Raw genomic sequence first — 70,182 nt, 5'->3', positions numbered from 1 at the left:
GCAACAATTTTTGGAATAATTTGCACTGAATTTCACAAATATTTTGTTTCGTTTCGTCAGATTTCACATCAGACCGAGTGAACAACGCTACTTCGATTAACCACAAACTCTTCTTCCAACTGGAATTTATTCACCCACCACAATCGATTTAGATTCACGATCAAATGTATATTAAATTTTACGATTCGATCGTGTACAACAAATGTAATGTATATAAATATTCAACACACAATAACAAAAAAAACACACTAAAAAGTACTTGTATCGTTACTCTGTTGATTCACCTTAACATTGAGATATATATATATAATTTGGCAAATAGTATTGTTTAAACAGCTTGTTTTGTCTAGATGCTTTCTTTCAGCGAACTAAACACAGTCGGAATAAAAACGTCGAGGAGAATATTATATATATTTTTTCTGTGTCGTTGTACGATACGCGTAAATGAGACAAAACAAAAGAAACACACAATTACACATAGTACGAAACACAAAATGATTGGTTGCACGTTTCACCGATTCTTCTTAACGTTGGATCGTTTACCAAAACCAAATGGCTAAGAAGAACCAAAGAGAAAGGGAGACAGAGAAATGGAGAGAAAGAGATCGTGAATGTGTATGAGCAAGAGAAAGAATTTCTTTTCTCTGCGTAGGTAAATCGAGTTGATCGGCATTCATGGCACTTGCTGCTTCAAAACACACGATTTGTCGATGTGTGTGTGTTTACATTTTATGTGTGCAGAGCGTTATACTAATCATCAATCCACTGAGACTGGAACACGTATTGTTAGTATACTTCGTTTTTTTTTTGTTGGAGAAACGACAGAGAAATAACCAACACAATTGAAATGGTATGCAAGCGAGCGAGAATATGAAGTGAAGACGGTTAGAATGGTAGATAAAAGAGCAAAGAGAGAAAGACTTCTTTACTCAGCTAAGCATTGTCGCCGTTGTCGCATCATTTTTTGAACCGTTATCGCTGTAATGATTTTGTACTTCTTCAAGCAAGCAATGCACAAATGAACTTTTTACTTTTGCCATTCGTATGAAACGGGGACCAAAAATATATGATTGACCATAAAACCGAACGAAAACGACTAGACGTCGAATTGTACTAATAATCTATTACATCTAAATGAATATTAATACCGAAGGAAATGCGTCGGTTACAAAAACAGCATCGGCGACTGAGAGAGACGTCAGCATATCTAATTATTGCAATTTTGTAAATGGCAAATTGTGAGACAGCATTGTTCATCGATTCGTCTGTTTCGAATTGCCGTTTTTACCATCGTCCGAATTCAAATGTAATTTTTGTTTTTTGTTTCTGCCGTTTTTGTTGTCTTCTTTTTTTTGTAATCGATTTTTTATGGTGTGTGTGCATTTTTTTTTTCAGGCAAATATGACCTGTAATCATAGATCAATAAAAAATTATGATCGTAACTTTGTGGAATTTTGGCATGAATACTTTCAGTCGACCGGCGCAGCTGTTCGAGAAATATCAATCAAATATTTTCTGTCATCGAAGGAACTATTGATTTTGTGCGATTTATCAAAATGCAAATGCAAAGATTTAATACAAAAACTCTATTCAATCACGCCATACACTTGTAAACTTTGCCATAAAATGTTTTCAACGAAGTCATCATTGAATAACCATCGATTAGAACACATTGAGCTGCATGAATGCGTCTTTTGCGAAAAACGTCTGGCCACCAAAAAAGCATTAAAAGATCATTTGGAACTACACACCAAGGAGAACACATGCAAGGCATGTAACCAAATAGTTCCCGCTGTGAATGTTGAAAAGCACGAGAAATGTAAAAAACACTTGAAAAATGTTCAAATGGGGCACAAACGTTCAATTCAAAGTAAATGAAGAATCTTTGCTTTGATTCTATTTTATCAATAAATTTAAGCGATTTTAATAATAAATTTAAACAATTTTACCAATGAATTGTAAAAAGATGAATAAAAAGAATTAAAGAAAAAAAACGACATCAACTTGATGTTGAGATTGATTTGAAGCATTTCTTTTGTGTATTTTTATCATTATTATTTTGTTTTGATTATTATCGATTTACACATATAACATCGTAAATTAATTAGATTACATAAATTAAAGTTAACAACATATTGGATTATATCTTTATTCTTCAGTTATTTATACAGCTGATGGTGTGTTAATTCACCATACATAACACTCTCATTAGGTTTTTTTTTTTTGTTCCAGAGCAAAACTCTTCATCATATATCCGTTGGGTTTGTGTTTGTGTTTGAATTTTGTAGTGTTTTTTTTTTCAATTATTTGGTGCACTTAATGCTAGCAATATTAGTTCGGTTGAAATTTACAAGTTGCTTTGTTCCTATAGTTTGGTACATTTTTATTTGAACTTTGATTGGTTTATTGTATGTTTTGTGTATATGGGTTTTTGTTTTGTATATATTTCAATCGTTCTAACTGAAAAAAGATTGCAGCTCATAGGTCATGATCGAATTCGGATTTTGTTACCTAGAATATCACGAGGTTTGCGATGTAGTTTGTTTGTGTGGCAATAAATTTCATTACAATATATATATTTTTTGGAATTATTCATCATCTTCCGAACGAATGGCGGTGACCAATAAACTATAGTTGATAGAATTCATCTTGTTGCTCTTCTAATCGATGTAATGAACTTTTCACTCGTTTGCCGTGTGTAACGACCAATTGAGTGCCATTGCTTGTACCGGCCCCACCATAACCGCCACTGTGATATGATGATGAAAGCGCATATGCAGCTGCTGAGTGTGTATTTTCTTGAAAATTATTATCTTCAATTGATGCTAATTTATCTAAGCTACTTTGGCTGCAATAAAAAAAACGGCAACGAACAAAAAAATTCGAAAAAATTAAAAACTTACAAATTGATGACACTAATAAATCGTGCTCAGTGACTCACCTATTTTTTACATATTTCTTTGTTTTTGCAAGGTTCGAATCGATTTTACCCAGAAAATCTTCGATCGATTTTTTACTCTCCTCTTCTGGACTAAGTATATTATCATTTAAATTGGCTATGGTTGAGTTGCTAGTTGTTGTCGATGCAGCTGTTGTAACCAAGTGTGATGATTGGCCGGCAAATGCTGTTGATGTTTCCGAATCATTGTTTGCATTTGCTGGCATAGATTTCATTATCTGATTGTGTTGAAGTGATGTGTCACGATCAACTGGTATCATTAGATATTGCCGCAGAAATAGACTATCTTGAGCAAATAAACGATTGACCCGTCGAATTTGTTCTGTCTGTATGTGTGTGATACGATCGAACCATCGACACCGAAAAAAAACACACGGAAAGAAAGACGAAAAATGTGTTAAATTCAAAGTAAACATAGACTAGTAATGTCAACATTTATAAATCAATATTTTCCGCAGGTCACAACGATAACATTTGATAAAGTCAATAGTTGAGCCAGTTATTCGATAAGAAAGATTCCATTGAAAATCTCTTATCTGGTTTTAATGAACGAAGATATTTCATTATGATGTGTGTACGCCAAAATTGATTGTCCATTTGAAATACAAACGGAGCATTCGTTATCAAATGTCAATGAGTTGTGTCTGCCTGTGTGTTAGAAAAGAAAAATAACGACGATAACGACGACGGCAGCGAAAAGACAAGCATAATACAAAAACAAAGTATCTATTTCAATTGCTTTGAATTGATTTGTCGTCATGTGCCTGAAACCGCAATGTATTTAAGCTGTGGCCGTGTATACAATGTACAAATGATTTTCAATGGCAATTTACACGCGCTCTTAATACATACCGTACATCCATATTTCAATGCAATTCCTTGCAATGTATCAGTTTGTTGTAGATTGTGACGTATTAGATATTCATTATTCCGAACGTGATTACAAGTGCTTCCATATTTTTTCAGTTGACGAGCCGAGTCCCGAATGGATTGTCGTTCGTTGAACAAATTATCGCTTTCCATAGCTACGACGATGAGCGCCACATATGCCTGCACTTTTACCTCTCACCATTTAAATATGAATTATCTCTGTATCACGCAATAAAACGATGTCAGAAATGGTAAAAGTAAAAACACACACACACAATTCAAGCCAAAAGTGAAATGGTGCGTGCACGTCAATTGTAAAATGAAGAAAAAAAGAAAAAAAAGAAAAATAAATTAATAATATTTTTAATAATGGAAATTTTTCAAAATTCACAATCACATTCATGTTTCTTTTTCGGCACGTTCAAAACAATGCATGCAAACAAACAAATATGAACAAATTGAAATGAAATAACTTCTTGACATTTCTCGTCCATAACTCTTTGAATATTTCACTGCGATTCTTTTTTTAGCCAGTTAAAATGTTTTCACTAGCAACTATACAGATAGAAATCAATCGTCTCATTGAAGGGAAAATATGCGATTGATTAAGGATAATTTGAAACGCACACAAACACACACAGTACTAACGTAAAAAAAGATTTTCCAATTTAATTGTAAATTACAGCACTATTTTCAATGAGATAATTATTTCCAGATGCACTGACAGTGTTGTTAGTGAAGAAGAAAAAAAAAACATTTGACCGTCAAATCATGCAAACAATGCAAAACAATAATTTAAGTTACAGTAAATAATCACGAAAACTAAATGAAAAATATTGAATTGTACCAGGCATTTGGTGGAGTTGTCCAAATGAAATGAAGTAGAAAAAAAACAACGAAATGTGTACACTCAATGCACTCAAAATATAATATTTACACGAAATCAATGCAAAAGAACTGTCAAGCACTTGACTCTATTTATATGGGATTATTTTTGAAACTTGAAATTTTTTTGTACACTTTAACACACTGTCATATGATTTTGATGCTTCAAATTAATTCATATATTGATATTTATATAGTATATGTGCGTACAGTACACTCTTCAAAACTACTGTCATTCAAAGCCTCTCTCTCACTTTCTCGCTATCGCTCAGTCGCTCCTTTCGCGCGAACGCTCTTCAATTCACTGTCAACGCCACACACCAAATAACACAAATAACAATAAATCGTGTTGGGTTCGGTTGTTTGATAATCAGACGTCTATTTGCTGATTTGATTCGGAACGTGGACGAACAAAAAACATTGGATGGAATTTGACAGGGTCCAAGATTTTTTATGTGATAAGGATAAGATATCAATTGAATATTTGAATTGAAACAGCTGTGTATTTAAGACACATAGACGATGCTGCCCTCTGGACACCATTCCATTGCATCAGTCAATGACGGCTCACAAATGGCATACAGCTGAACTTGACAATGTAAAAGACCAGTTTCTTTTTCATATACCATCACACTGTTTATATGTCAAAAGATTTGAACATTTCGTTGAACATTAAAAAAAAAAAAAAAAAAAAAAAAAATTCAGAAAAATGATCGGATCTTTTATGCTTACGATAAATTTATGAAAAAGGTGGATTTTCATGCGATCACAGAAGGCCATGGTTTACATTGAACATAATGATCTGTTCACACTGCATATATACGTAATTTCGAATGTGTAGACGATCTTTCAAATCCATAATGTAAATAAGAAAAAGTAAAATTGTGGTACCGTGTATATATTCCATACGAACTAGACTGTTTCATTGTTTCGATTTTTTATTTGTTATTTATTTTTATAGCAACACAATATATGTTAAGTGATATTCTTTTTGTTTGCCGACACAAGCATATATCTAATTTTTTCTCTCAATACGATAGATGAATGTTTTGTGTGTTAAGTGTAAGTGTATTTCAAAATTGTTGAAACAAATGTCAAAAAAAAAATGTTGTCGCTAGTGCGGCGAAAATCGCCACGATCGAATACTTACGAAGTGTAGTTGTGACAGGCGCCTATGTGTAGATATTGAGCGAATTGTTTAAAATTGATCCTAAATCTAGTGACGATTGTCAATTTATTCAGTAGTATTTTTTCGATGTTTATGTTCATTTCGTTCAAAATAAATTGAATCAACTGAGTTTTTTCGTTGAAATACTTTGTTTTAAATTTTTGCTGTAAAATAATCGACGCACAAATTCAAAGAGCAAAACTTAATGCAACAAGTGAATCAAGAAGATCATTCAGTGTGACATGAATTTGTATGTGTCAACGAAATTAAAATAGAAAGTAAACGCCATTACGTTTTTTTTGCTTGTGATAATTTAATTAACTTATAATGAAAATGTTGCATTGCTTTTAAAGCTATTTTATAAAAATATATTTAAATTTTGCAATCCAAGTGAGAAAATAGCAAAATATTTTTATTTATTTAATAAAACGAATGTTATTTGATGATAATTAAGTACAATCTCAACAAGGTAGATATATGTTCATTGATCACCATAAAATTTAACATTGACCGAATATGATCGATATAGTATATATTCAGGAACTTTAAATGGACAATTTGTTTATCAACTTTTTTTTTGTTGTGATTTATTCTATTTTGTATATAGTTTTTTTTTTAGATAATTTAAAGTGGTTTGGTTGCAATTTATTTTGACACATAATGAGTGGACTGCGACGAAGTACTCGTGCAACCACGTCAACAATCAATGTTAAATTGAATGAGAAAAATGAAATCGAATACTTTAAAGTTGAAAACGAAGTGGAAGAAATTATTGGTGATGGCGATCATGTTGGGGTAGCTAACGATGATGATGACGACATGCCCGATGATGCTGAGGAAGAAGAGGAAGAGGAAGAGGAGGAAGAGGTGATCGTAAATGCCGATGGGACAATGTCAATAAAAATTCCAGAAAAAAAGAAAAAAGTTCCATTACATCACATTTGTGCCAAGTGCTCCAAAGTTTTATCATCAAGCGCTGTAAGTTACATCGCGAAATTTTATCATGATTTTTTAACAAATAAATTTTTTTTTTCCAGGCGCTGAAAAGACATTTAAACTTATGTAAAAATCTTCCAAAAAATGCGGTAAACAATACATGTGACGTGGAGTTTGATTTCTCAACGATTGATGTGAACGATCCGATGTACGAATCGATTTGTATTTGTTGTAACGAAGAAAAGGAAACGGCTCATGTACGTATTAACTAATTTCACATAAGGACCAAACCATAATCTGTATGTTTTCCGTTTACAGTACGGCCATGTGAGCTGCAATTTTTGTCCGAAATCATTCAAATCACATCACAGTTTGGAGCGGCATTTGTATTTGTTGCATTCACCGCTGAAAGAATACGCTTGTATACACTGTAACGCAACATGTCCGAACAGCGAAATACTCGATGCTCATTTATTGAGCCATGACACCGGCAAACCATTTTCATGTAATTTCTGTGGCAAAGATTTTACACGAAAATATCACTTGGATCGGCATCTATTGTACACAAGTTGCGATAAATCACGAAAGAAACAAGAGACCGCTTGTCATGTGTGCGGCAAACTGTTCAGCCGTACCGATAATTTACGTGAACATCTCAGGGCTCACATTGGACAATCAACGCGTAAACGTGACTATCAATGTCCACATTGCGAGAAATCATTCTACGGTTCATCACTGTTAAAGTATTTATATTATTCTCCTTCGTACAAAGAGTGTCTAAATTGAAATTGATTGAATTGTTTTTTTTTTTTCTTTTATTTGTGTGATTTTTCAGCATTCATATACGTACGCATACTGGTGAAAAACCATTCTGTTGTGATTTGTGTGATAAATCATTCCCATCAAATGGTGCTTTACGAAAGCATCGGCGATCTCATACTGGTGAAAAACCTTACACATGCCAAACGGTTCGTTAACATGAATCTCACTTTGATTTGATTTGTCATTTTTAAATTTCGTTTCTTTTTTTTTCTTTGCAATAGTGTGGAAAAAGTTTTTCGGCCAAAGAAACATTGAATCGTCACAATAAGACGCACACCGGTGAACGACCTTATGCGTGCACTTATTGCAGCAAGAGTTTTATTCAGGCAACACAATTGAGATCACATATGTTCCATCACACGGGCGAAAATGGATTCACATGCGAACTATGTGACAGCAAATTCAATCGAAAGAATCGACTGTTAACACATATGTTAACCGTTCATGCCAAATCATCGTCAAATAAAAAATCAAAAGGTACACAGTCACAATCATTCATTTGCTTTTTAATGCATCCAAATAATATTCGCCAATTTTTTTTTCACACATTCAGATTTCAAATGTTCCGTATGTGACAAGGCATATTCATTGAAAACAACGCTTGTCGCTCACGAAAAAACCCATAAAATTGAAGAGCCAAACAAATGCCAAATTTGTGGAAAAGAATTTAAAATGGAAAGTGCCTTTAAACGGCACATGCAAACAAAACATCCATTGTAAGATTTCATTTAGTTTTTTTTTTTTGTAAATTCATTAATTTTGTGAACCACCAATGTGTTAATTACTATCGTATAATTATAGCGTGGAGAAAACCATTGACGATGAAACGATTGAGATTATTAAAGAAGATCCGACCAAGCCGAATACGTATAAAATCATTTGTGCTGACACCGATGATAAAATTGTTGATTCCAATTATGAAATCGAAACGGCCGGTGAAACCGTATTGGAAATCTATGAATTCAATGATGACGACGAATGCAACGCAAAACCAATCCAATCAACTGTGAATTCAATGCAATTTTCTGAAGCCGAATTGAAAGAAAATATTGCACGATTGCTAAAAACCATTGTCGACGAAGATGTACTCACCAAATTTGGCTATCCAAAGACACCGATCGAAAAGGTTTTAAGCGCGGTTATAAAACAATGTGGCCAATCACCTATCGATAGTTCGAATTGTATTTTACCGGGTAGCAAACTACAATTACTACGGGAAAATGTTAAATTACTATTCACAACGGTCATTGATGATGAATCAATCAAAGAAATACTAAACAATCATTCAATCGACGAAGCAATTTGCCAATTCAACAAAATATCCGAGTCAAATTGATATAGATAGAACATCTAAAACAGAAGCTTCCATCCAACCAATCACCAATATGCTACCATCTAAGATTATACAGAAATGTAGCACATTTAAGGCCCTGTTTACATCAATAAGTATTGTTAAATGGACGTTTTTTAAAGCATGAGTGGTCTATTGATCGACAATTATTTCGATAATTGTTTTCTTTTTTATAAATTTTTTACTATTACATCAGACATATAAAGTTGTGAAGTTGTTTCCATTTACAATTTTTTTTAGACAATTTTCTAGATTTTATTTACTAACGAATAATTCGTTGAAACGAATAAACAATTCTAAAGAGATTTAAAATCGAGGTTTTTCTTCCAATTTGCGTTTTAGCATAAAAATAAAATATTGAAAAAAAAAAATGGGGTGAATCTTTATTCTCTTAACCGACAAATGTTTATGAAATTCCTCCAGGCAATTGATTATTATGAACGACGATAGTTAAATTACGGATATACTGTGTTTGGAGCGAAAACCGTACAGCAGCGCCGTTTTGACATAACAATATAACGCGCGGATGTATGTATATTTGTGTGCAATTTTTGTCTTTGAAATGTCTTTCATATCTCTCTCGATGAGTAGTATGTAGTGTCAAAAGGTGTTGCTAGCGGCGGCATTTTCGGAAACCAAACAGTTATAACACCAAAAAAAAAAAATATTGTATGTTATACACAGACACTACTACTTCATAGTGTACAACATTTTTTTTTCTCATCATCTACTTCTTATATGTCATCTGATGTGAAACTCATAGCGACGCATACATGAACAAAACGGCAAACACTGCGAGCGTTCGCAATACATTCATGTATTGAATTGAAATCTCTTAATTATAGAATGTATGTGATTCCTGTGAATAATTTACGGTTTGATTTGTGGAATTCAAAAACACTAAGAAAAAGTAGTTTTGTTACATTTTGCCGACTTTTCGTTTAATATTGTTAATTCATTGTCATTTGAACGCTGATTTACACAAGAAACGACAAGTAAGTTTTGTTGAATGTGACTGTGAATTTTTCGAAAATGATTTTAAACAGTGAAAAAGGTGTGCATATATAAAATGAAAGAAGAAGAAAAAAAATCGCCATAAGCATTGATTCTATTCGCGAATAAATAATGTCATTCGGTTTTGGTATAAGTTTTTGTTGCTGCAATTACTACATTTCGTCATGTCTTGAGCTGAAAAGAGAAGAAAAAAAGTAATAAGATAAAAACGACAACGTGAAATTTCAAAATCGCCCCAACAAGAGATCGCATGCATATCATTTTCAACCGAATGAAAATTTCATACCAATGAAGAAAAAAAATCGAAGTAACGTAGCGTAAGAAGAAGCACATAAAAAATCGGATTGTATAATTCCGTTGACATTGTTTAGTGTGATAAAACAGTGAGTCAAAGTGCGTTTTTTTTTGCTCTCTCCCTCTCTTTCTTTCTCATTTGGTCAAAACGGTCATGACATAAGGCCTGAGATTTGTGTGATTTTCATCAAATTCGTGCTAAAATCATTTTTAGGCTGAAATGCAATTTGAGTTTAAGCAAATATCATTTATCCATTAAGTTCTATGAGAACAAGTACGTATGGACTTAAGAGGAAGAAAAAACAAAAAAAAAGTGTGTTATATATCTGCTATATGTGCTGTACGTGCGCGAGTATACATTGCAAGTGTAGAAGATGTTGATTTTGTTAAAAGTGTGGAAAAACCATGGAACTTACATCCACACAGAGTACACGAAAGAGAGAACGCGACGCGTTCTGAGTGAGATAAAGAGTGTGTGGGAGAGAGAGTCTTACAAATTCTTCAGTACATACACATATATGAAAAAAAATATTTTTTTTCTTCGTTCACTCAATCCATCGCCGATCCTCGTCTGCATCCGCACACAAGTGCACAGAATATATGTATATATCTATGTGTGTTGTTGTCTACTCTACAGTCGAATAGAACAACTTTTTCTATTCCCAATTTTTGTTTTATTCAGCTAGTTTTCTTACATTGGATTACGCTTACACTCCATTTGCAGCGCGTATTCTTGTTTAGGAAGTGTTTCTTTAACTCTCTGTTCATGCCATAGCCTTTTCCAATTTATAATGCCGAACACCGAACGGCTTTGGATGTATCGCTTTTCGATATAAACGCGTTTGCAGCAAGATATTGTCGGTGTGTTCTTCTTTATTTCTTTCTTTCTCTTTACAAATGAAGTTGAACCATTCGGTTTATTTTACGTGAATTGCTCTCTTCTCTCTGTCTCTCTCTATTTTTTTGTTGATTTGTTCTCTCTTCAGCGACGGCATTTTTCATGAATGTCTCTCAGTCGCGTTGAAAATTGTATGTGCACAGAAAATTGGTGTCCATGCCATTGCTCTTTCCCTCTCTCTCTCTCTCTCTCTCTCGCTCTCTTGCTCTCAGTGAGTATTGTTTGTGTGCGTTTGGATATAGATATGAAGATTTCTTCGATTGAACTGTGTTTCGCTTAATTGGGCGTGAGAGAATTTGACTTTTGTCGCCTTCGATGACGACGTTTACTATTCAAAAATTAAAACATTTAACACATACACACCCCATAGATAAATTGATTTGTGTAAATCATGTGGAAAGTAATTCAAATAAATGCAACATCGAAAATCAAATGAAATGCAAACAACCAAATGGTATGATACATTCAAAAGTGTTTGAATTGAATATTTTGACATAGCAATAGCATGACAGAAATGATTAAAATGAAGCAAAATTAAAACGCAATATTTGTTCATTCAGTTGTTAGATTCTAATCAAATACATTGAATCTGTAATCTTTTGTACCGAGAACCCATGCGACCAAGTGAATAATGAAACATTTCATTTCAGTGGCAGGCACGTGCATTACATGAATCAAAGGAAAAAAAATATTGTGCGCGCTAGAGAGAAAATAAGTGAGGAGAAAAATTGAAGCTAAAAAAGAAATGAAAATAAAAACTTGTCGAGAGAAGAAAACCAAAAGTCGAAAAAAGGCAAGAATAAGCCTTGGTCGTCGGTAATGGCATACGTGCATGTTCGACAAAAATGTTCTCCATACTGGCCCACCGATTATCAACACTTGCCCATCGTTAAACACTTCGCCCGTGGCTCGTCCACATTTGGGCAAATACATACGCACATAAACATTCCCATACAGTCGTATTGAAATCGCTTCACAACGATATGAAGTATAACACACATACTCAGCAGATTCACATCTATATTTATAGTCACCGCGAAAATCTATTGTAGAATTTATATGTCATGTCAAACTTTAATCAGGTGCAGCCAAATAGATACAAAGAAAAAACAGAGATGTTCATAGTCGATCATTTATATTATTTAAAAAAAAAATAATTTCTATCAGACATAAATATTTCGTCAAATCTTCATACAATGTTTTTACATTTTCATTATTTTCTTTTTGCATCGAAATTAGGCACAGTTTTTTCTTCAATTTATTGCATTTTCAAGTCGTAGTTTTTGAATTCGGCGCGAAAAAAAATCGGTTAATGCTTTCTAGTTGGGTGACATTTGGCAGCAGTTTATTTTCGATCAAAGCATTACCAGCACATTTTTTTATGTCGAATTTGATAGCAACGACTTAAAATCATAAAATATTAAAAAAATAACTGCCTCCGAGGTTCTGAAGCATTTGAATTTTTTGTTTTGCCAGAATTTGAATAGGTTTCATTTCGTTTTCAATTGAAATTTTTGAATACCGAAATCAAATCTTGACTATCGGATATTTTCTCATTTTGGTCAACAACTTGTTTCCAGACAATGTATTGAGATATTTTCAACGAGATGAAACAGTTCGGGCATCCATCGTCAGCCGCTAAAACAGATGGGAAGCAATAGAAGTGATTGTTATGGTTATAAAAACCCTTCCATTGTGTCCATCACTATAAAAATCACTTATGTATATGATGATAGCTGCCTGAGGTTTTCATTTCATTTTTCAAATCCTTTTATTTATTTTAATATCACTCTTTTTATTCATATCGATAACTTTCTAGGCTCCAATTTTTCGTATTTTATCTCTGTTTCAATGTCACTCATTTTAATCATTGTCACACGTATTCCTTTCGGTTTATCTTTTTGCGCGCAAAAAAAATCAATTTCCGAGTGAATGCAAATAGAAAATTGAAGATGCAACTGTTTCGTTCGATATCCTCTTCACCAATGATTGTGTAAATATATTGTTTGACAAAAAAAAAACGTTCTCCATACTAGTCCAACAATTGTCAACACTTGGCCATCGTTAAACACTTCGCCCGTGGCTCGTCCACATTTGGGCAAATACATACACACGTTAAAGTTCCCATACAGCCGCATGAAAATCGCTTCACAGCGATAGTGGAGTATAACACATATACTCAGCAAATTCACATCTATATTTATAGCCATCGCCAAACTCCATTGTAGAATATATATCTGTCATGTCAAACTTTCATCAGGTGCAGCCAAATAGATATAGGAAAAGATTTTTCATCGTTTTTTGTGTGTTTAATTTACCACTCAACGTATTTTTCGTTTGTTTGTTTGAATGGATTAATTCATAAATCGAATTGGAAAATGTGTTTTAATATATATAAAAGAAAATCACATTGCTTTGATATTCACAATTCACATTGAATTGTTAAAATTTGATTTTTGAATTTTTGACGATTATTCGAATTTGACGTTGATAATGAAAAATGCCAAGGCGAATTCTATTTTAATTTCGTGTCTGTGTGAGTATTCTGAGCTCTTTGAGAAGTGTAAGTGTACACACACATACATGTGTAGTGTGTGGTGTGTGTATACTTGTGTATATGTGCCATCGATGTATGCGTTTGAGTGAGTACGTTCGTTTGAGGAGGGTGGCCGCCATTTTGGCTATTTACACTATTGTATCACCATATTCTTTTTTCGTGTTCTATTACACACGATTGATGACAATTATTAATAGTTCTCTGTTTTTTTTTGTAAATCAAAAATAAAAAAGCTCGAGTGTTTGAAATTTGGTGTTGGTGTTTTTCGATTATATCTTCGCATTAACATGAACAAAAATCGAACAGTTAGTTGATTTTTGTCGTCGCAAAGTTGAACATTTGAGATTTATATATATATGTATATATATATTCATCATGTTTCGGTAATCAATTCAAACGGCAAATTTAGCAACAATTCTATCAAATTGTTTGAGACTACGGTGGAATTCAATTACGAAAAACATTTTCAAACAAGAATCGAGAAGTGAGTGCGACAGAAAGAGAGAGAGAGAGAAAGAGAAAGAGAGACAAAACGAGAAAAATAAAGCCATTATTGTAAAACACATTCGGAAAAAACGGAAAATCAAACGAAATGAAAATCGAGAAGACAAAAAGCCAAAATGTATTGCATGTGAAGATGTGACTGTTTGCCAATGTTAGTGTGTATATGGGTGAACTAGCTATTTGAGCTCGTCTCTAATTTGAAGACATTCAATTGATTATTTTTTTTTTGTGTGTTCTGTTGTTTTATTCTATGTCATCTCTCTCTTGCAAAATGATATCGACAGTGATTGCTTGTTGCCAATGTTATATTAGCTTAATTGTTCAGTTGAAAAATGAAACATTTCATCGACAATTTTTGTGTCGTTCATTAATTAGTTGTCGTTGTCATCGTCGTCGTCGGTGGATCATATTCAAGTTTGATACGGCCATTCTTACGTCAATATTGAACCAGCCGAACGAACTCTTGTGTATGCGTTCTCTCACATTATAACTCGCATACAATCGCAAGAAAATTCTAAGCCAGTCAATGATTGTTCGCATATAGCGATGACACACCGAGAGAAAGAGAGAAAAGAGACGAGGGAAAAAACACCGAAATAAAATAAAAATAATACATGTATTTAAAGTGAATGAGACGAGCAAAAAAAAATGTATGAAGAAGCGAAATACATTTAGAGCCATCAGACCTCAGCACATTCAACGATTCTCACTTTTATTTCTCGACTATTTTTTTTTTTTTTTTTTGAATTTCATATTTATCTTAGACACAACAAGAAACTTCTCTCATTCTGTCATTTATCTATACTCGGTGCTCTGAATTCAACAAAGCAAAATCTACATACAAAACATTCGATTGTTTTTCTAGCAAACTCGTTTCGGCATTTTAACGATTGTGTGCGGTGGAAGTCAATGACAACTGTTTGTCGGGAAAGATGAAATTATGAGAGCGAACAAACGAGATAGAGAGATTAAATATATATAAAAACGAATTTTTTTAAAATGAGTCTAATGACACCATAAAATGATCAATAACCTTGTATATATACCGCAATATCCACAAGAGAACCGAATATTTGAAAGTGCATTGTAAATATAATTCACCGTGTTCATTTTTATCATTCGTTCATTCAATGGCACTTTCGTTAATGCAATTTTTAAATTAAATTGAGAGAGAGAGAGAAGAAATAAAACCCAATCTCAATTCTAATGAAATGGCTATTTCGCGTTCGCATACAAAATTGTCGTCTCCAAATATTTTGATGAAAATTAGATAGTCGGTTTAATATTAATTGCATCATTTATATGCTGATGCTGTATGTGTTTGATTTTGATTTTAATTAGAATTCGTTTTTTTTTTCTTCTTACAGAAAAAAGGATTTTCTAGCAAATGGGCGACAGTTAATAAATAAAATGAAATAGCATCCGCGCGCGCGTAATGTGTAAAAATTTCGGAAATCGTTTCACAATCGCAAGGTTTAAAGCATTTTTAGTGTTATTGTTATTTAACTATATTATTTTTTATTATTAATTATTGAATAAATCACACACATAACTATTCTTTTTTTGTACTAATTAAATATATTTATCAAACCACTTATCTATTGTGTGGCAACAAATTAAAAAAGAAAACAACAACAAAAACAATATAAAACACACCAACCATAGAAGAAATTCAAAAATTCACATTTTAACCGATTTAATACATCGTCTCTCCTGGGAATAAATCCAAAATAGAATAGTAACACAAACACACACACATACAAACAAAAAACTCAGTTTTATATTAAAAACTAAATTTAAAAAAAAGCAAAAGCAACTATAGTAACAACAACAAACCAGAAAGCAAATGCATGCACTAAATCCTTTTAAAATCGAATTGAGATAAAAAACAACAACAACAACAACAACAATAAAGGAATTAAAATACGTTAGAGGCTCGATTGCTCGTTTAGCTTATCGATAATACAATTTACACAAATTACGAACATAAATACTATATTGTTTCTCAGATTCAAAGAATAAAAAATAACACTGTAAAAATAACATAATACGATTAAGAAGTGCTGGACACAAACACACATACACAAACAAGCAACAAATTATAATTAAATTGAGCTGTTGAATGGTTATCAAGTATCTCAGTGCATAAATATGGCATCGGGAACATTTGTTGATCGCATCGACCCATTTGCTAAACGATCACTCAAAAAGAAAAGTAAAAAGTCGCAAGGCTCATCCAGGTACAGAAACTCGCAGGATGTAGAACTGCAACCGCTGCCGCAGCTAAAAGGTATGTACATTATGCAAAAACATTAAGCCTTCCTTAACTTTTGATTGAAATGAAATTGAAAATAGAATTAAAACGATAGCGCGCGCGAGAGCGAAGAGACAGACAGAGAGAGAAAAAAAAGTTTCAATCAAAGTTCATCTAGTCATTTTAAATGGCATATTTTTCATTGTGCTAAATAGGCCAATTTGGTGTAGCAAGAATGAGAAGAAGGAAAAAAAAGTTTGTTTTATTCGATGTGCGCTAATCCGGTTTTCTTTATTTAGCCGACAGTTCCAGTTTGGATCAAGAGGAGCTTTTTATAAAGAAGTTACGTCAATGCAGCGTTTCGTTTGATTTTATGGATCCAGTGTCAGATCTAAAGGGAAAAGAGATCAAACGTGCTGCACTTAATGATCTATCCACCTACATTACCCATGGTCGAGGTGTACTAACAGAAGCTGTTTATCCGGAAATCATTCGAATGGTACGAATATTGTTTAGCTTTATTATTCAAATTGAAATGCATTTGCTGCTGATGCTATTTCGTCGCCATTTCTATCTTATTGTTTTGTAACTAATTTCCCCTTTTTTTAAATCAAAAGATATCGCTAAATCTGTTTCGGACATTACCGCCGAGTGAAAATCCGGACTTTGACCCAGAGGAAGATGATCCTACTTTAGAAGCATCCTGGCCACATTTGCAATTAGTTTATGAAGTGTTTTTACGATTTCTAGAGTCACAAGATTTTCAAGCAACTATAGGAAAGAAAGTGATCGACCAAAAATTCGTGCTACAAGTAATTAGCTTATGAACATTCTTTCAAATTGAATTTATGCATTGATGGAAATGTATTCCAATTGCTCATTTGTCTCTTTTTGCTTGCCTTTTCTCTTCTCTCTGTTTATTTCGCATAATTTTTGTGCAACAGCTGTTGGAATTATTCGATTCAGAAGATCCACGAGAAAGAGATTTCCTAAAAACTGTGTTGCATCGTATTTATGGAAAATTCTTGGGGCTTCGGGCTTTCATACGTAAACAAATCAATAACATATTTTTGCGCTTTATTTATGAAACCGAACACTTCAACGGAGTCGGTGAGCTGTTGGAAATTCTGGGCAGGTAATTAGCGTCGCTCACATTATCTATTTTGTGTGATTTTGTTTCTTTATTTGTTTATACATTGTTTGTTATGTAATCGATTCCGTGCACATTGTGAATGTCATGTTACTTTTTTTTTTAACTCAATCTATTTCGTTATTCTTTTTGTTTATTTTTTGTCTGTTGGCTCATCGTTGACCTCAATTTTGCAGCATTATAAACGGTTTCGCATTACCTCTAAAAGCGGAGCATAAGCAGTTTCTGGTCAAAGTTCTGTTGCCACTTCACAAAGTGAAATGTTTATCATTATATCATGCTCAGCTAGCTTACTGTGTGGTACAATTTCTGGAGAAGGATGCCGTTCTGACTGAGCCAGTCGTGCGTGGTCTCTTGAAATTTTGGCCGAAGACATGTTCACAAAAGGAAGTAATGTTTTTAGGTGAAATAGAAGAAATTTTGGATGTCATCGATCCACCGCAATTTGTGAAAATTCAAGAGCCACTATTTCGTCAAATCGCCAAATGTGTCTCCAGTCCACATTTTCAGGTAGGCTTTCTTACCGATGATGACATATTTGTTCGGTACTGATCTCAACAATGCCGTTTTTACCCACGTAGGTTGCAGAGAGAGCGCTGTACTTCTGGAATAATGAATATGCCATGTCTCTTATTGAGGAAAATAATACTGTTATAATGCCAATTATGTTTCCTGGTCTGTATCGTATCAGCAAAGAACATTGGAATCAAACAATCGTTGCGCTCGTTTACAATGTCCTAAAAACATTTATGGAAATGAATTCGAAGCTGTTTGATGAGCTGACCGCGAGTTACAAAGCTGAACGACAAAAGTAAGTGATAAACTGAAGAAAATTCCATTATTTTATGATCAAAACTTTAATTAATTTTAAAAATCTATATAAGAAAAAAAAATGTCAAGCACAACATAAGCAAATATTTCATTTCTTTCCCTCCTACCATTTTTTTTTGTTAATTCAACGAAACAGAGAGAAGAAGCGAGAACGCGAACGCGAAGAATTATGGAAAAAATTGCATGAGCTGGAGATTAGTCGTACAAATAGAATGCTGATGAATTCATCCAATAGCGATACAATTCAATCTCCGACGAACACCTCAACATCTGCATCAAGTAATCCATTTTCGAGCACAACCACTTCAACCATAACAAAGACTAATACTACAAGCGCCGCTAGTGCTGCCGCCGCCTCAGCAGCCGGCTCAATAAATCCATCGGCTGATAGTACAGGAGACACATATAATTTAATTAAAAAAGAAAGTGTATTAAAAGAGGATTAACACATTAAATTTACGCAAATAACATGCAAAAAGAATGAAAGAAAAAACTGAGCAAAAGATAATGAGAGAAAGAAAAATAAGAAAAAATGAATTAAACAAAAAAAATAACTTAAAAAAAATAATTAATTACACATACACACAAAAAACACACTAAAGCAGAAAAAAATATTTAAAAAATTATATATATTGTGAATTGTATATGTTGTGGTTTATTATTACCAGTGTTTGGTTGTAGTTCAGGTCATTGACCGACGAGAACCATTACGAGATAAGCTTTGAATCGAACGAAACTGGACCATTGGACATATCGCGTGCACAATCTTATCAGAATGCTGCGAATGTGTGCATTTTTCAGTTTTCAGAAAAATGTCAATTCGAAAATTGTCAGAGATGTGCCACGGTAACCAAGACAAATGGGGTCAGTTAGTTGTTTTATGCTTTTATCGTGCAAGAAAAAAAAATCATATTCAATGATCTAACCGACCATTAACACTGATTATTACTATTATTATTATTTATTTCTTCATTTATTTTTTTATGTTTCTTTCCATTGAAAAAAAAAAACGAAGAAGAAGAAGAAAAAGAAAATGCAAAACCAATTTTCTCAACCAAAATGTTCTCCTTTTAGGCCTCCATAAGCCTCCATATCTATCAATACATACGAACATACGCTTTCTTTTCGTTATAATAGCAAAAAGCAAGCAAGAAATAATAATCATTTTATTTGTCCTAGAGATCCCAATTCCAATTGTATGTAAAAAAACACAAAAAATAATACGAAATAAAAGTCCAAAAAATTATGTTTTGATTTGAGACAAAAAAAAAAATGAAAATGAAATATAGAAGATGCGAATTCCGTACTCTGATTTCTTTGATAAATCAATTATTTTTTTTAAAAAAATACTACAATGAAGTAGACAGACCCAGAAAGAGGATTAAATTTAAAAAGGATAAAAAAATTTAAAGTAAATAAATAAACAAATAAATAAAAAAAAGAAAACAATATTTAAAAAAAAACTATGATTATTGTAATGATTGAATGTATCCTATGCAACAAATGCGAAAGAAGATAAAAGTTGACAGTTAAAAGATGAAACATTGATTTGAATGCATTTTTTGAGCTACACTGAATCAAAGAGCTAGAAACTGAAAGAAGATGAGAAAAACAAGAAATGATGATGGAAACATCAAGTATTAATTAATAAGTTGGAACTACATAAACATATATTATATTATATAATATAAAAAAAAAAAACAAATATATGAAGAAAAAAATATGGCGAAGATAACTATAAATTATCAGCAGCGGTTGGCCAGAGTCGGCGAATCTATGTGGTTTTGTCGTTACTGACCTGCGTCGCTGATAAAATTACACATACAGACAAGTCAAAGAACAAATTAAAGCATACAATACAAAAAAACACACAGAATGGAAGTAGGTTTGTAAGGTGTTCAAAAGTAAAAAAACAATCTGTACAGTCGAATAAACAAATAGGAAAAAAATATTTTCGTTTCAATTTGAATTTGGCTTGCAAATTTAACATACAAAAACACGATGTTCCGTTTTCATTTTCCGATTCAAATCAACTTTAATTTTCCCCGTATGAAGAGCCAGTGCGTGTAGCATTTTTAATCCCACCCCTCGATGAAAAATTTCAATAGTTTCCGCTTGCATTTCATTTACATCGTCGTTTTCTTATCTTCATTTGTTCGTATTTACCATTTCTTTTTTGTTTACTTTCCGTTTTCAATATCTGAACGAAAAAAGAAAAAGAAAATGAAAAACTAGATGAATTTCTTTAAAAATCGTCGATTCGTGTGTGTGTTGCATTTTCACAAACAAACCGGTCTTCTCGTTTTATTTCATATAACATCCCTTTGTTCACATGTCTTTTGGTACGTGCAAATTTAAACAACACAAAAATAGGCGATATCTTATACAGCAATACAATTCTTTCTTAAACGCAAAAACCATTAGAAAAATACAAAATACCATGAATCGAAAACAATACATTCACTAGAAACTTTGATAAAGAAAATGAAAAACAAGAAATGGACAAAGAATCGATCAAAGTGCGGACAAATAAAATGCACGCAATTAAATGCGGTGGTGCCAATGAGAGAGAGAGAGAGAGAGAGAATGGCATTGATCGATAACCAATGCATTTCACAAATATATAGGCTCACCCGGAGCCAACGGGTAGTTCCGAAAATCTTCCGTAGCCGCCTCAACTTCGAACATTGACCATTTTTGCAGTATATATATTTTTTTAATGTATCACTTAGTCATGTTTCAGTTGATATTCTCATTCACCATCACGGAAAACATAATTAGAAATTCGATTTAATTCTGTTTTCGTTCTCGAATTCTGGTAAGAAATCATGAATCATCACCCGTTTTCTTATTAAAATATTACCATCAAAACGATGATTATATATCCGAATAGGCGTAAACGGATTGTTTGATTTTATTTTCATATGACATTTCTCATCGAAAAATACACGATTCAGAACAGGTTAAATAGATAACGATAAAAATATATACTGATAAAATTCGGAATAAATTAAAAAAATGAATTTAAAAAAATATACCCTTTTCCACGCCATTCTAATAGATACATGCAGTGATTGGAGGTAAGTAACAAAAATATAACAAAATGTCGTGCGTTTAGGAAAAAAACAAACAAACAAACAAATAAATTGAGAAAATAAATATAATGATAATACATAAATATAATGAGAGATATATTAGTTTCATAGTCAGTGAGCGAAGTGAAATTGTATTTTTTCGAATCACACACACTATCCAAAAAAAAGCAAAAAGCCAAGGAAAAAAATGAGGAAATAAAAAAAAAACAAAATAATAGTATATGTTGTAGTTAAACAAAAAAATAAGTAAAAATGTACGTCGAAAATAGACAACACAAAAAATCATTCACAAACAAACAAAAACACACACACTAATGCGAACAGAAATTTTACACTCATTCATCATCTTCACGCAATGTTTGACCATCATTTATTTTACGATATAACTATGATTTGCCGATTTAGACACAAATTTCATTTCTTATTTTCCCATAATTACTTCTTCTGGGAGCAAAACTAATGCTTTTCAGCACATAAATGAGATTATAAAATTCAAATTAGCTAAGATCACTATCGATTCAATTTTCTTCGCTTTTATTCTGTTCGATTATTCTTATTCTTCCTCACTAGTGATTTAACTAGTTATCGATGTGCATTCGGATGATAATTCTTTAAATTGGCTCGAACATTTCGAATGGCTATAAAATATATTTTTCGACTTTAATCATTTGATTCGTTTTTAAATTGTTTTGCTATTTTTGCATGTTTGTTTTAAAATAAAACAAAAATCTTGTCCGCGCAATTCCAATTTGTTTGTAAAATTTAAAATAAAAGAGAAAAAAAACGAAAAAATAGCCATTTATAATACATTGTAATTTTTCCGTATAAAAAATTGCCATCAAATTATATTACGCGAAACAAAAAGAACTAATCTACTTAGTACTAAATGAGGCGCATCTAACAAGAATAAAATTTAAATGAAAAAAAAAAAAAAAAAAAAAAACAGAAAAACCACAAAGTCTCACACTAAAAACAAAAATTATAAGAGTTATAGACAAATAACGCAAATCGTATTTAAAAAACACACACAACACACACAAAACTGCTGACTCAGAAAATTATTAAGGAAATTTAATTTAAAAAAAAACAAAATCACGCATCCGGTCTGGATTGAATCAAAGAAAATAAAAAAGCCACACAATATTATCAGTGAAAAAAGAGAAGAAAATGATTCTAACCATTTGTGATTGAGCTGTGGTTAAGTTCGATTCATTAAAATTAAGTATTATAAAAGTTGTATTAATTGCATAGTTGGATTGCCTGCAATCAAATAAAAATCGAATAGAAAACAAATGAAAAAATTTAAAAACAAAAACCTTAACAAATTGTTCATATTATTCACGGATGCAAATTGAGAAAAGCGTTCGGTGCTGAATCAATTCGATCATATGTAATTTTTTTTGTATTGATGATAAAGATGATTATCTCCCTCAAATCTTCATTTGCTCGACAATTTCCAAGTTAAATTCAATATAATTGTGATTCTTAATCAAGCGTATTTTTTTTGTTTACAAATATTTCTTTGTTCTCGCATGCCATTTCTTTCTTCTTGATTCCTTCTTTCTCAACTGCTTTCTGAACATTACATCCTCAGTTGTTTGCTTTAAATCAATTCACACATCTTAAAAAGAAAACAGCAATAACTTGAAAAATCACCAGAAAAAAGCCATTTCTTTTGTTGCTTTTCATCCTAAATGACGTGAAAGTATTTTAATTTTCATTTTTTTAAATACTTTTTAAACCGAAATGATAACATTGCAATATACTATTTTAAGTGTAAGAGCCAAAATTATTATAATTATAAAAGAAAATATTAACATGGACTATATCTTGAAATCACAGTGAACAGAACATGAATAATATATTCATCAGTATGCATTGTTTATCCTTTTTTGAAATGCAATCGATTCGATTCAAGAACATCATCAGAGCATTCGTTCCATTGTGCTTTTCGGTTTTTATCTCAAACAAATGAAATTATGAATAAAAATGAAACATATTTGGACGAAATGTGAAGATATGATGCCAATCAGTGGTGTGAATCGAATTAAAAAAGGATATATATGAAATTAAAAAGGAAGTAAATGAACACAAGAACTTTATTCAAGAACAATGCAATTCATTTGCGTGATGAATACAACACATATAAAACACACACTCACACAACACAAAACACACATAAATCTAAAGAAAAAAGAAAAAGAAAAACTAAAAAAAATGTATGCAATTAGCGATTGAGCATCGATTGTATCGCCTTATGTCCAGTGCGTTCGACGAGGCTTGGTCGCTGATTCAATATGTAGCTAAGTTGATATGCAACATATTTTCAGTTACTAGTCGTCATTTCATAAAAGTTAAATGATAGTGGATAGAGATGAAAAATCCAGTGACAATGGAAACAACAACAAAAATTTTATCATTTTAAGTTCTTTTCCACAATTATTAAAGAAGAAATAATAATAATAATAAAAAGAAAAACAAAGTGAACCGAAAGAGAAAATTGTATAAAAATAATAATTTTTGTTAAATAAAGTTGAAAAAGCTTTCCCTTTGTGACTATGTGCGATATTTTGAATTTTCCAAAACTTTCTTTCAGAACAACATTCAGTGTGATTCCTTTCTTAAGGGTAATGAATTAATTCTGATTAACATAAATCTATGTAGAAAAACGTATTGTTTCGCTTTGAAATGCAACGATTTAAGTTTTTGCTCTAGAGCCATTTCAAATACGAATACAATTTCGGTTGACCAAACAAATTTTGTATCAGGATGACACGGTTCGGGGTCATTTTTTGTTCGGTTCACGACCCTAAGACTTACTCATTTACCCTTTAAATCAACCTGCAAATATTTAAATCTATGAGCGATGAAGAATGATATCATTTGTACTTTTTGATTTGAAAAAAAAAAAACCATGTTTTGCAGTAAATATGAGTTTTTTTAAATTTTATTTCCACATTTTTAAATAAACGAACGCTCTCCGCCTTAATATTATATATAAAAAAAATAATGTAATATGCATGTTATATGTTAAAAAAAGAATCTCTTAGTCTGTGATTTCCGTTCACTTCTACTGCCTTAAGTTTTTTCTGTGTTATTTTTTGTTTTATTTTGTTTTTTTTTTTTTACATATTTTTGCGAAACAAATTCCAATTACTTTTATTTTTGTTCTTGCTCATCTTTTGCCTATCATTATAATACAGAGGTAATAATAATATTTTGTTTGTTTTCTTCTAATCTCCAGCTCTTCATTCTCTCTTCAGTATATCGCTCACGAATTTAAATACTAATAAAATAGTATTAATGTAATCAAATATAGCTAAATGCTATCGAATTCAGTAAAATTATATGCAATTATCTGGATGTTGGCTTTGTTTTCGTTTGTTTTTGGTTTCTTTCGGATGTTCCATCGATAGCTTCCTTGGATTTCCGAGTGTAACTAGTGCACTGGCAATCGCCAATCCAGTCGATTGACCACAAGATGAATAGTTTAAGCCTCCTACAGATAAAATGTATTTTCGATTAAATTCACTTGCCAATCACCATTTCAAATCAAAGTATTTGTCAGATCATTTACCTGTTGGAAGCCGGACTAGAAGTGATAATACAGCTGCTCTATTGCCACTACAAGGCTCTAATGCTATTGGACTTGGAGCATCCTGTGGAAGAATGAGAAACAATGTGAGACAATTCAAACATGATTAATCATTTGGTTTGTTTACCTTTTTTCTCTTTCGCTGCGCTTTCGAAATGTTTTCTATCACCGGCGTTGGTGATTCAGCGTCGGGTCGTCGATTTTCAATTTCAACCAAAACCTAATTGTAAAATGGAAATAAACATCATTTTTTATTGTTGCTTGAGTTTCAACGAGTCTGAATGAAAAGAAATCAATTGATTCATACTTCAGAGAATGGTCGTGAAGCCATTTGTTCCATTTCAACAAAAAGTCGTTGTCTACGTCTATACATATCATATTTTTGTTTGATTTTCCATAAAACGGCGGCTAGCAAAAGCAACAGCAAAAAGCATCTGAAACAACATAAACCACATGATTATGTGTAATGAATGTGAAGCATGTAAGCGACAAAACTTACGTGGAAAAAGTGATGAAAAATTGTTGTAAATTTAATTTTGGATACTGTGAAAATGCAATTTGAATCCATACGGGTGGCTGGAAATCATAAACATACACGTAGAATGTAGTCAGCGTTACATTGTCCTCAATACCAAAATGATGTTCGGTTTTTGAGAAACGATAGCGAAATTGTGAACAATTCAAATTGCTGAAAATGACCTTCTCCGGTCCACCCGCTGATCGAATGGTGATATTCATTTTAGCTGCAACACTACATAAAATACTGAAATCGGCATCAATATCCGACTTAATTGGTGAATTACGGAAATTGATTTGGGTAAAGTATTTATCCTCTTTTTTCGACAAGTTAAATGTGAATTGGTAGTCAATTGTGAGATCGTAATAGCACGAACCTAAGGGTGAAATTACAAAACGAAACGAATGATGATGAATGAAAAGAAAAAAATCACAATGAAAAGATAAGAAGAACTATCACAAACCCTTGCTCGGATCGCCGTGATAGTGATTGGTTCCGTCACACTTTTCACAATGATCACCGGTTAAGCCTTTGGTACTGCAATAACACTTTGCGGTTTCTGAATGACAATGTGTGGCTTGACCTATCATAATGGATAATCGATTGATGATTTAAAATTGCGAAAAGTTTTCATTCGGTGCCGAATTTAAAGGTTGATTTTGCTTACCGTTGCATTCACACTTTTGACAGCTGCCGCCATTTATTGGATTTCCCCAATATCCGGGCTGGCACACTTCACAATTCTGTCCAGTTGTTAAATCGTCACATGGTGTTATACATGTTTTACCATCATTGCATGTACTGTGGCCTGTGGAAAATACGTTCAAAATCATTTTTAAATATTTTTGTTTTTGTTTCGATGATCAAGAACATCAAAACGTAAATCTTACCATTACACTGGCAACTTGGACATTTCGTGAAATACCATTGCTCTTGATTGGGACACTCAGTTGGGTCTTGCGAACCACTATCACCGCCTGGTAAACATTTTCCAAGTCCTCTGTTCGAGCCATCATCACACCACCCACAAGCTGGATCGTCTCGACACTGCGAACACGATTTATAGAATTCGCATTGTGACTTCCCGCCCGAACTTGGTGCACGACATTTATTGATTTGTGTCGTCCATTCACGGCACTGACCATATGGAAAACTCACTGTATACGCATTTTTATCTACACATCGCTCTTCATTCTGACACCAAATGCACTCTTCACTCGTACAATTACTGCAACTGGTTATTTCAGAGCACGGTGTTCCACACACGGCAACATCGTCAATACTTCGATTGCCAGCCATCCGACATTTACCCAATTGACCATCCCAATGACATTTCGATGATGATTGGCATGCATTGCAATCATGTAATTGAGCGCATTGTAATCCAACAATATCTTCTGGACATTTGTCAAGTGATGAAATTGAAACATTTGGAATTGGTATGCCATCCGAATGGAAGTCACGACATTTATCTTTTGAGCATGTGCCGGTACCACAAAATGTGCAACCGAATGATGTGGATACGCAACTGTGACAATCGAGCAATTCGCTGCATCGTGTGCCGTCCATCAATAGTTGTTGCGTAAGTACGATTCGACTTTCTTTCGGACAAAACCAATAGACATCCGGATCTCGAACTCGAATAATATCCTTTTGAACATGAGTGATTGGAATGCATTTAAATTTCTGTATATCCCAGACACATTTGTGACCTGGTCTTGCGTTTAGGCATTGTTCAGCTTTTTGGAATGCATGACAATTGCCTGGAGTATATTTCAGTAAATCGGATAGCATTTGACCATCAAATCCACCATAAATATAAAGTGAATCGTCAAATTTAACTGCACTGTGACCGAATCGTGCGACATCCGTTCGAAAATCGTTGGGCATATTTTGAAAGTGCCATGTATCGCATATTACATCATACACCATTAATTCGTTGCTGTAACACTTGGCACCAAAACTACGTATATATGAATATAATATTGGTTTTAGCATTAATAATCTGATCTAATAATCAAGTGCAAATGAATTGAAAGAATTGAATACAAACCTATGTGACGTATCGTTATGAGTATTACCGCCAAACACCATCATCAAACCGGGCGAAATGAAATTGGCGCTATGCAAAAATCGACCAGACGCCGCTGCCATCAATAGTTTCCATTCTCTTGCTTGCGGATCATAGCTATATAAATTATTGCTAATAATTTGATTGTTTTCATTCTCCGACACAATGCCACCATAAATGTATACTTTATTTGTTAATGGATCATAATCAGCGCTATGACCGTAACCACCTTTAACCGGATAACCATATGTTGTAACAATTTTCCACGTTCGCGTGCTAAATGTGTACTCTTGCACCGTATTGAGATAACCGTATTGAGGGGAATGTCCAAATATAACAATCATACATTTATAATCTGTATTTGTTGCCGAATCATGAGCAGGCACCAATGTTGCTGTATGGCCAGACGTTTTTAACGGGCCGCACATCGAATTCGATGATGTGCACGGTTCAAATTTAACCGTAATATTTTCCCAACTGCGAGCGCTCACATCGAACGCCCATAATTCATTCGAGACACCTTTATGACCAACAACGCCACCATACATGTAAATTTTATCACCATAAATTACAGTAGATGCATCATAGCGCATTTCTGGAGTGGCCGAACCAGACGAATGCACCGTCTCCCATACTTTTCCATTAAAATCATATGTGTAAAGCAATTGACCACGTCCGTATGATTCACCAGCAATAATATGCAATGCATCGCCCCATACAGCCGCACTATGCGATGCACTACCCAATGGAGTAAAACTGTCAGGTGTTATGGTCGTCCAATGGCCGAGCGATACATCTTGATTACAATCAACGCCCGCAAAACCCAATTCACAAACGCATCTATAACGAAATGAAAATGGGATAATTTTTTTTTTTTTCAAATATTAGGAAAACACTCACAGATAAGATAACATCTCAACAAGAACAACAACAATAACAATTGTATCAAAAGATGCCAAAAAAGTAATATTTTTCGTTAATTTACCTATTACCGTCGCAATGTCCGCGTCTCAAATCTTTTGCACAATCATTCGGGCACTTGGGCGTTTGACATGCAAAGCCATAGTGTTCATTATCGCAATCGCACGTTCCATCCAATTCATTGCACACTCCATGGCCAGAGCAATTGACGCTCGAATCATCCGTTGGACAACCGTTTATTTTATATGAAATATTAAAACCAGACATGTTATACGCATCATCGCTAAAAAAATGAAGAAGTACTGATCCGGAACGTGCCACTACTTCAGGCACTCGTCGAACGGAAATATTTTGGCTATACATCAAACCGCTGCAATCGCATAAATAAGTCATATAATATGTTATTATTTAGCCTTGACAAATTACAAAAATTACATGAGCATAAAATTGTGAGTGCATTCACACCGATCGAATGGGTATGTTTTTTGAAATCAAAATAAATAAAATTGTAAATTACCTGTAAACGGCAAGTAAGGGAGATTCAACGCTATCACCATCGAACACATACAAATGATCCCAGCCACATTCGGTGGCAAATTCTTCGAGGTGCAAACGTATCGTCGGAGTTTTGTCATTGCCATGCAGTGAATTTCTATATATACTATCTCTGGCATCGATTAACCAACTGCATTTCACTCCAACTGAGTAATTTCCAGCACCATCATGGATGTAACCGAAGAAATCGGTCAAACTGTAGCCAAAACGAAAATGAAAAATGATATTGATTAATGGTGCATAACATTATAAACAACAATAGATGTATATGACGACACATCGACTATCCGTTGTCGTTCACCATTTGGAATGAGTGTCAATTGCATTGGCCCACATTAAATTTTTGGCCAATGCACAATCAACGTACCGTACTTTACCGCCACAAAATTGACAATCATCGCCCTGCCAACCATCGGGACAAACACAAGTTCCATTAATGCACACGCCGCCGTTCATACAAGAACTATCACTAATGCACTTTCCTATGACTACATTATTGCAACAAAATACTAATATTAGAAGCACGACGAATAAAACAAACAAACATTTTCGTTGACTATGTATCGAATGCAATATCCTAAACATTTGAGCTAAGGTGTTTAGCATCTTCGACCTTGCAACATTTTCATTTGCGAATCGTTTTTTTTGTTGTTTTCGAGTTCTTTTTTTCGCTTCGTCTTTCGTGTGTGGTTGCCTTTTTGTGTTTGGTGTTGAGCACAAGTTGGTTCAATTTTCCTCTCCCAAACTTTCTTTATTATTGACTTGAACTATTAAATAAATGAAGTTTGCTGTCATTCGAATTATACCACATTTTATACAAGTATAACAAATAAATTACAACTGCATTACCGATCTCATATACGTCGATTAAATCTTTCTTTTCATATCCAAAACAATTCGATATCGCTCGAATTCAAGCGTTTTCAATTAAAATCAACATTTTTAATTTCAATTGAAATATAAAAAAACGAATAAATTACATTTTCGTGTTAATTCAATACATTTTAAATTTGAAATTAGTGTATTGTTCAGTATTGTCTAACTGACACTTAAACGCGCCTACTCACATATCTTGAATTTGATGTTTTTCTTGTGATGAATGTGCATTTTGGAAAATATAAAAATTAAAGATAATGCAACCACGTCAAATGTGTTAATTTTTTCATAAATGCTATTTTTTTATTCGTCTTTCGATTTTAGACGAGCATTCGTATGTCGATTCGAACATGATCATATTATTATGTCATCATTTACAATAAGGATTCCAACGCGTATTTATTTATCCAAAAAAAGAAAATGTTACGCAAAACAAAATTAATCTAAGTGGATTTGTGAGCGAAAAAAGAAAAATTGTAAATGTTCAACGATATTTCAAGAACCAATTGAATGTGTCGTTTCGATGAGTGGTATCGAACGACATCTGTTATGACATAAAACAGGTATAAACGCAAAAATAAAGTAAACACGCTCCAGATGGATATGTCAAAATTGTGTTTTAGTTTACCATTTACTATTGTTTCCGAGTCAATAGAAACCTATTGTTGTGAATGCGACTATTTTCAGTTTTTTCGTTTCCTTTTCTCAACATTTGGATTGCAAATAATTTTGATTTTTTGTTTACAATTTGTCGTAAAAGAACGCTTTCAAATTGGTTCATCCTCGAAAATACAAAACACTAAATAGAATGTTTAAAGTAATTGAGTGCCAACCGGAATGCAAAATGTGAATAAATTACTTGAAAAAAAAAAGAAATTTGACTAGATAGCACAGGAAAATGAATCGATTGTATACAAGTGGTGATTTTAGTTCGTCATGTTCATCGGACACAGATGATGGATCATCATCGGAAGATGAAGGAACGGCGAATATGTTCAGTAAAAAACAACGCATCGCCGAAAAGAAAAACGATTCGAATAGTAGCCTACGGAAATCAACATCGCAAAATATAATTTTCAAGCTACAAAATCGTGAGGTAAATTGCAAGTATGATGCACATTTTTTGGTATGCATCTTTATCGATGTGGAAAGAGATGCATTGAGTCAAAGTCTCTTCAGGTTCAAGGTCAATGTTTACAATTTATTTTTAAATATTATTTTTCTTGTGGAAAAAATGTATAGCGTTCGGGATATTTTACGGATAAAATTTCACACAAGGATAGAAAATTGGCATTTGTTCGGGTGCCCAGACGATTGCAATTTTGCTTAAAAGAAATTGTGCCATATTGTTATCTAACCGGGTAAATATTGAAGAACCATTAAAAAGTGACCAATGTTATCGAATGCAAATGACGTTTCAATCTATTTTCAGGCATGTATTCATGGGTTTAACAATATGCGGCCAATTTATGCTTAGTTACAAAATCATCTCCGATGAAGATTCTGCACTAAACAACTACAGCTTTACCTCAACTTATAAATACGAGTAAGTGAATGTGTGGTTTTCTTTATTCTTTATCTGATATTTGAAATCTAAATTTGTGTTGGTTTTTTGTAATCGATTTTTAGGCTCTATTTTTGGATCTATCGCCCTCATAATTTACTATATAAATACTTTACAATTTGCTTATTTGATGATCATGGTGTTGATAATATTAAAACGGTCACAATGGCACAATGGAAAACAAATCCGCGTGTGCTTGTGATTCATGGCGGTGGCGGTTGTGAGAGTGAAGATTCATACATAAGCGTTGTGGCTGTTCCGAATCTGGGATGTTTAGATTGTAAAAAACTTCGTGATGAATTCTGTGCGGACACCATGGACGGTAAGGGTAAAAAGCATCATCATTTATTCGTAAATTTTTACTCAATTCTCTCTGGTAAATTGTTCATTTCAGTGAATCGAAGCGGTTATTTGTGTATAAAATGTAATTTCACAATTCATACAAAGTATTGTCGAGCCGATACGGATCCGGTATTTAATCCGAGTGTGAATTTACAATGTTTGGATAAAATTCTAATAATGGCAAACGGTTTGATCCACATGATTCATATTGATCTTCATATGAATAAACAAGTGAAACCGTTTACAAATACAATTGATATTAAATATGTTAAAACGCGTACAAAATCGAAACCAGATACAAGTCAATCGGATGAAGTGAATAAAGATTTAGTCAGTTTGCCGAATGGATCGACAACGATTTCAAAATGTTCCGAACAACAGTCAACAAAAACTGCCAAAGATAGACCGAACTCAACTTTGAATGGTGATGATCATCATCATCCACCACCACCACCTCCTTCTTCTCAGCATCATCAACTTCACCATTATCATCTTCATCATCACCATCAACAACAAACAACGGCCAAAAGTCATGAACCGAAAAATATTGTTGAAAAAATCATCGCCGATTTTGCCGAATGTGAAACTGATATAGTACCGACCGAAAAACAACAAGATCAATCGTCACGCATTACCAGCAATGCACAAAGTAATTTTAACGAATTGGTTATTACATGCCGTAATAATATTGATAAGCCATTGAAACAATCGACGAGCTCAACAAAAGTGCGATTGTTAAATCATCGGAGTAATCGAATTATATCAAAAAGTGTAGCCAATACTATGAAAAATACTATAACGAAAGTTGATTTTGGCACAAGCCCAACAACGAATGCAACGATATCGAGCGGAAGCTCAAATAATTTAAATAAAAACTTAGATAAAGCAGCAAAAGCCTATGAATTTTCCGAAGACAATGAAAAATGTGAAAAGATTAGCACATTTCGTAAGAGACGTTTGGCTGATAAAAAGTATGAATTTTCCGAAGATAATACCGAAAATATTATACCATATAATCGAATGAGATCGGTGATTCGTAATCCAGCATTGCATCAGAAAATATCACGACATTCACCGGCACATTCGAATGTTGTAAACTATAGCTCATCGCCACCATCCACATTTGAAATGCCCACATCGTATCACACACATCGGGCGTCGCCAAGCTATGGATTTCGATCACCGTGTGGTTCACCCGTTGGAAATCGTTTCCACATGATGTCACCACCAGGTAATTAAATTATTTCAATTCTTTTCGAACCATTCATTTTGATTTCATTTCTCTCGATGAACTGATGATCAATCTATTTTATCATTGAATTTAGCTCGTTCGTGTTTTAATGCAAAATCACCATCATGTACACGATCGGCGACCATGTCTCCGCGCAGTTTACAGAATATGAAACGACCATACTATGATTCAATGTTGGATCCACACTCAAACCTCATTTTATCACCGCGAAGCGATGACTGTGATAGCAATAAAACCCATACCGGTATCACAAATTTCCCATTGAGTGAGGTGAAACCATCAAATATTGATCTAAGAAGTAGCCAACAGAATATTTGTGAACGGAGTTTAGTTGAAAGTGATCAAAAGCCACAATGTTCCATCATGTAATTTAAATATTTTCAATCGCAATTTAATCAAAACAAAACAAAAATTTACTCTAATTTCACAAATGTTGTTCATTTTGTAGATTGATTCGACATTACGTCGAAGAGGATGATGCAGCCAGTGTAATAACGAGTGAAGAAGGTACTTTGTTTGATACGCAAAAAAAACACACCTCGTTTAATATGTATTGACGCGTAATTTTAAAATGCAACAAAATATAATTTGTGGTTTTTTTTTTCTCTCGATTTAGATGATTGCATTTCGCCTGGCTATCATACGTCATTGCCACTTGAAGTGCATGGAGCTGGTTACTCTGACATGCAAATGATATCAAAAAACTCCTACAAAAAGTTGATGTGTCCGACACTAATCGTAACTCAAATCACATTTGATTTAGAAGCATTTACATATTATGCCGTCAACTATTTGTGTAGTATAAATAATAAAAAGTACGGGTTTTTCTTCGACTGTGGCTGTGAAATTGTCAAGGTATACAGTTGTGCAAGAGAAAACTAGAAATGAAATTTATTCGTCATAAAGCTGTCACATCATTTATTTATTTTTTTCTTTTACGAAAATGATTTCATTAGATTTGCCCGCTAAGCTGTGCATTGACCTGTATATTAATGGTGAATTTCACAGCAAGTGATATGCAACTTGATCCAAGTGTTAATAATTGTTTGAATTGTTCGAGCAATTTAAATTTGGATTGTGTATTTCATCGTAAGCATTACGAGTGTCAGATCTTATTCACGTGGGACATTGAAACGGGCGAATGGAATGTATTAGATTATGGACATTTAATGGAAGTGCCACCAATATTAACGAGTGAAAAGCATACACCATATATTCATCGTATTGTTAGTAAATTAGCGGCTGATATGATATCCGGACTGAGTGCGTACACTGATATATTCAATCAATTGCATGTGCTCGATTCGTGCGTCGAAAAATCGAAAAAGATTTTACGTGATGTCGATAACTCCATTGAATTTTACCGAACAACCGCTCAAATACGGTATTCATCTGACTTAAGCGACATTGAAATGGAGTAATTTTCTAGTTCCAGTTTTTTTTAAGCAGACAAAAAATAAAAACAGAACCCCAAATGAAATGAAACCGATTGATGTGTAAACAAAAAAATGTTTTGTTATCGATAACAATTTCTAATAGTTTCAAATGCGACAAACTCAACAATTCACACGCATGTGTATTGCATGGTGAACAAGACAAAAAGAGAGCGAAACAATACATCACATAACAAAAGCAAAACAAGAAATGGAACATTTCGTTCTTTTGTTCTCCAAAATTGAACAGGATTTTTCATCTTGTACAATAATAATGATATAATTTATTAAATTGATTCAACACAATGAAAAATACATAATCTATTTTGAAGCTAAATGTATGAAATGATGTTTTATTTACTTTCCATGGCCATTTCCTTTCTTTTGAATAATGATTTTCTTTCGAATTAGAAACATAATTGCTGACAACATCAATTTTATCGTTTTTGTTAAGTAATCCAGAGTGCTGAGGATCGACAGACCAAACATTAAACTGATAATGCTAGCAATCGAAACTAAAAAAAAAGACGGAATACATTATGCCTGAAAATTTTATAATTAAAATAAATGTGCAGTCGAATTTTCTTTCTTTTTCGAATGATTTTCGCATTTTTTCAATGTTTGGTCGAATTAAAACGAAGTTTTAAGCCAAACAGTCCAAAAAATCAATAATTTAAGGAATGAGAAGGTTATTGAGTAAAAATAAAAGTTGTTTTCCACTTGTCACCTTATGCCGGTTATAATTGGTTAGTATAAACTTACTGACATCATCCAACATCGTTTTTACAACACGTCTTATGAGCCTTTCTTTAGACAATTCAAGCATTGATATTGTTATCAAACTGCCAGGTTCATAACGATAATCCCTGTAAAAAGAAAACCCAATGCGATACAATTCGAGTTCAAAAGTGGATCGAGTTTTAAAAATTCTGGTCTTTGTTTACATCACACATAAATAACTGGTTCTTTTTTCTTTTTCTTTTCTTTTTTTTAAATCAAGTTATGATATGAAAGTACGTTCAAGAGTGTTGCACACTTATTAAAAGTACTTACTCCTTGGCAGGTGATGAGTATAAAACACTGTATTCAGGTTCATCGCATGATGCCAAACAATTGCAATCTTTTTTCTTCGAATTAATTTTTCCTTGAAAAAAAAAACCGGAAAAAATCATATTAATAAATCAAAGTTTTGTGTTCGTTGCGGAAACGCCGTCGTGCAATTTAAGAAGCACACAGTGAAAAACGAAAAAAAAATGATCGAAAACGACAATATTGACGGCAATTTAACATATTATACAATATATATATTGCAAATCTCACCGAAATTATTTGTAAGACAAATCAAACCATCAATGTCACATGTGTTCGCTGCATTTAAACGCTTCGGCATCAAATGATGTGTGCAATTACATAATTCAATTTGAATTTCCATTGAACATTCAACCGAGCATGTTGAATAGCTGTACTGGCTATACAGCATTGGATATTGGTGCGACGGAATATTGGTGCATTCACGTGTTTCCCATGGAAATCGGCATTTTCGATTCGTAATCGAAGCATCTTGTATGCTGGCATCGTTTACCATATCGATGACCTTAAGAACGAGCTCTTTTTCGGTGCCATAAAATATATCTTCTTTGATATCGCTCTCAGTGTCAGATGGCACTTCGTTCGATGTATGCCTGAATGGGAGAATCTTTTTTCATTTTCTCATCGATTTGAAATGTTTAGATGAAGAAAAAAAAAAGCAAATTACACATGCACTTGAACGTCTTCATTTGTTGTGAATGACAAAGAACCGGGCCCACTTGAACGACTACTAAGCAAGCGATGTCCGTACATTGGACTTGATATGGATCAAACAAAAATCAATCAAGAAGATTTAGATAGAGAATAATTGCATTGTCTTGATACATACGTTGTATGAATTGAATTTATTGTATAGCATACACCGAATTCCGTTTCTAATGGTAAAAATGAGGTGCAGCATTCAATTTGTACATTATTCCATAAACAATTACTTATCATTTCATCACAAGATGATCGAAACTAAATTTGAAAATGAGTTTTATTTGATTTTCAGTTGCAAATGAATTGATTGTTTACCTTAGAAGATATTACAGAAAAATTGGTTGGACATTCAAAATTTTTGCCACAAAGACTGCATGAATGGCATTGTCCACTGAAAAATGCAATGTCCGACAAAAAATCATCCAATTTACTATTCCGGTCAGCTCCATAAAATCTACAAAGGCAACATGTCATAATGTTTCAAATTGAATCAAATTGAAATTATTAATTACACACTTTTCACTCAGCTCCCATATCTTTCCGCCGTTGAACATTTCGCAAATGGTTATTGCGGGAAAAGATACATTCCAATGTAGGCTAAAATCGATCAAAGTAAATATAATAATAAGAACGGGCTGTCTTTATTTAGTCATATTAATAAGTGCTGGCAGGGGAAAGGTATGGATCATTGATCGGAAATGTTCTCACCACCATTAAAACCTGCATTTTATTGTGAAATAATGCTGTACACATATTGTACATTTAATTTCAAGGGTACACTAAATTTGGAAATTCAGTGATTTTGGAGCGAGTTTTTTTTTTCATTTGAGTGGTAACCTTCTTACCTTGAAAAAATCAATAGATGATGGCAAATCAGTTTTGTACACATAATGTACAATTGATTTTAAGTGAGTATGCTGGCTAAAAAATATGAATATCTTCAATTCCCTTTTCGAATAGACATTTTCCAAAAACTGAGAATTTGTGACATTCTTCTTAATGATCATTGACGTTTAATAGCTTCTGTTTGTGGTTTTGTGTTGTACACATGGCGTAAACTTCCTATAAACCTAGCTAGAAGTATTGTTCATTGGAATATTCAAAATAGCATCAAAATCGAAATTTTGAGCACACCAACATTTACAGCAAAATTTGTAGTATAAACGGGCATTTGAGAATTTAAATAAAATTCACTGTTCTGAATTCACTGAATTTAAATGAAAATCAATCGACGATTTCAAATGGTTTTTGAAAATGTTCCTTGTTGAAAATTGATGGAACAAATTTTGTACTTTTTGATTGTTTGTAAGTTTGCACATTTGCGTAAGTGGTGCTGCTGATAGTGAAATCTTGTGAATTTGATCGGTGACTTTAAATAATTCAGTTCTTTATTCTTTAAAAATTTGGCTTATACGTATACAATATATTGCAAACTAATACATTTAACCAGAGTATTGCTCAGCGCTGCTGCCATCCACAGCATATTAAAATATCTTGCTGAGAATGCGTAGTCCGTCGCATTCGAATGTACGTAGCAGTTTATACATCACAGTGAACAAGAATGAATGCATTGTTCTCTTCACGATTATGTGACTCAAAATATTCAAACGATTGAATAGAGAACAATGCATGTATTGTTGTTCGCTGTGATGTATAAACTGCTACGTTACTTCGCATGCGACGGACGCATTATCAGCAAGATATTTTAATATGCTGTGGATGGCAGCAGCGCTGAGCAATACTCTGCATTTAACAGCCTTTTAGGCCAATTACAAAACCGATTTTGGCTACTTTATGAAAAGCAGTAGAAGTTGTGAGGGTGAAAGTGAATAAAAATAAGATATTGATACTATTCTTCTCAAGTTTGGCATGTTAATATATTGAGTGATGTCTCTAGTCAATAGCGGACAGTGTATGTAGGTTTTTTTATCGGGTCATAGAAAAATAAAATCGATGTATTCGACTCCGTTGTATGATAAGGAAGATAGAAAGATAGAATTTTATCAACAAATCATAAAATCACCAAATGTAAAACAAATATCATGGATATTATGAGATAGAGTAATAAAATGAAGATTTTTATTTTTAAATTAACATTCGAATTTTTCTTGCGTTAATTTATTCTGATTGAGCCGTATATTCGGTTTGGAACAATAATCAAATGGCCGAGCACGTGTTGATGCTATCGATATATAGTTTTTTTTGTTGCTTTTGTTGTTCAAAGCTCATTTTTACGAGCCGTGTTTAGCGCGTGCATGCTAATTTCTAGACTTTTTTTAATTGTTTTTTTTAAATAAAAAAAGAACCAAAACAACAAATTTTTTGAAAGTGATCAAAAGACGTATAAACGAAAACCAGAAACATTCCAATTTGATGTCTAAAATAAAATCGGAAGACAACTTGTACTATTTAATAAGCATGTTTGTTCCATCGGAACTGGTGAATATAATTTATGAAATAAAACTAGTTCTACATTTTCTGAAATGACGAAAGTTTTGAGCTTTGAATCTTGAGCCCGATTAATTTAAATGATTAGATGTGCAAAACAAGTTATTACAAAATATCAGCAAATGAGAGGAAAAAAAATTACTGAAAATGTGAATTAAGCATCTTGAATGCGCGTATGTTTAGTTTTTTATGGCTTTATAAGAGTCACGCTGAACAAACAACAATGTTATCTTGTTTAGAATATCTTTGCTCAATCGATTGCAAATAATGCAAACAATATTCTAATGAAGAAGATGATGAGCAGGTGTGTGTTTTTTTTTCGTGCAAATCACAAATGTCGTCTTTTTTTAGGCATGAACTAAATCGGTGTTGGAATAAAGTTTGTTTATACACATTCTTCTAACATGATACAACAAATTCAGAGTTGTCCATAAACAAATCAAACTTATAATATACATTTCTAATTGCTTTTTTTTTTGTTGTTCCGCTTCGGTCGAGACAGATGTCATCGTTAAACAATAATAATTAATATGATAAAATGTTGCATTTGTGTTTGAGCTTTCAATATGCGATCAACTTGTCGCGTCTATATATTCCAATTGATTGTCTCCTTCTTATTTTTCTATCTCTCTATTCATCTCTCTTGACGTTGCCCTGACTCAATCACAATATTTCTTTATTTTTTCAATTGTCAATGTAATTTGGGAAATTCAAACCAAGTCATCATTTGGTGACGATGTTATGGTCATTTTTTTACTATTTTGTTTAGTCGTGACCATTATACTATATCGTATAGGGTTAACTATAATGCAGTGACATTAATACGGTAGTAAAATTAAATAATAATACGTGAGAATGAAGTGAAAACAACAAAAATGACTGAATTCTTTTCATTTGTTTTGTTTTGAAGTTCATTCAAGGTAATTTTAGTTGTAAAATGGCACATACACTAATGCACTAAACAAAAACGAAAGAAAAATCCCCACCGTGTATAAATATATTTGTAAATAAAGAAAAAAAACTGTCCAAAGCCAAATTGTTTAGATAGTTATGTTTATAAAATTTGTTTGGCCGCCGTTGCCGCCGACGCGACCATTTCTGATCGTACATTTTTGATTCGTGTATGCGTGTCATGTATGTCAATTTGCAAGTTTGTTCACACGTTCGTTACAAAATTTACGACTTTTTATGGTCGTTCAAATGCATACTTACTATATTGTGTCGATGGTGAATGCAAAGAATCTTAATTGATCATCAACCAATAGACTGAAAATTATGTAGTAAGCGCAAAATAAAAGCATCCCTATAATCACACAGTAATAGATGTGGCGAAACAACTGTTGAGAGCCCATTTGATACGATTTTTTACTTCTCTCTTTCTCTAACACACACTCGAATCAAAGGATTGAATGCTTTTGTTTTCTTCCAAGTTCTGACGTCCGACGATAGAACTGCAATTTCTGACAATGCACAAATCAACCTAAATGTTAAACTTCAACGTGTGTTTTTCTTTCTTGTTACACAAAGTAATGCGAGAATCGAAATGTATACATGCGTCATAGACTGCAATGACACTCTGAATTCATTTGAAGCGATTGAGACTGGTTGAAGTCAAGCAAGTCGATGAACCAAAATAAATTAGATATTCCTATCAGAATAATCTAAATGGTAATCAAATCGAATGTAAATGGGGCGACGCATTCAAATCAAATGCCATTTTCTATCAGAAATAATGTCGACCAGACACAATGAATTTTCACACTCAAACCGTTGACAACAAATGTACGATAAATCAATTCTGATGAAGGTAATTATTTCTAAATTTAACGCAAAATCCATTTGATGAACCATTTATTCAATGTATGTGTGTGTTTATTATCTGAAAAAGGGGTTGAAAATCAAAAACAAAATGAAACACAATGATTTATTAGATTAAGCTCAACAAACTTTTATTTTTACTTTTTAAGTCTATTTTGTTTTATTAGATATATATTTATAACACAATCTTAAAGAAGAAGCTGACATGCAGCATCTTCAAATCTGGTTTCGTTCAGTTTTCGATGAAACGATTTTCGAAGTGAACAAAACCAAGAGAGCGAGTGAAAAAAAAAATAATCGCATGTCAAAAATAAAAATTGTTCCCTAAAAGTTAACGTTATAAGGATTCGTTAAAATGAAAATTAAAAATTTCAACGAAAATTTTATATGCTTAAGTTTAATTGTGTCTGCATTTTAAATAGCCATATACTTAAAATCGATTAAGGAGTATACGACCAATTTTTAGCTTAACAAATTAAAGCCGAACGAATTGATTTAAAATTGTTTTGTTTTGTTATTGTTGTTGGAATGTTCCGTATTTTCATTTTAATGTCCGTCCGTGTCTATCTCTCCAATCTGTTTCGACAATGAGTATCGCGTTTCGGCGAATGGTCTATGAATTTTAAAATATGTCTCGGAACGAATACAGAAAGAAAATAAAAATCAGAAATTAAGCGAATGATCGTTGCGCAGGACAGTAGTCGGTTTTACCAAAGAGACAAATATTCTGAAAAAAAAATCGAGTCTCTTTTTTCTTCTCTTTTGAATTAAAAAAGAACACGAGAAACAAAACAAATGCACGTATATTTAAATTGTCATTCCGACACCGGCGCAAGTCGATAATGGATGACGCATACAATTAATTCGTTTCCATATTTTATATTATTGAGACACAACATTTGCCTATATCCGTGGACATACACATCATATAAATTGATTTACGATTTTACTTGACATCTACGAATAAAAATGTGTATGTCCGATACGAAAGGATAATAGCAATTGGCCAAATTGAATGAAACCATATGATGTGAAATGAAAAAGATGGCGACGAATAAAAAAGACAATAAAAATCAATAGAAAAAGACTGTATAAAAACAACAACAACAAAAGAAAAACGTAAAGTTGATACGAACAAAGCATGTCGTGTGCTTTTACTATACAGTAACCACATATCCCGTATCGTATTCACAATGAAAAGCTTACGTATAGTTTAAATATTTATTTATTTGCTTCGGTTTTTCGCAGTTAAACTTATCCAAAACAAAAAAAATGTTCGACTTCGTTTCATAACACTTTTTTGTTTGTTTGTTTCAATTTTTTTTGTTTTTTTTTTTATTCTTTAATTAATTTAATTCTTTATTTAATATAAATTTTCTTAAGTACAATTTATCATTTCCTTTTCCTACTTTCAATTGATAATACTATTGACAAAAAAAAAATTAATGATTAAGTTACAAAAGAAAAGCATCTTCTAAAATATGGATGTTTTATTTAAAAGAAAATTCGTGAAAATAGTTTTCGATTTGTGACGCTTTTAAAAAGCAAATTGTTTGCCAAAAAAAGATTTATAGAAGGATAAGATTACAAAATCTAGGAAATAAAGAAAAGAAATGTTATTAATATTGTAAATGCGCAAAAGCATGAACAACAAAAAATGTATGTGTTTTGTATGCAAAATTGCTGCTTAAAAAGCGATTTAACAAGGGAGACAACAAAAGAAATGTATACTACTCAACAAGTACCTTTTTTTCGCCTAATATTGGTTTTTTATTTCAAAAACAACGTATGTCATACACTCAATTCAATCACAAATATATTTCTATATTAGAAATGAATAAGAGAGTATGTCATCAACCGCTTTTTATGCCTATTTTCTTCAGAGCGAATAAGAAATGTAACCGCTTTCAACATATTTCTGGAGTAATATGAAGGAAGTGGTACGTTTTTTTCAATTCAAAATAGGACTTTTTGTAATTATACGATTGTTTTAATCATTGTTTTTTTTTTTTCTAAATATACGCAATTGCAAATAATTTTGTAATGCAATGGTGTATAATACCGCGCATTTGTTTGTGTGTGTTAGCGGTAAGAATGTTCCTGTTGCATTGCAAATCCATTGCTTGCGTTTTTTTTTTTTGAATACATCATCACAAAGAGCTTGACTGATGTCAACATCATTTACACTGTTGCCTGGTTTCTACTACTACTACTACTACTATTTCGTGTGAAAACTGATAGAAATTCGTGTTTTTTTTTGTTTTTCGAGAAAAAAAAGAATGTTTCCGCTAAAATTGTAATAGCAATAACAATTGTTTGCCTATTCTGTGTTTTTTTCTTCTTCGTTAGAATGTAGCTGTTAATGAAATAGTTCCTTGAATTTCGTATCTTGAATTTAATTCTGAATATTATTATTTATAAATAAGTTTTTTTTCTTTAAAAAAAAGTCGTTAAAATTATTTGAAAAATAAATAACCCCAGCCATAAGCTACGTTTTTTTGTTTATTCATCGGTGTGTTTTGTGTATGCATGCATTAATTGGTAAATGTCCGTTTCTTAAATGGTTTTTATGTTTCGGTGATTTGTTTCATTTTCCAACTACTGGCTTGAAATAAAATCGGATAGTGTCACTACACTATGTGCTTACAATGAAATGTTGGTATATTTGCTCATCTTTTTTCTTCTTTCTCTGTGTTTGCTGAAAAACTGCTGATTCTTATTTCATTTTAAAATTTTGTATATATTTTGTTTTTCTATATGATTTTATGTCGTTTTGTTTTATTTTTTAGCCGTTATTTCTTTCGATTAATCAATTCCGTTGTGCCATTGGCATTGTCATAGCTGTATTTATCGTTATATTCGATATTCTTTTTATTATTAATGTGATTGTGATTAACTGAATCATAATATTGATCCAATGATCCGTTCACGCCATTCACACCATTTAAACTATTTACGCCGTTCACACCATTTACTCCATTGATGGCAGTTGTACCGTTTTGTTTGACTCCATTTCGGACAGCTTCATTTTCCATTTCTCGTAATTTCTTCTGCAATGCGCGTCGTGATATATGGTATTTGTATGTCGATTTATAAAATTCGTTGAAAAGGAAGAAGAACATGACAGCGTGCAAGCCAATCCACCAAACGAACGCTCTTGGATAGTTGCAGTCAATGAACAACAATTGGAATGCATGTACCATAATAAGAACGAATTGAACCTGTTCGAATTGCATACATTGTACATTTTAGTCACACATTATTATTTATACGATACTAACAAAGAACGACCGAAGTGAGCATACCAAATTCAACTTGTCGCACATATTGCAGACAAGCGCACTCAGTTCGGTTTTTCTTTGAAGAAATGTTGATGGGTGATTGATGTGTAATGAAATAAAAAAAAATCGAGAGGAAAAAAAAAACGAATTGCATACCATTTGAAGGGCAGTAAGATACTTTTTCCACCATAAGTATCTTTGGAATTGTGGTCCTAATGCACTGAACAAGTAGTACGAGTACATGACAATGTGCACGAATGTCTGTAATACGAACAAAAACGAAAGAGAAAAAAAAGATTCGATATTAATACAGATACACATGTATCGATTAAAGCATATAGTATGCGAAAATAATTTTAATATGATTATTATTGGAGTGAACAAAAAAAAACACAGTTTTCTTACATTCAAAAGTCCAAAGAACGTGCTGTGACCACCTGTGGAAAAGAACGAAATAAATGCAACCATAATTAGTCATAATATTCACATTAACGATATTATATCCACTATGATTTTTTTTATTCATTCAATTTACGAAAAAAAAAACAATCACAAGAATTTTCCATGAGTGTCTTTGGCAACGAGCACTTCCCACTCTGTGAACTCTTATCATTCACGGAGCAGTGTATAAAAGTGTTCAACCAAAAAGAGCAGGAAAAAAAACAACAAATTAATGTTTTCATATTATATATTAAAAGTGTGTACGCGCGAGCGCGCTGCGCCGACTATAATGCCACCGAAAGCAATATCATCGAGTGCCATTTTAATATTTATTACACGGTTATTATGCGATTGCAACATCATTAATTCATACATTACCTGGTGTGAATTTAACGCCAAACCATACTGACATCGGCATGCAACCATGATGAATAACGTGTAATGTTGATACTTGGCTGTTCTTCTTTCGCAGCACAAAGAAAAACTGCAATCGAAACAATTCGCAATATTCATAAAAAATGAAAAATTATTACTATTATAAATACTTGAAACAAAAAAAAGGAATAAATTATCGAATTACAAAAAAAAAAAAAACATATGAACAAAAAATGCACATTTCGAATGTTCTTTTCGTTTTTGCTAATCAATGCCAACAATTAGTGTTGAAATTGTATATATTTGCAATGACTTTGGCACCAACGAAGCGAACAACCGAATAAAGAACGAAAAATAACCAAAAGAATATAATAATAAATATGTAGAAGGAAAACTCGGACACTTACCGTATCGAAAAATTCTGTGAACTTCGAGAAGTAGTACCACCAACACGCATGAACCATCTATATATCAACAAGAGAATAATTTTTTTTTTTCAGTGAGCAATAATAATTCATGCAACAGGGAAACACACAGGCGCACACACAGCGCAACCATTCAATTTTCATTAACAATCATCGTTTAAATACGATGTCCGTTATGAAATTGCATGGGACAAGAATGAGTAAAATCATCCAAGTGTAAAATTGTTTTGGTTTGATTAAAAAAAAAAGGTTTTTGACTTTGTTGTTTTTTTTGTTTGATTTTGTGTGACTTACCATGAAAACAAATGATACACAATTTTTTTTTACATTAACAAGGTATTATCTACCGCTAATAAATATGAAAATGAAAAACAAATAAAAAATAATAACACAGACATGATAATCTACGCTTTTAAATGATGGAATTGCAACGATATTGTCGATTGATGTGCAATTCAAATGGTTTCTTTGAGTGGATATTAGGTTCGTTTAAATTTGACACCATAAACATGTCTGCTTTTTTTTATATTCGCCACGCGATATGCGTATATAAAAGTTATGTTTGAGCCATGAAATATCTGTGATACTGACACATTGTGTCATATGTAAGCAATTTTATTACATTGAAACTACAACAATTTATTATTTTGGAAACGAAATACTTATATTTTTGATTTTCTCATACACAAATTCTAATGGCACGTGTTGCTATACCCAAAATATTTTCGTCGTTTTGATGGCCATGACAAATGAGCTATTGAAATAATTGACGATCACTTTATTAATATTTAATTGCGGCCTGGTATTAAAAAGTGCATTAGATTAAGGGTAAAAAAAATATATGTCAATATTCAGATTTTTTCGTGTTCAAACGCATATTTTAAAAGGTGTTTTACAATTTTTTTCCCTTCAATTTTGACATGGCAATTGTTTAAAATGCGAATAAATGCACATAAACAGAGTTCAAAGAAGTGAAGTGCGCCCGTAATTGGGCGCAAATATTCAGTGAATTGGAATGGAATATGCATTGAATGGTATTAGACCCTGAAATCGTAATGGAATATGATTCACGAAAATGGTAAGGCCGTTAACCGGTCAAAATAATACTGTTTATAAATCAATCATTTGCACTCGCCAGTTCGTCTCGCCATCATCATCATCATCATCGTCGTCTTTTGCCATTCTTTTTTTTCTTCGATGCTAAGACGATTTTTGTGTGAGAGTGTGTGTGAACACTTTGTTGAACATTCTACAATAGTACGTGAACTTGAAAGTTTTTGATAAATCGTTCGCGAATAATGCGCTTAATCAATATATAATTTGCAGTGATTCATTGGTCGCACAATGTTTTTATTTGTTTCTGTATGTGTTTGTGTGTGTGTGCACACTATTCCTCATTGAATTTAATCGACACTGGCCCAGTGGCCCAGTGCCGAAGTGCCATGTGAAACGAAGTGAAAGAGAGGCAGAGACAGAGAAAAAGTTTTTGCATTTAATATAAGAGCCATAAACAAAATAATTGCATAATAATTGAGATTACACTTTTTTTTGTTTTATAAATATATTGAATGGATGCGCGATGTATATGGCCGTCGTTGAATGAAAACAAATTGATATGATATGTCGCCGCGATCGTGTGCACATGTTTACGATGTCAAAAGTTAATTTCATTGTTATTACGATAAATGAGTGTTAAAATATTCATTTGAATTTTCACTTTCAGTCGATTTTGCTACTCGATGCTGCTGTTGCTGCTGCTATTTATCGCTAAAGGCACATGTTTTGTATTGATTTTTAATTGTTGCTACTGTTGTTGAATGCGTATTTTGTTTTTCGTTTCCGTCATCTTTCGTCTTTCACTTGTATGTTTTAGCCTCATCACATTCACGATTGAATATATGTTTACTTCAACATACAAATAAATGCGATTGTTGCTGCGCACTTCGATATTTTGATTTCGACTATTGATTGTTATTATTGATCGTGAGAACAAATGTCCAATCGATACAATTGTTTGTACAGTGCATACCATGTTGCGAATAAATCGAAAAGAAAATAAACATTTCATATGCGGTTTAGCTATAGCAGCGCCCGGGCAACAACGTAGACACGATTGATTGTTGGCTGTAAAATGTATCTGAATGTCGTAGCGTTGTCATTAATGATGCATCGACTCGATTTATGAATGGGATGTATACACAATGTTTACATTGGCAAATTATATTTGATGATACTTAGCAATAAATTTTGTATATGTTTTAAAAGAGAGACAAAGATATTTACGATAAATGTTTTACACATACCCTTAACGTTCTAGGACTGTTGCTATAATCAACAGGTTGACATCGGAAGTTATAATGTCCGGTTAGCCAACCGGATATTGCTATCTGTAAAGATTTTACAAGTTTCCCAAAAAATATGACATTATAAGCATTACTAGTACTCACTAAATTTGTTAGGAATTTATGTTTTTCTTTCTTAATGGAAATGATAATAAAAGAGAAAAGAGAAACGAGAAAACAATGAGGACATGCATGACACGAACTGGCTGCATCAAGTGGCAACGCATTCATAAATCAACGAAGGCTGTTGCATCGCCATGTTAAGTTTTCCATTTGGAATTTTGGCAATGTCTGTTATGTGTGTGTATGTGTGCATTTGGTAACGATTGGCCATCGCTATGGTTGTTGCGGTATTGTCATCGTGATCGTGGTCGTTGTTGTCCTTGTTCACCCAGTTCGTGTCAACGTCCCAGAAAGTTGATTTGTTGTTCAGTATTTCAAGTAGATTCTTTTTAACCAGTTTAAAAGTTGCAAATCAAAAATTTTGGTGTCAAGATGTTTCAAATTGAAGAAAAACAATCAATTCGATGGTGTTGTGCCTTGACAAAATGGGTTAGGTTTGAATTTCGGTCGATTGGTCACTGGGCAACGAAACATAAGCGACAGAGATGTAAAATAGCTGATAGACGGGTTGTGTGTCTAGATGGTAACAACACATCTAGGCCTCGGTCATCACAGAAATCCATGAAAACGGAAGAAGTTGAATTGCTTTCATTTTTGTTTTGGTATGGATATTAACAAATTTCGCATATTGTGACTTAAGTTGCACTTATATGGACCGGTCATTCAAATCATTTGTACAAGGTTTTTTCTCATTTATTTTACGTAAATTCTTGCATATCTTGTTTTTCAGATTCTCTCGTGTTGCTGACCACTAAATCATTACCAAAAATGTCATAAAACATTGGAATTGGCTGACGTTTTTGGATCGTCCATCAGTCGTTATTATCGTAGGCGTACGACTGTTGAATAATTTCGACACAGTTATTTGAAAACATTTTAACCAAATAAGAACTGATCTCGGTTGAAGTTCATCAGCTGCTCGTTTGCTGTTTTTTTTTAACTATTTAAATACCATTTTTGAACATAAACATTATTCAATGAAGTCATTTCCATTTAAGAAATATTCTACAATATTACACAGACGGACAACAACATAAAAAATGATAAAATACTTAATAAGAATCAACAAACCAAAACCTGATACTTATTTCCCGCTTAAACAAGTTGTTATCAATTAATTTGATTATTCAACACAATGCAGGTTTTTAAAGAGAAAAACATATAAATGTATCAAAAGAAGTAAGTTACCAGAATACATGGTACAACGTTTACTTTGCGGCATTATAGCTTTGTTACGTTGAAGAGCTGTTACAATACAGATACGATACGATGGAATGAGAACTTTCTGTTTGCTAATTTAAATATTTGCATTAAATTACGGATATATTATTTTCAAAGGCGTAGTTTTGGCGTGGCCACTTTCGCTTTCGATTAAAGTGGTTTTTGTTTTTATTACAATTGATCATATGTATATGTGCTTTTTTTGTGTGTGTGTGTATGTGTGTTGAGAGAAATTAAATTTGATTATTGTATACGTGTATGATCATTTTGTTCTTAATCAATCGAGGGCGAACAAATACGTTGCGCTCGTTATTGTTTTATAACATAATGTTCAAGATATCTATCGTTATGTGAACGACAACTTACTCTTGTTGCAGTCGGACTGGCACTATGATCGACTGGTTGACATCGGAAGCTATATTCACCCCACCAACCGCCCATTAGGCACTAGTTGATGTTTAATAGGCATTTCAAAAGAAAACATTTTACTAACTTTTTCTATTGATTTTAAGCAAAAGGGGTATATCAAATCTCGAATCTGGAGGATCTCACCCAAAGTTTAAAAAAAAAATGTTTTTGCCTTTAAAATTCGTTGGCGTATCAGTCATGAAATGTAACGAAATTCTTTATGATCCTTCATATTGAACTTTGAAAAATGTTTGAAGGCAATGAATTTTTGATGTTTGCACTGTTAAATATTTAATAATGTCACAACATTGAAAAGAGACACACAAAAAAAATCATCAATGGATGAAAACGATTACGATCGTCTGATTTTGTGGTTTTTTTTGCTCATTCATTGCATCCACATAAGGAACACATATCAATATGAATACATCATACATAAATTATCTATTAGACACTGTATCATAACATGTTTCACCTTGAAATATTTTACAAACGCAGACATAACACAAATCTGTGGTAAAAATTTCCAGTTTGTATAAAGACGACGACTACGACAAAGAAGAAGAAGAAGAAGAAGAAGAAAAAAAAAAGATTTGTGGATGACGAAGAAGAAATGGTACAGAGCAAACAAACAAATAAAATACACACATAGCTTACATCCGTGTAGATATGGTGTGATGATCAAATGATCGAATTGTCACTTTGGTTTGGTTTTCAATGAAATAATAAATCAATTTGTAAACACCAAAGCGGTATGTATGCGAGGGAATCTACTCGAATATCTTTCACAATCAAAAGAAGGATAGACAGAAAAAAAATGAGTTAAAAATAGAAAAAAGAGAAGCGAAAAGAAAAAAGGAAGATGTTTGATAAAAAATAGATGCTGATGATCGACAGCCACACCACTTACCTCATAGAACAGCCATGCGCTAAATATTACTTGGACAAAATTGTATAAAATAAGTATGTATCTTAAATTAAAGGGTTTACGATTTTCCATAAGTTTAGGGCCAACAACCTGCGAAAAGAACAAAAAGAAGAAGAAAAAAATCAATTAATCACATCAATTTCGGTTAATTCGCTTGTGCATAAAAAATACATAAGTCGCAAAATATTTCTTCTTTTTTCACATGCAAGAATTTCATTTTGTGCACTGCCGCAATTCAGCATTTTATTGTCGAAAACAATTCGGTGCAGATCATGAAAACCGATATATATTTATATACACATCGTAAATACTGTTTCCCAAATATGTGTGAATAAGCAACAAAAAGCACCGATGTGCGCACAGTTTACATTTTGAGAAATAAAAGCGAAAACGGCCATCGTCGTATAATGAAAGTTTATACAAAAACACCAACAACAACCACGATGACGATGACGACGAAGACGATGGAGAGAAGCAAAAAAAAGCGACACGAGTTTGGAAGAGAGTGAGAGTGACAGAGTCGAAGGCCGAAATGCAGTAAAAGCATAATAACGTATGATGGCTCGAAAATATGCGATGACGAAATAAATTAGCAGTTGAGCATTTCTTTTCACAAAAATTCACTTTTCACATAAAAAGGTATTTTTCTTTCATCGCCTTTTTTTCGGCGTATTTATACTGACGCAAGGTTGAGGAATTCGATTGAACAAACGTAAGTTTTGACAATATAACAGCAAGCTTTTGAACATATGTCTGTGTGAATGTGTATGAATGAACTCAATTCCGTATTATTACGAATCACCGAAAATATTTGTTCGTCGGTTTTTTTTTTCATCGTTTGTGACACCTTATTATTATATTCGATTTCAAATGAATCGACGAAGAATCATATTTATAAAAATGGCATTGTATATCATTGCATTTTTCACACGTTCTCTTAAAAGTTTCATTTTTCCAGTCTGGCAATGCAGAGAAAAAGAATTATCGTGCGAATTGATAAAGTCTCATGCGATTTCTTAAGCAATTTGCTTGGACAGCCTCTTTTTGATTTAATATTATTTCGTGGTCACATTGGAATATGCATGTCGTGTGTCGAAAGAGGATTTTTTTTCATTGAAATATTTACCACGTGTAATAAATTTGACCCATGAGACACACACTGTTTGGTATGTAACCGGAATAAAATCCATACAAATTTTGACGTCGTCAACGAATTTTTTGGTGTGCACTTCTCATTTCATTAATTCGCATATTTCAATTTCACTCTGTGTCTACGTTCCTTTTTTCTGTTGTATTTTGTTATCGTTTTTTTTATTCGTTCAATTTTTAGCTACACTATTTAGCCTTCAAGTGGTCGCAAAATTCTTGTAGTCGGTTTCTACGTAATTCAAATGAATTTGGTGAAAAGTCGAAGATTATCGCAGTTATATAACTGCATTTATTTTCGGTTGATGTTGAAAGTAATAGTTATGTTTTGTTTTAGGCTTTGTTTTAGACACGTTGATCGATGCGATTTTAAAGTCTTACATATGATTGAACAATATGTGTTTTCTTTCTCTCTCTCTATCTCTCTCTCGATTTCGATTGATTAACCATTTTTCATGTGTGTCACATTTCGATTGGCAACCTCATTTGAATATGTGAATGGAAATGTGTTTGTGTGTGTGTATTTGTATGTACAGGAAGTGTTTGAATCGATTTGAAAATATGCGTATGTAGAACAATAAGGTGCACTATTGCGGTTTTGTTTGCACATTCATTGACATTGTTTGTTTACGTTTATTCAGTTTTAGTGGTTTATTATAAATTTTACCTTGAAAACAACGGGAAATTGGGTTAAAGTTATGCCGCGCGCGCACCACTGCACTTTTAAATGTGTGCAATGCATTTTTTTCTCATGTGCATTTATAATAACAAAATCAGAAAATTGGAACAAGACATACACACACGAATGAAAAAGAAATGCAATTTTATAAATTATGTATTTCAAAACAAGAAACAAATCAATATTGACCATGTACAGAAGACACAAATTTCAAATCGGTCAATTCAGACCGCCGAAAACAGAACAAAATAACAACATTTGTTTTGTACATCGATCGTAACAAAAGTGAAGAGACGCAAACACGTTTCTCGATTGTGGTGCTGGCCGTTAACAATTTTTGTTGTCGGAAATACACATGTTCTTTTTTAGATCAACTTCATGAATGGTGGATACAGTTCAATGGCTCTTTTCTGTTTAATACATTAACATAATCACGATGTTGAAGTATAAAACCTTGAAATTACCAAAGATTTCGCTTTTCTCGGACACCGTTGAAAAAACAGTGTCGCTCATTCAATAATATAAATACACATATATGCATGCATAAGCATGTACTTAATATAGCTTATAGCCATAGTATTGAAAATAAGAGAAGAGGCCAAAAATAAATTTTGAGTGGACGACTGAAAGGTGCAAATGAAATTGCTGTACATCAATAAAAGATGAAAAAATACAAATTGTGTATATACACCGAAAAGTGACTAACCTTAACAAAATAAGCATATAATAAACATATTCCTAAAGTTGGAAATGGTGACGACATCATTGGCCAATCCCTTGTCCTGGGGTCTGAAAAAATAAACGTGATCATTAAATTGTAGTCACTTAGCAGAAAATGAAGAAGACGACGACACAACAAATCGGAAATGAATCTTCTTTTTTCCTGCAATAGAATTTATTCACTTGGCATTTGATTTAGTTGCATGCCACTTATAATAATAATATATTCAATACATGTTTGCAAAAATGATACAATATTTACACGCGATTTGTGTTTTATGCGCGTGCGCGCCCGACAAACAAACTATCTTAACAACATTATACAAACGAGAATCACTTATGACTTTTAATTTGCTGAAATGTGTGTCATCATGAATTCATATGTAGCGTATTCTGCGCGGTGCAACAAGCGAGCTAACGAATGGGAGCGCATATCTCGCTTTGGTACTAAAAAATGAATTCACATTAAGTGCGAAATGCTGTGCAGTACACGCATCAAACGTGAATTTTGTTACACAATATCCATCCATATGGAAATGTTTGTGTGTGTGCGTGCGCGAGAAGTTCGCACATTGTATTGAATACAGAAGATGAAGAAAAATAAAAAAAATTCGCAAAAGTCATTACAGTCGAACGATCAAAACAAATTCGAAAAATATTACATTACACGCGATTGACACATTTCAATGGTAAGTTAGTGTCTTTTTATTTCGGAACCTAATGGCATAATGTGCGAAACACCGCGCACCTTTAATGAGCAAGTTGAACAAGTGCGAAAAAAAAATCGGAAACATAGCAGATTATACGCATTTTTTGCTCACTCCAACGCACACATTTAATTAATTTCGCATTTTTCAACAAATCATTCTGAACAAATCAGGTTTGAAAAAAGTAAAAAAAAAAATTAAATCCAACGACCATCAATTCAGTTCAGTCGGAAAGCAGGCATAGGTTAAACTTGAGGCTGTGAACCACATGCATCGCGAAGCGGAATTCAAGCGCAAGAAAAACACAACAATTCAAAATCAAAAATTGTGGAATTGACAAAAATTGACTTTCACTCGTCCTTCAACCCGGACATTTTTTTTCTCTCACACAAAAAGAAACGACAGATACATACGAGACACATCGGCTCAATTGCCTCTTTCAATAAACATATTTTTAAAAAAAATATCATGATTTTTCGTTCGATGCATAACAACTGATAACTTGTTTAAATTAGAGTTTGTATGGTATTCCACATTGAGTTTTTGAAATGTGTGATGCTGTTGCTCGCATGTAATCTACACACATTTTCGGTATTACTTGTCTTCTCTTGCTTACAGATGATGGTTTTTCGTTAATTATGTACACCAAGGTCTGGTCTAATAATAAAATGATTTCTTACACTTCTTCTTCGTCGTCTGCTTCTGTTTAATATCATCAACATCATTAAAGATCCAAATTTCGTTATGTATTTGATTGCGGAAAACTTCCTTGGCCAGAATCTTAATTTGAATTGAGCAATGGCGATATAATCACCGACATAGACGACACGACGGTATTATATGGTTGTGCGAGTAATTGCAGATCAAATTTCCGATCATGCCATTTACTTATTTATTAATTTGATGTTTTAATGTGTTGAGATTTGGTTGAATGTGCCGTGTGACCCAAGTCACAAATCTACATATAATATCAATCATTTAATTTAGAGAATATGTGCGTGTCTGTATTTGCCTGTCTTTCGTTTCGTACTTAAACACTAATGCCATCCAATTCTGTTCTTGCACAGTTTTCATAACGGTTGTCTGAATGTGCATATTTTTTTGTTTGTTTCTTCAATTGCAAACTATCCAGTTTGTGTTTAATTAATTCAATTTTCGTTATGTGATAGGCAATAACGCAATTTCAATTGTTGCTTTTTATCGTATTGCAACCTATTCCAACTACCAACTGACCAATCATATTGTAGAAAACAACAAAGCAATTTCATCGTTGTCATCATCGGGTTAGAAAAATCGGTTTTATTATATTTTATTGCTAAAAGAACTGCATACATTTTGCATACATGTATATCGAATAAAAAATAACAATAATATAGATAAATATTACTTACCGCCAGCATTGTCCATATATCTTTGCATACTGTCAATATATCGCATAATTAAGGCCATAGTGTAACTAAATGTAGAATCGGCGAATGAAAGAGAAAAAAAAATACAACAACTGTTATTGAAATTTATATTCAGAACTCGGTTAGTTTGTCAAAGATATTTCAAATTGTTTAATCTTCCGTCAAGATGACCTTCTAACGACTGTTGAGTGTACGTGTTTTGTTAATTCTACAATAACATCCTACGTTACATACACACACATACTTAAGTGTGTACATATTCAGGTTTTCAATTCAGAAGTTTCAACAACAAAACTTCTTGTTTTCCAACAGAGAAAAAAAATAAACTCATAATAAATCAATAGCATTCACCGGAATACACCGGAAATTTTTCACATAAACCATTGTATGTGTGTGGTTTTATGAACAAAAATAAAAATTGTGTCGAATTTAATTTTGAATTATTGAGTCGAAATGGAATTTTTTTTAATTCACGAATTAAAATCAGAATTGTGCAGCAAATGTGTGGAGGATATACTTTATCATTCACTGACCATGATGTAATTAATCGTTCATTGACCGTATTAACAAAAGAATGTTGAAAAAAGAAATCATTGCTTATAAATAAGAATATGGACGTCAATGTTTCCTTGTAATTACATTCATTTCGAAAAGAAATGACGGAGAAGAATCACAAAGTAATCTTTTGTTTATCACGTGCTTGTCCTATAAAATGCAACGAATAAAGAAAATAAATTACTGCTTTTTCGATATTTCGTCGCTTTGTTTCAATCAAAAACCGGTTTGATAAGGATGATGAAATCAAACAGCTTTTTTTTAAAATGTAAGTGAAATGTGCACACAACAACAATTTGATTGAACACTTAAATTCTTGATATAGGTAGAACTTAATTTCCTGAACATACGTCAACGATAAATCTGTCACTTCTCTAAGATCAAAAGTGGTGACATTTTTCTTAAGCGCATAAGCACTTTTTCATTATATACTTTCACGCAGATGTGCGCGTGTCATTTGACACAAAAAGATCGAATGTATTAACATATTAAAGCTTTCGATGAAAATACACTTTCCCTTCAAATATATCGTTCCCACGAAGCGAATATTTAAACAAAAAAAAAATCGCATTTTTATGAAATTGAAAATAATAATGATACAAAAAGATACAACAAAATGAAAAAGATGGCTTTAAGTTTCGTGGCAAACGCAATAAAAGGGATGTGTCTAAGTCATAAATAATCGTTTTATGGTTTACCCTTTTTTGTATGTTGTCATCCGTTTCGACAGAGAAAGAAAACCAAAACAGAAAGAAAAAAATTATTGTTGTCGTTAACGTATGTTATATGCACCAAAATAAATGCCGTGTTATAATTTTTGTTGTTGCTATATGTCGATGTAATTCGTTGATGTGTTTTGTTCGAAGACGCCATTCATGTGCGTTGCTTTTTTATTACATTTAACATGGGATACCATAGAGTATTTTCCATTTGAAAAATGTCGAGCGTGTCGTTTGGCTTGAAAATTCATCGCAGTCAATGATGAATGCGGTGGTAACGGCGGCCAGGAAATTTGATAAGCTCGACTTTTGCGGTCGATTTGCATGTGTGTGTGTGTATGCGTGTCTATTCTAACTTACACGCACATGCATTTCGGAATGTGTATTTGTATGTGTGTAGTGTATTGTACATGCAAATTGCAAACATTGAAACGCAACGGATCTTGTGGGCTGGGGTTAAAATGAAGAGTAAACAAAGTTTATACATTGTTATTGATCGATGTTTCACAAAATGAACAATACGTTAGGTATGTTGTCACCATATTTCTTTGCCCCATTGCAATCGCCGCTTCCCTTGAGTTGTGTCTTTCCCTTTTCCTTTTTCTTTCTCACTCAACCAAGGCGCAAATGTTGATTTTCTTTTTTTAAATTTCTGTAGATTTTAATTAGTGTCATTTTTTGTGCCAGAACAGTACACAATATTATTGTAATTTGTGTGCACCTTGATTCAAATAAGCTACTGCTTGTGTGTTTTTATGGCCCGTTAAAAAATCGATAATACTATGAATTCAATGAAACAATAACAATCATTGGGCTAATTATAAACTAGGAGAACGAACAGAAAATGTCGATTCTCTTTCTGTATGTGTGTGTGTGCTCGCACATACTGTGTAATATACAGACAATGCGAAAGAGAAAAACTGCCCATTCGACTCGTTGAATTGCACATTTATACATCAGCATATTCTATTATTCATATTTTTTTCTTTTGAAAAAAAGGGATACAAATTTACTGTATACTCTATACGTGAAATGTGATCGGCTTTTTTCTAACGAAAGATAGAATGCTACTTGTTTCACACAAAACGCGTTTTTTTTTGCAATATTTTATTTGATTATTATTGGAATTTCATTTATTTCTTCTGTCGTTACTTTTTTTAATGTCGCTTATAATACCCAGTGTACACATTCAAGTTGTCCCATGGCTATTTGCGTGTGTCTGTGCATAGGTAAAAGTGTGCTTAAGCAAGCACAAGTAATAGAACGAACTAGCACACACGTTTGAATAAATAGGTAATAGATAGATCTCTTATGTTGCATTTATTACAGATGAAAAAAAAAAAAACATTTTAATTACTGTTGATGTTGTGACAACATCACAACAATTAATAAATGTGGTCAAAATGCGTCACAAAATTACCAACAAAACTAGAATTAGTCGTGTTAACAAACAAATAGTTTTTAGCTACGATACAACTGTGTTCAGGGCATTCGTTATTTATAAATTACATCACATCGAAATAATAACAAGATTTGTACGAAGATTGATTTACTCATATCAGTAACAGCTATTGCATGGACATTATTTATGACCGTTCAAATTTCGGAATCGTATATTATCAAAAAAAAATCCATGGGAAAAGGTGAATGGAACGGAAATGAACAGATGTAGACAGCAGAGAAGAGAAAATGTAGAAACGTTGTTGTTGTTGCTGGCCACCATCGAATGTGTATAGTCGCGTGTGGACACATCTAGAAAAGTCTATTGATCTTGACTTCAATTTTGCATCGGCATCGAGGCTGTTTATAAATCATACATCGTTTTATATCTTTCTATTTTAATGTGTGGAAACTTTTCTCATTATGCACTTGAAATTGAAACATTCATAATTTGTTGTCTCGTTTTATCGCTGTCCAAAGAAATTCCATCGATTTTATAGCACTTTAGTGAATATTATAGTTCATAAACTTTGATTTGAGCGAACACACACACACATAGCATATTGACAACACATTCTGCACGCTAATTTACGTGTTGGTGCTTAATCGCGCTGTTGTATTTAGTTGCGCGAATGCACGCACACAGTTGCCGCTCTAGCATCAATTGAATTATTGCAGTTTTCTTCTCTCTTTTTTTCAATTTTTAATAGCCGTTTTGCAAAATTGGCTTGAAATAAAATCCAATTTTATTGCAATTATCAACTGCAATGGCTATATATATATATTATAATCGCGACAATTGTCAAGTGTTTGATGTGTGATTACCTGTTGCTGATATGATCGAAATGTGATCGACCAAATGGGACGGTACTAGCCGCGAGAATCTATCGGCGCCCGTGTCATGATTGTAAATAAAATGTTGTTCATTTTGCTATTCATTTCTCAATTACATTGTGTTTTGATAATAATTTACGTTGTTTTTGTTTAGAATATTCATTGCGACAATAATAATGCTATGAAATCGATGACTTGAAAGTGGTTTTTTCTATTAATATTTGCATATAGCATTTTTTTTCACGAACAAGTACGTCATAGTGAGAATTGAATGAATTTAGTATTTTATTGAAAATTCCACTTGGATATGGATTAAAATGAACAACAAAGGATTCTTTTTAATTGTATTTTCCAATGAACAAATCAATTTTATTCTCTATGGAATCTCTATGCATAAATTCACATAAATATGGTGAATGATTTTTGTTGTGATTTCATCGATTTCAGACACTGTGGGAGCACACAAGTGCTGCACTGAACGATCTCTACACCGAATGAGTAAGAGTCTCACTGAGAGGATAGAGAAACAAAAACCGCAATCTATTATTTCCATCAAACTGCAATGACCGATCACAATTAACCCGGCATGACTTTCAATTACACTCGATTACGATCGTTTCCATTTTAATTCAATTAAACTTTAGCGAGATATTGAAGCGAATCCATTAGAATATTTTGATATTTATCAAATGATAATGTTGCTATAGCATGAATCGATTTAACGTTTCGTGTATTTTGTGCGATAAAATTATTCGTTGCCATTTTGATGAATCGGATGGCATTTAATTTTTTTTGTCGCTGTTATTGTTCTTTGATTGGTGGAAATCGTTTTTTTTTTCACCACTTTGTTTATAATGTTTTATCGACAGATATTCCAATGAATTTTTTTACAAAATTTGCAATATTGTGTGCAATTTTGTGTTTTCGTCGAACGAAAAGTGTAAAAATATAAAAAATCCAAAAAAGAACGAACGGATATTGTTGACGAAAAAAAAGAAACAAATTGACAAAAACCGCACCGGACGACGAACCGGTAACATCAGTCGATACTTAATGATGTGAACACGAACAGATTCGCCATAATCCACCAATTCGAATTCATCGTTCAACATTTATCGTATGTTATATTCATTATTTGCAATACATTATTCAGCATTTTTTTACCGATTTATTTTCTCGTTCTTTTTTTTTTGGATTTTCAAGTTGAACTTTGAATGGGTGTTCAAAGTTCCTTGCAAATCAAAATTTTTGGAATAAACATAGGCGAACAAAAAATTGAAAGAGAGAAAGAGAGTGAGGGAACCAGCCCAGCGGGAGCATGATTGAATTGAATTAGATGAGAGCTAGAATGATCGTCAACATTATTTCTATAGAAAACTATGATCAATATGTGTGTTGTACTCCAAACGGACACGTAAAATAGTATAAAAGAAGAGAAGAGAAAAAAAAACACAAAACAAAAAGCTACCCGACGCATTAACAAATGCGATGAAATAAGTAGCTTGCCTCGTTATGATTACACGTTTTTTTTTTCTCTCGTGTGATAGATACTATTTATTAAGACGCTATTTTGTTGTGTGAACATGTGTGCTGGTGTGAGCGAGCGCGTGCGCTCATTTTTAGTCTTTTGTTTTTGTTGCCGTTTTTATTTATTACAAATGCGACGCGAAAAGGGCAAAGCTTCCTGAGACAATGTGAATAGAAAGAAAGAGACTGGAGAGGTAGGTGACTGGCGCTGCAAAATCAAATATCTAAAGTCACCTTTTGCGAGTTGAAATCAGAAAATCACGTATAATTGATGTATCATAGGCAAAAGCATCGTCAAACAAAATCTTTTGTGATAACAATGATTTTGCATTCTTTTACAAAATACTGTCTTACATTTTAGACTCTTCACATTTGCGTGTGTGTGTTTATTGTTTTTGGTGTTTTTTCTCTCTCTTTCTCTTTCTCTCTGTTAATATTTCGTCCATCGCAAACACTTTGGTTGGAAAATTACAATTTCCATTTTTGTCGCGATTTGTGCACAAATTCAAATGTCGTTAGTAGCTAAATGAGTTCGCGTGCGAAGGTTTCTTCAGCAAAGCACTTTTTCGAATATTTTGAAAGCGCTTTTGGAATTAAATAGATATTTACGAAAAGCAAAGTGAGAAGAGAAGAAAAAAAAATAACAGATACAAATCAAAGCAACACAACTCACACATAAGTTGAAACAAGTTTCATAAGGACATGAAAGGTCATCGAGACTGAACGCAAAAGGCGCAAAAAAGTGCAAATCGAGTTCGCTCAAACACACACACATTTTGTTCGCTTCTTATTCGTTAATTTGTTCATTCATAAAATTTTCTTTAAATTTTTACCTCGAACTTGGATATTGAATTTATTTACTCTTTTTTTTTGGTGCAATGTATTCGCACAGACGGTGAGTGAGAGAGCGCAAATACGCGCACACACCACACACAACTTGATACTTCTGATCTACTTTGCAAAGCTCAATGTGGACTTGAGTAATCGAGTGTAATCAAGTGCAAATATGTGAATGCGTGCGTACGCAACAAAATGCCTCCCATAATTACGCTTAATCAATTATTCATTTTAGTGGTGCGCATTTCGTTGTATGTAAAAGTAACGAAATCATTTAACGTACACTTAACTACATCACACTCAAACGACACAATACGCGCTGACGAAAAAGAAATAAATTTTCAAATGTTTTGCAAGCACAACAACAGCAGCAGCACCACCACTTACAACAACAACAACTCAAAATAAAACAACTAAAAATGAAGTAAAAATAAATTGAGATCACATGCTATTTCGAATCGTATATTTAAAAAAAGAAGAAAAAAAAACTTGCAAGAAGCAGAGTAAAAATAAATAATTATGACAATGTGCTCTTTAGTATGCACATTTAATTGGGACGAACAGAGACACTATATAGAAGTGTTCGTAACTCGATTTTAAATAGAAATACACGCACACTCAATCGCTCGCACTATTTTATGAATGATTCCAGCATTTTGTAAATTGCACACAGCATTATTTAAACCTACATATAGGTTTGATTGAACGATAAGCCACAACAAGTGGCTAATTTTCAGTGCAGCGTCCGTTTGGCGGTATAATTGTGTAAAATGATTTGTAATGAAAGACAACGACGTCTCTCTCGGCGTGCTGCGAGAAGAACGATTAAAGAGGCATCCGTAAAGGCAATGGAAAACACGTTTTTGCTATGCGATTCTTATTATTCTTTTTTTGCTTTCGTTTTTCAACTGAATCGAATGCTTTGTTTCATTGAAAGAATGACAACAACAAAAAAAAAGAACAAAATTGCACTCGGACTTTTATCGTGGCAACAGCAACAATAACAACATCATATACCGGTCATTCAAAGCAACTGCAGCATTTAGAGCTGATTTACTTGAATTGACTTATTATTGCATAGTTTTCAAAATGTCCTCGAATTAAATTCATATTCTTTAACAACAACAAAAAAAAGCACATACAATTCTGTGTCAATAATCGACATTTGTGCTTTTTCTATCGATCTCTTTTTTTCGCTCTTCTAACGCTTGACAATTGTATACAGATCGAAACGATTCTCGATACACATATATATATATTTTTTTTCCATCTAATTTGCGCACACTTTGAACGACACACGAAGGGTTACGTAATGACATAAATGTTTCTCTTTTTTGCTCTCTCTTTAGTACGCATACTAGACGAAATATCACATTCAAAATTGTGCCGGGAATCGGTCATTTTTCCGGATCCATAAATTTTCTCTGACAAATTCAATTTGTTGCAAAATCTGTGCGCAAATTATTTGGGCTTTTTATGTGTCATTGGCAACAATGGAATTGGAGTAGCTCATGTTATTGTGAATATTGGCGCTGACAATCGAAAATAAAACATATGCATTCACAGCATTGTTCCTTGTTTGGTTTGTCGTTGAATGTTGTTGATGTGTGTGTTTGTTTTTTTTTTTTTGTATCAGATCAGCGAAAAATGCAAATTGTACACTTCCTCTGTCGAATGATATGAAAATTAAAGCATATATCGATGTGTGTGCGCGCAATGGGAACAATGAAAATTAAAAGCTCATACGATAATGATTTTGGGCGAGTGCGCTCACGCCTCTATCCGATACAAGTGTGAAAATATACATTTTATTTATATATATCTTGGCAATGTGTGATATTGGTTATTCGCATAATGTGGCCAAAAAAATAAAATAAAATAAATATAATGAAATTTCACATTGAAACTACGAAATCTTCCAGCTGTATGTAGATATAATATATATTTTACGAAAATCGTACGTGTCTGCTTTACAGAAGTAGTAACTTTCGAGTTGTCCATTGAAATAAATCGAAACAAAATGAAAAAAATTGAAATTATTAACGAATTATGTTGAATTAATTGGACTGTTTTAATTCGATTGAATTCATTTTGATTTCTTATCAGAAAACAAATGATCACAATCATCGAAAGTTCAACAATTATTATTTGTATGTTTTATTCAGCATGTTTTCCGTTGCGTCACACACCAGCATATATGCGATTTTGACCTGTACACACAAATTTATGACTTATGCATGAATGATAATATAGAGCGGTTTATTTTCTTTTCGCAAACCACGACAACAAAAAAAAACAGCAAAAATCTACTTTTCTTGTGTATTTCGTAAAAGGTGTTTCTTTCACCACTGAGATATTAAAAAAAAAAAACAATTATATGTAAGTTTAATCGATCGCTTTGCTCGCCCAGTCACCATCAGAGCAAATCGGATTTCATAGGCGTTTTCTTTTTAAAATGGCCCCAACCAATTAAAACCAAATACAAAAAACTTATCAATAGAACAACTTTGATAACATCACTTCAATTTCGATTAAAACAATTTGAAATGCAATTGACACATTGATAGCTTTAATTGAATATATATATTTAAAAAAGCGTCACACAAAATGCTACATAAAAATTGTGTCATATACACACAGATGTGTATTGATCATATTCAACTTACCGCTTAGAATTTATATCACGTACTTTAGGTATTTCCTTTATTTAAGAGTTTCACTTTTGTTTATTGAGACTGCAATTTTGTATGTGAATCGATCAACTGATTGAAAAATGCTTTGATACAATATCGTTCCGTTTGGTTGTGTGTATGTCTATTTCTTTCAATTTTTTTCTTCTTCTCTTTTTTTTTATTATTATTATTTTTTCTTCTTTTGCACGCGATTGATTGAAAACAAAACAAAAAATAATCTTTTTTTATTAGCGGATGTTTGCGTTTACTTCAGCGTTTATGCGTTGCTTAAGCGCAACTGTCACAAGCGGACTTTTTTCTTTGTTTTATTTCACACTATCGGCTATTTTGTGGAACAATTTTTAAATTTAGGTGGTAGTCGTTTGTCCTTCACTTTAGCTGCACAATCGCCTGTGTGTTAACAACGATAACAGAAAAATGTTAAAAAAATAAAAATAAAATATAAATATATAACATTTGTATTACAATTGCTGATGATTTAACCTTAAAACTAAAAATTTTGTTTTGTGTGTGTGTGTTTTTTTGTTTGCGAAAAAGAAGCATATTGGCTAATGTCAAATAAAATGTGGAAACGAAGATCAATGCGTGCGATCAAACACTTGTTACAGTGTGGATCTTTTGATAATGCGGCGAATGATCGATTTTCGATATTAACACACACACACACACAAATTGATGTGTGAACGATGATTATACGGGCATTCTTTTCACATAAGTTTAGAGCAAAATTGCAAAAAAAATGATGAAAGAAAGAAAAACGAAATAAAAAACCGAACGAACGAGAGTGACAAAAAACCACCTAAATATTTTACTTCGAATACTAACAATAACAAATACAGTGATCGGTATCGTAATCGCAGCCAGTAGCTGTTGCTATGCTTATTATTATTGTTATGATTAATAGTGTGTGTGTGCGTTTTTTTATTTCATTTCAATTTTTTACATAACTCAATTGAAAGTGAAAGAAGTAACGCACAAAAACGAGAAAGAGAACGAACCGAGAAAAAGAGAGATGATTTAAACCGTGTGGTGGCATACACACACACACCAGAAAAGATCGCCAAAGAGATAGAGAGAGTAAAAAGAAGAAAGAGAGACTGAGAAAACATAAAAACATGATTTGACAAACAAGATTTCTGTTTGATTTTCGACTATGGATGTGTCGCGTGTTTAAACAAGACCGAAAAAGAAAAAATAGTCTTATGTGCAAAAAAAACCATATGTAATTTATGTATATGGTATAGGCATGAATCGGGACAAACTTTTCGTTACATGAAACGATCGGAAAGGTGCAAGAGCGAGAGCCAAAAGTGCAATAAGGATGGATGCACAAAGTACGGTGTTCACATCATCAATAAGAGCAATCGACAACGGCGACATTGACGGCGTCGTAATCAAACCAAAGAAAATTGTATGAATGTGCCCAAGGCGCAAAAAGAAAAACCGAATCAAAACAATCGTTATGAAGACAATATTTTTTTTTAAATTAAAATTGGCTCTTTTGGCTGTGTGTGTGTTTGGTCAAAATGAAATGATAAAAATCGATCAATAGAGTACGAAAACCATCTGAATATCTTTTGGAGTGCGACGAGTTCGATGTTGATAATTTCCATGAGCGGAAAAATGTCGTAGCGTTGTGTTTGATATGTGCGCCACATAAATACGCACAGATATAATAATCGGTGATTTAAAAAGCGAACGACTGGCTGGATGGTCACTTTATTTATGGTTGTAGTAGATTTACCGATAAATAGAAAGCACTAAAACTTGTGTACAAGCTAAAAAAATTTTTTTTGTTTTACTTTTATTTTAGCTTACTCTTTTCTTCTCATACAAAATATAATCAAGTGTTATGTACTTGTCATGCATGTATTATGTTGCAATTCATTTGTTTATGATTTATTCATTCGGCTATTTGTTTATGTTGGTGTATATTGATGTGTTATCGATGTGTAATATGTTGTAAACAAAAAAGAGAAGTAAATCTGTCTGGATATATATATATGTGGAAAATCCACAAACGCACACACAAACCGAAATGACACGAAAAATTAAATATGTTAATTAACGATGTAATTTTATTTTAAAGATTTACTATGCAATGGACTCTGTGGTGAAAAGTGTGTTCACCAAAAATGTACCGAATGAATGTTTACTAAGATACGCGGTCGCGGGCTCGCAAACCCAAGAAAGATATTATGGGAAAAAGTGAATGAAAATAAAATTGTGATGGAATCGTAAACGAAATTGCACATTGAGGCCAGGTACACACACATTCAATTACACGTATGCCGAAAATGGAAAAAAGAAGTATGATAATGCGAGAATTGCAAAAAAAAATGTCACACAGCCTTCTATTGGCGATAACAAAGTAGACTATATTGCACAAGGAAATGTGTATCTATTTTGCTTTTTGTTTGTTCAAATGAACCTCCGATTGATATTCCAATGGAATTGACGATAAACTTTGGCCGAAATCACTGTATGCATGATATAATTTTTCGTATAAACACACTAAATGAAACTGAACACTTGATTAGGTGATGTATGCGCGCGTATTTTTGGCCGATTATCACATATACAAATGAATATTAACGAATGCGATTTGATTCCAATTGGAATTCGAATAAATCGAAGAAAGTTAGCCAATGATATGATGTTATTTGAATTTCAGTGGTTTTTTTTTATCATCGTTGGCTGGACGCGAATTTTAATATTTGTTTTTCAATAAAAAAAAAATTGTACATGTATATATAATAGATATATACTCATATGATCAATAAAGATATGTTTGCTCTACGCTAAAAATTGTTCAAACGTTTTGTTCATTGATGTCCATAAAAAAACACGAAGTGTCCAAGAGACCGCGCGTGTTCAATGAAAATTATAATGAAAATATTAGATATGATAAATCACTTTGATAAATCTACTTTGATATGATATGGTGTATGGTGCATTTATTTTTATAAGTTTTTGGCGCTGGATAATTTAAGCGATACATTTTGTCGTCTTCTTCGTCATTTCTTTTTAAAGAGAAAAATAAATAAATAAATTTAAACTCGAGAATACCAATCAAATGTTGTAATTATATGCGCGGTGACAATATTATTGCCACAAAAAGAAAACCGAACCCAAATTACAAATTTACGATAATACTGAATGTTTACTGAGATCAAGCGTTTTAAAATGCACGATTTATGATTTCGGCGAGAAATTTTTATCTCAAATTGTTTGAAGTCTGTCACACATACATTTAAAAACAACAAAAAAAAAATACAAAACAATTCTCAAATATTTTTTCAACCGATACTTTTTCGCTTCTTATTTTTTTATATGTGAATAACAGAAGAAAAATAAAAAAAAATTACTTTAAATTAAATTTGTATCTACAGCTAAAGAACACCTAAGTTGATTAAAACACTACTAAATTGAAACTAAATTTGAATGCTATAATCATGTCAAGTTTTGCTCAAAACCCCTCTATCGATTAAATGTGCTTCGTTATATGTATTGGTTTACATGTACACAGGTGTATAGTGTATACGATATTTTGGCGCACGTTTTCCCTATATTGTATCAAACATATACATACAAAAACCCGGATTGTCTGTGTGTATGTGTCATATCGTTCGGTTATGCATTTGTATTTCATTCACACTGTGGCACACGCATCATACGGCGACTATCGTATTTGAGCACGCAAGAGGCAAATCGTCGTCACCACACATTTTCGTATCGTTCATCAACAACATTTGTTACTTAACAGAAAAATAAAACTCACATACACACTGCATATATAAATGCGAAAACAAGAGAGACAGAGAGAAAAAATAAATGGTATATTTTAGGCCGATAAACATGTTGAATATATCTATAGGAGCAAATTTAACTACTGACCAACTGTCAACATGTTTTATTATGATGTACTATATGTATGCGTACGAAAACCATACCGATGCAGAGCACACTTATACATGCAAACTGGCGTATCGGTTGCACGCATACGATTTATCGAGTGTGCATAAAGGAGTGTGTGTTCACACATTTCGATCTAGCGATTTCGGGTATTTCGCTCTTAGCTTTTGGATACTCTAGAGGCTTTCCGACACACAAATTGCACATATCATGCGAATATGTGCCGGCGTCAGGCTTTCCGAAAACTTCGAGACTACTAAAAAAAACCAACAGAATTTTAACACGAAAACGAGTAAACAAAAAGACACATAGAACACCGATAACCAAACATATAATTCACATTCGTCAATTTTCGCCAATCATCTGTATATACAATTGCGAAGACGTGCAAAACACTGTCACCCAAATCAAAATCCAATTTTTTTAAATGAAAAATCAAACACAATTGAAAGATGTTCGAAATTCCGATATGATGATGATGCCATATTGATTTGGATACGCAGAATTTTGATATTTTTCAGTTTTAAATTCAATTGAATTTCAATCATGCAGTCATGTATTTTGATTATACAGTTAATTGCAAAATATAGTTTCGTTTTATGCAGATTGCAGTACGAACAATGTCGAGCACCATACTCTATGCATATTCTGATTGATATATGGTGCCGGATGATGTGCATTACAAATAAATCGGTGCATTGCAAATTAATTTTCCCGTATATATTTTTTTTATTTGCACTCAATTCAAATGAATAGGATCGAAAAAAGATGTCTACAAACATTTTACGGTGGCCACTTGAAAAAATAAACAAACTCTGATTTCAATCAACTTTTATGAATCTTCGTTTCATTGCATACTTTGATTTTTTTTTTTTGTTCGAGATCAACTGCATATACATAAATTAATTTGAGTGTCTGGGGTTTTATTTTTTCGTGTTCTTTCTTTTTCTAGCAAAAAAAAACACATATCTTTTACTGCTGTTCGTGTTCATTTTGAAGCATTTTTATTTTCTAGCACGGATAAGTAGTTTTTTGTTAAATGTGTGATTAAGTGGGCTTCAGTATTTAATGTGAATTTTATTGATTTGATTCACAAAAAAAAAAAAAAACAGTTTCTAGCATTTCAAGTAATTTGTGCATCGTTTGTGTGCGTGCAATCGAATCAAATAGCATAATAATAAAATAAAATTAATGTGCAAAATCAACTAGTTTTGATATGTTTATTTTTGCCTCGTTTAAGTGTTCCGTGTCTTCGTAATAAAATAAAATCAAATGTGGGAAAATCTATAAGGAATTTCAGAATCTACGTCATCACTGCACATAAAATGTCGTTTTTGTTCCTTTATATACATCTATTTAAATGAAGCTGAAGAGGAAAAAAGAACATTGAAAGAAGAAACAGAATGGGGAAGAACCCAGCGATTTCATTCCATTCTTGTTGGTTTAATTGCCATTGACATGTTATTTATTTACAAAGATCTGTGGTTGGTCAGGCAGCTAATGGCAAACGTGCTTAATACTACATTGATTACGTACATCGGATGGTCTCTTTGGCACATGATTTGTTGTGTTGCCGATAATTCTAGTAGTTGCACTAGCCACAATATTCTCTGGAATATTCTATATCATTAATTATAAACATAGTTTGGGAATCAAAACAAATTCCGCAAGTGGCGCGCACGCAATAATGATATATGATATGCCGTAAAAAAAGAACGATCGAATGACCAACCAACCAAACCAGACAAGAAAAATGTAAGAAATTAAAAAAAAATTACGCGCTTCTGCGCTCGTGCGCCACACGGCTCTCTCTCTATATGTTCACTTTTTTCCGCTAAATTCAATTTTTTTTTATCCAGTAAATAAGTTGAACTTTAGAACCATAATTGATAATGTGAATGTGGTTATTTTTCCGATGACGACATCTTTGTGGCTGATATATCAGCAGAACATCGGTCACACAAATTAATGTTTACGTAAAAAAGTCTGTTATCGCGGTCGCGAGACGATGGAAGTAAACAGTTGACGACAGGTTTTTCGATTCTGGTTCCAGTCCATTATCTGTGACGTAAATATATTCTTTATACGGATGAAAATGACCAAATGAAAAATAACACACCATATATATATAACGAGAGACAAAAAAAGCGATGCTAAGACGTAAAACTGAGCTAAAAATAGTTTAAGCTCAATGTTACCGCAAAAATAAAAGACACCGTCATAATATCAAATAAAGACAAAAGATAAAAAAAAAATATGTAAGGCATTAATTTGGAATGTAAGGAAATAGACGCACGAGCTATTGTGACGGAGATAAAAAAAGGCAGGAAGAAAAACGACCTCTTTTCAACTTTGAATTACTTAGCTCATAAAAAAAAGAAAAACAATTTTACAAAATAGACTGCATTTTGCAAAAAAAAAACCGAAAGCGTCGAACCAGTTCAAAATCGAAACGTACAAGTAACCAAATTAATTCATATAATGGAGGTAATTGTTGCATGTGCAGTATTGCAAATGAATGTAATGAAACACGTTGAAATTTATGTATACCGTCCAAAAATTCGAGTTTGATCAAGATCGTTTGTGCGCGTTTGCGCTCAAACGCACACTCCCAAAATCACGCACAAGGGAAGAAGAATAAAAATGCCCAATGACAAGAATGGAAAGCACTTTTGATGACAATGAA

At 32.8% G+C, this 70,182-nt stretch overlaps 9 protein-coding genes across 20 annotated transcripts in view; 4 read left to right on the top strand and 5 right to left on the bottom strand.

The window, feature by feature from the left end:
* LOC116347056 (dnaJ homolog subfamily C member 22) overlaps positions 1–363 on the bottom strand; it is a 3,235-nt gene extending 2,872 nt beyond the window's left edge. Inside the window, exon 1 of the mRNA XM_031777454.1 lies at positions 1–363. This exon is cut by the window's left edge and continues 90 nt beyond it. The gene's annotated coding sequence lies outside the window, so the exon portion shown is untranslated.
* A 788-nt stretch (positions 364–1,151) lies between these two features.
* Positions 1,152–2,029, top strand: LOC116346912 (zinc finger protein 552-like). The gene is made up of 2 exons (XM_031777206.1): positions 1,152–1,306; positions 1,396–2,029. The coding sequence occupies exons 1-2, from the start codon at positions 1,229–1,231 to the stop codon at positions 1,876–1,878; spliced, it is 561 nt and encodes a 186-aa protein (XP_031633066.1). The 5' UTR covers positions 1,152–1,228; the 3' UTR covers positions 1,879–2,029.
* An 89-nt stretch (positions 2,030–2,118) lies between these two features.
* LOC116346911 (lysM and putative peptidoglycan-binding domain-containing protein 2) lies at positions 2,119–5,518 on the bottom strand. Of its 3 annotated transcripts, none has more exons than XM_031777204.1 (4): positions 5,447–5,518; positions 3,812–4,048; positions 2,942–3,285; positions 2,119–2,848 (listed from the first exon to the last, which is right to left on the bottom strand). In XM_031777204.1, exons 2-4 carry the CDS (start codon positions 3,980–3,982, stop codon positions 2,629–2,631), a joined length of 735 nt encoding a protein of 244 aa, XP_031633064.1. In that variant the 5' UTR covers positions 3,983–4,048; positions 5,447–5,518; the 3' UTR covers positions 2,119–2,628. The 3 variants fall into 3 exon arrangements, with proteins under 3 accessions (XP_031633064.1, XP_031633065.1, XP_031633063.1); XM_031777205.1 differs by lacking the exon at positions 5,447–5,518 and adding an exon at positions 4,925–5,222; XM_031777203.1 differs by lacking the exon at positions 5,447–5,518 and adding an exon at positions 4,677–4,889.
* A 413-nt stretch (positions 5,519–5,931) lies between these two features.
* On the top strand, positions 5,932–9,303 carry LOC116346910 (protein suppressor of hairy wing). 2 transcript variants are annotated; one of them, XM_031777201.1, is made up of 8 exons: positions 5,932–6,160; positions 6,490–6,860; positions 6,920–7,075; positions 7,137–7,561; positions 7,654–7,786; positions 7,862–8,117; positions 8,194–8,356; positions 8,442–9,303. In XM_031777201.1, the coding sequence occupies exons 2-8, from the start codon at positions 6,543–6,545 to the stop codon at positions 8,974–8,976; spliced, it is 1,986 nt and encodes a 661-aa protein (XP_031633061.1). In that variant the 5' UTR covers positions 5,932–6,160; positions 6,490–6,542; the 3' UTR covers positions 8,977–9,303. The 2 variants fall into 2 exon arrangements, with proteins under 2 accessions (XP_031633061.1, XP_031633060.1); XM_031777200.1 differs by lacking the exon at positions 5,932–6,160 and adding an exon at positions 6,251–6,351.
* Positions 9,304–9,705: 402 nt separating this feature from the next.
* On the top strand, positions 9,706–20,194 carry LOC116347163 (serine/threonine-protein phosphatase 2A 56 kDa regulatory subunit epsilon isoform). Of its 5 annotated transcripts, none has more exons than XM_031777651.1 (8): positions 9,706–9,986; positions 15,626–16,548; positions 16,812–17,011; positions 17,130–17,324; positions 17,457–17,647; positions 17,839–18,172; positions 18,244–18,473; positions 18,630–20,194. In XM_031777651.1, exons 2-8 carry the CDS (start codon positions 16,410–16,412, stop codon positions 18,937–18,939), a joined length of 1,599 nt encoding a protein of 532 aa, XP_031633511.1. In that variant the 5' UTR covers positions 9,706–9,986; positions 15,626–16,409; the 3' UTR covers positions 18,940–20,194. The 5 variants fall into 5 exon arrangements, with proteins under 5 accessions (XP_031633511.1, XP_031633514.1, XP_031633513.1 ...); XM_031777654.1 differs by lacking the exon at positions 9,706–9,986 and adding an exon at positions 10,370–10,388; XM_031777653.1 differs by lacking the exon at positions 9,706–9,986 and adding an exon at positions 13,915–14,137.
* A 4,444-nt stretch (positions 20,195–24,638) lies between these two features.
* On the bottom strand, positions 24,639–30,004 carry LOC116346967 (attractin). The gene is made up of 12 exons (XM_031777302.1): positions 29,615–30,004; positions 29,210–29,443; positions 28,757–29,062; positions 27,754–28,611; positions 26,591–27,663; positions 26,368–26,508; positions 26,164–26,283; positions 25,683–26,076; positions 25,491–25,617; positions 25,311–25,403; positions 25,166–25,247; positions 24,639–25,087 (listed from the first exon to the last, which is right to left on the bottom strand). The coding sequence occupies exons 1-12, from the start codon at positions 29,851–29,853 to the stop codon at positions 24,933–24,935; spliced, it is 3,822 nt and encodes a 1,273-aa protein (XP_031633162.1). The 5' UTR covers positions 29,854–30,004; the 3' UTR covers positions 24,639–24,932.
* A 774-nt stretch (positions 30,005–30,778) lies between these two features.
* LOC116347070 lies at positions 30,779–35,055 on the top strand. Of its 2 annotated transcripts, none has more exons than XM_031777477.1 (9): positions 30,779–31,219; positions 31,366–31,484; positions 31,556–31,669; positions 31,753–32,009; positions 32,082–33,260; positions 33,355–33,646; positions 33,730–33,788; positions 33,898–34,136; positions 34,238–35,055. In XM_031777477.1, exons 1-9 carry the CDS (start codon positions 31,022–31,024, stop codon positions 34,700–34,702), a joined length of 2,922 nt encoding a protein of 973 aa, XP_031633337.1. In that variant the 5' UTR covers positions 30,779–31,021; the 3' UTR covers positions 34,703–35,055. The 2 variants fall into 2 exon arrangements, with proteins under 2 accessions (XP_031633337.1, XP_031633336.1); XM_031777476.1 differs by having other exon boundaries at positions 31,753–32,015.
* Positions 35,056–35,071: 16 nt separating this feature from the next.
* LOC116347108 (sodium channel protein Nach-like) lies at positions 35,072–40,277 on the bottom strand. Its single transcript, XM_031777542.1, has 9 exons — positions 40,166–40,277; positions 37,022–37,102; positions 36,821–36,959; positions 36,633–36,763; positions 36,471–36,560; positions 36,035–36,396; positions 35,768–35,858; positions 35,477–35,580; positions 35,072–35,229 (listed from the first exon to the last, which is right to left on the bottom strand). The coding sequence occupies exons 1-9, from the start codon at positions 40,252–40,254 to the stop codon at positions 35,072–35,074; spliced, it is 1,245 nt and encodes a 414-aa protein (XP_031633402.1). The 5' UTR covers positions 40,255–40,277.
* A 1,703-nt stretch (positions 40,278–41,980) lies between these two features.
* LOC116347156 (elongation of very long chain fatty acids protein AAEL008004-like) lies at positions 41,981–67,061 on the bottom strand. Of its 4 annotated transcripts, XM_031777638.1 has the most exons (12): positions 66,950–67,061; positions 63,555–63,971; positions 54,959–55,023; positions 52,847–52,929; positions 50,298–50,405; positions 49,346–49,426; positions 47,597–47,680; positions 45,276–45,332; positions 44,872–44,977; positions 44,458–44,489; positions 44,209–44,313; positions 41,981–43,992 (listed from the first exon to the last, which is right to left on the bottom strand). In XM_031777638.1, the coding sequence occupies exons 3-12, from the start codon at positions 55,014–55,016 to the stop codon at positions 43,564–43,566; spliced, it is 1,143 nt and encodes a 380-aa protein (XP_031633498.1). In that variant the 5' UTR covers positions 55,017–55,023; positions 63,555–63,971; positions 66,950–67,061; the 3' UTR covers positions 41,981–43,563. The 4 variants fall into 4 exon arrangements, with proteins under 4 accessions (XP_031633498.1, XP_031633497.1, XP_031633495.1 ...); XM_031777637.1 differs by lacking the exon at positions 47,597–47,680; XM_031777635.1 differs by lacking the exon at positions 49,346–49,426.
* Positions 67,062–70,182: the final 3,121 nt, after the last annotated feature.

Source organism: Contarinia nasturtii, unplaced genomic scaffold, assembly GCF_009176525.2.
Source record: "Contarinia nasturtii isolate CC-2019 unplaced genomic scaffold, AAFC_CNas_1.1 Cnas_scaffold_1699, whole genome shotgun sequence".
Classification (NCBI taxonomy): Eukaryota; Metazoa; Arthropoda; class Insecta; order Diptera; family Cecidomyiidae; genus Contarinia; species Contarinia nasturtii.
This window is presented reverse-complemented; position numbering and strand designations above follow the sequence as displayed.

What these genes read in the sequence shown, in the direction of transcription:
- LOC116346912 (XM_031777206.1), top strand. Translation starts at nt 1,229, where the DNA reads ATGGCAAATTGTGAGACAGCATTGTTCATCGATTCGTCTGTTTCGAAT. An exon ending in ACCATCGTCCGAATTCAAAT is followed by an intron (nt 1,307 to 1,395) that starts GTAATTTTTGTT and finishes TTTTTTTTTCAG; the next exon opens with GCAAATATGACCTGTAATCA.
- LOC116346911 (XM_031777204.1), bottom strand. Translation starts at nt 3,982, where the DNA reads ATGGAAAGCGATAATTTGTTCAACGAACGACAATCCATTCGGGACTCG. An exon ending in CATTGAAATATGGATGTACG is followed by an intron (nt 3,286 to 3,811) that starts GTATGTATTAAG and finishes ACACACATACAG; the next exon opens with ACAGAACAAATTCGACGGGT. An exon ending in AAGAAATATGTAAAAAATAG is followed by an intron (nt 2,849 to 2,941) that starts GTGAGTCACTGA and finishes TTTTTATTGCAG; the next exon opens with CCAAAGTAGCTTAGATAAAT.
- LOC116346910 (XM_031777201.1), top strand. Translation starts at nt 6,543, where the DNA reads ATGAGTGGACTGCGACGAAGTACTCGTGCAACCACGTCAACAATCAAT. An exon ending in GTCAAATAAAAAATCAAAAG is followed by an intron (nt 8,118 to 8,193) that starts GTACACAGTCAC and finishes TCACACATTCAG; the next exon opens with ATTTCAAATGTTCCGTATGT. An exon ending in ATGCAAACAAAACATCCATT is followed by an intron (nt 8,357 to 8,441) that starts GTAAGATTTCAT and finishes GTATAATTATAG; the next exon opens with CGTGGAGAAAACCATTGACG.
- LOC116347163 (XM_031777651.1), top strand. Translation starts at nt 16,410, where the DNA reads ATGGCATCGGGAACATTTGTTGATCGCATCGACCCATTTGCTAAACGA. An exon ending in ATCCGGAAATCATTCGAATG is followed by an intron (nt 17,012 to 17,129) that starts GTACGAATATTG and finishes TTAAATCAAAAG; the next exon opens with ATATCGCTAAATCTGTTTCG. An exon ending in TACAAAGCTGAACGACAAAA is followed by an intron (nt 18,474 to 18,629) that starts GTAAGTGATAAA and finishes TCAACGAAACAG; the next exon opens with AGAGAAGAAGCGAGAACGCG.
- LOC116346967 (XM_031777302.1), bottom strand. Translation starts at nt 29,853, where the DNA reads ATGCTAAACACCTTAGCTCAAATGTTTAGGATATTGCATTCGATACAT. An exon ending in TCAAAAGTGTGAATGCAACG is followed by an intron (nt 26,284 to 26,367) that starts GTAAGCAAAATC and finishes CCATTATGATAG; the next exon opens with GTCAAGCCACACATTGTCAT. An exon ending in CTTCACGACCATTCTCTGAA is followed by an intron (nt 25,404 to 25,490) that starts GTATGAATCAAT and finishes TTTTACAATTAG; the next exon opens with GTTTTGGTTGAAATTGAAAA.
- LOC116347070 (XM_031777476.1), top strand. Translation starts at nt 31,022, where the DNA reads ATGAATCGATTGTATACAAGTGGTGATTTTAGTTCGTCATGTTCATCG. An exon ending in GGACACCATGGACGGTAAGG is followed by an intron (nt 32,016 to 32,081) that starts GTAAAAAGCATC and finishes TGTTCATTTCAG; the next exon opens with TGAATCGAAGCGGTTATTTG. An exon ending in TGTAATAACGAGTGAAGAAG is followed by an intron (nt 33,789 to 33,897) that starts GTACTTTGTTTG and finishes CTCTCGATTTAG; the next exon opens with ATGATTGCATTTCGCCTGGC.
- LOC116347108 (XM_031777542.1), bottom strand. Translation starts at nt 40,254, where the DNA reads ATGCTTTTATTTTGCGCTTACTACATAATTTTCAGTCTATTGGTTGAT. An exon ending in ATAAATTCAATTCATACAAC is followed by an intron (nt 36,561 to 36,632) that starts GTATGTATCAAG and finishes ATCCATATCAAG; the next exon opens with TCCAATGTACGGACATCGCT. An exon ending in TACTCATCACCTGCCAAGGA is followed by an intron (nt 35,581 to 35,767) that starts GTAAGTACTTTT and finishes TTCTTTTTACAG; the next exon opens with GGATTATCGTTATGAACCTG.
- LOC116347156 (XM_031777638.1), bottom strand. Translation starts at nt 55,016, where the DNA reads ATGGCCTTAATTATGCGATATATTGACAGTATGCAAAGATATATGGAC. An exon ending in ACAGTCCTAGAACGTTAAGG is followed by an intron (nt 45,333 to 47,596) that starts GTATGTGTAAAA and finishes GTTGATATATAG; the next exon opens with ATGGTTCATGCGTGTTGGTG. An exon ending in TCACAGAATTTTTCGATACG is followed by an intron (nt 44,978 to 45,275) that starts GTAAGTGTCCGA and finishes TTTCGATTGCAG; the next exon opens with TTTTTCTTTGTGCTGCGAAA.